This window comes from Grus americana, chromosome Z, assembly GCF_028858705.1.
Source record: "Grus americana isolate bGruAme1 chromosome Z, bGruAme1.mat, whole genome shotgun sequence".
NCBI lineage: Eukaryota > Metazoa > Chordata > Aves > Gruiformes > Gruidae > Grus > Grus americana.
The window spans coordinates 70,810,076-70,863,903 of record NC_072891.1 but is presented as its reverse complement, the minus strand read 5'-3'; the positions used below and the strand labels follow the sequence as shown (position 1 = coordinate 70,863,903).

At 39.1% G+C, this 53,828-nt stretch overlaps 1 long non-coding RNA gene across 1 annotated transcript; it reads right to left on the bottom strand.

Moving 5' to 3' along the window:
* Positions 1–9,730: 9,730 nt before the first annotated feature.
* LOC129199789 (uncharacterized) lies at positions 9,731–46,439 on the bottom strand. The gene is made up of 3 exons (XR_008574744.1): positions 46,346–46,439; positions 14,196–14,283; positions 9,731–10,137 (listed from the first exon to the last, which is right to left on the bottom strand). It is a non-coding gene; the product is annotated as an uncharacterized LOC129199789 (long non-coding RNA).
* Between the last annotated feature and the right edge of the window lie 7,389 nt (positions 46,440–53,828).

Below are 53,828 nucleotides of genomic sequence, written 5' to 3'. Positions count from 1 at the left end.
ATAAGGACAGGCTGAGAGAGTTGGGGTTGTTCAGCCTGGAGAAGAGAAGGCTCCAGGGAGATCTAATTGCAGCCTTCCAGTACCTGAAGGGGCCTACAGGAAAGGTGGTGAGGGACTGTTTATCAGGGAGTGTAGTGACAGGACAAGGGGTAATGGGTTTAAGCTGAAGGAGGGTCGATTTAGATTAGCTGTTAGAAAGAAATTCTTTACTGTGAGGGTGGTGAGGCACTGACACAGGTTGCCCAGAGAGGTTGTGGATGCCCCATCCCTGGCAGTGTTCAAGGCCAGGTTGGATGGGGCTTTGGGCAACATGGTCTAGTGGAGGGTGTCCCTGCCCATGGCAGGGGGGTTGGAACTAGATGGTCTTTGAGGTCCCTTCCAACCCAAACCATTCTGAGATTCTATGATTCTAAATTATAAACCAATTAACTTAGAGATTTAATATGGTTTAAATTAAGGGTAATCTTTTCAATATCCAAAAATGATTCTGAGAACAAACTCGTGCATGTTTCAGGGAAAAAAAAAAAGTTTTTTCTTTCTGAACTACACATATATAGAAAGTACATATGTTTAGCTCTCCAACCTAAATATCGCTTTAAGTGATATGAAAAGGTAAACACTGTATCATTATATATTAATAATTACAATTTTTCTATTTGTGGTATTTTTTCTTGTCACAAGTCCATACATTTAAGCAGAATATTCATTTACCATAGTATGATCTTTTGAGAAACATCAATAGTTTTAATATATACTTTATTACTGTAGATAGATATAAATATCAAATGTAGAGCTTTCAAAAATAGCCAGTATATTTTTAATTGGTAGTACTTATTTTTAAAAGTATTTGTTGTAGATTTTCTTTAAAGCAACTATATCTATTGGAGAAGGCTCAGCCATCCAGACATGCCATTCTCAGGTGCCACTCTGTGCTACCTGTCTGTTAAAAATGTCACATAATCTGCTAGTAAATACACATTCAGATTCATCATGCAACATACGCACTACCTGTTATTGCAGCTGAGAAATCTGCTGAGATCTGGGAGGCAGTTCACTGTATACCAGAAAAAGGATATTCCTGATAAGGCAGTGGCAGCTAGTGCTCAACTTGTGGAATTTGCTCTCTGTGCAGCTTTAAACACTGTATCCTCTTGTCTTCAGTGTATGTTAGAGATCCGCGTGCACAGCTGGGATGTTTGTCACAGATGCTGAAGACTTTTTACCACAGTTCAAAATGTGAGGCTATACTGATGAAAAACGGACTTTGGAAAATCATAGTTTAATAAAGGGAGAAAGAAAGACATGGGAGAAGTTACATGTTAACTTCTTCAGTATGGTGCATTATAGCCATAATACCATATTAAGCCTGAAATTTATCCTATTTTTCTCATTCTAGGTTGGCCTTTCTATTGAAGGTACAAATTCTATTTTCAGTACAGAAAATCTTTTAGTGAAAAATTTTTGGCAATTCTACTCCAATTTTCCTCCGTTGAATTGCTTGTGAAAAGCTGTGTCAGTTGTGTTGCAGTATTCCTCTTTTACCACAACTATGTGCAATCTGTTTGCTTTTCTGCTTCTATTTTTTGCTTCTTTTTGAGTATGAGAGCTCATTTTCTTTAAATAGTGTGAAAATATTCTCTATTTGAACTCTCAGGACCATAAGTTAAAACAGACCTTTGTTGCTCTCATTTAAAACTTGCTAGCTGTTCCTGCACAGGCTGTTCCCATGGGAGTTTGATACTGTAGCTGTCCAGAGAGGTACCAGCTTTCCAACTTTATGCTTATGGACTCTCTGTACTCTGATGTATTTCCTGGGAGTTTTACTCTATATAAAGCTTTCTCTATATACAGGGTAAATCTGAACACAGAATGGCAAGTAGAAAAGCCTGCTCATGCTGAATTGGTAATGACACAGATACTTCAAGAAATGTTCGGCTGGAAGCTCAAGAGAAGCTTCATTAGATGGGGTTTCCAAAGATGTCTAGTCTGAGGCACTGTTTTGGCATGTTCCAGACAGTCGGTTGACAGCTTATCCTCAGAATCAACAGAAGGAGCTGAAAAACTGTATTCTTGCAGACAAACTAAGTACCTTTTCAAATTTAATACCATGCTATTTGCAATTTAGCAGTTAACTAGGAAGAAAAACCTGTATCCATACGAAATTTTGCACTTCTTCAAGTGATCTCACTGTATATTAACAGCTAGTGAATTCCCATTACTTACACCAGTTTATAACCTAGGTCAAGCCATACATGCATTTAAGCCTTCAAAATGATTCAACTGTTCAATAACAGGTAAGAAATGGTGCTTTGTGAAATAAACATTTTTAAGTGCTTTCATTTCTGTTGACAATATACTTTTGGTCACTCAGTTTTGAAAAGCTTAAAATTGAAATCCTGTTATAGGACTGGGAGAATCCAGTTCAGTGACTGTTATGTGGCAGTAAACTGTAATCTAGAAATTCTCAATGCAGTGTTTAGCACTGTGAGTAGTCAGCTTTCTACAGTAGTCATTTGAAATTGGAAGCAGGTGATCAAACACCACCTCACCAAAAACTGCGCCATAATATTCAGGAAAACATCATGAGCATGGATGTTCAGGGTGAACACACACTATTAAAAAGACACTGGTTACAGGATTAGTAGAGAGGTTGCAATTTCAGTTCACAATTCCATTTATGACATTACAGAAAACCTTGAAATAAAATGATAGCTTTGTATTTTCCCAGAGGGTGTACTTTGTACTTCATACTGTAAGTGAGGGAGTGCAAATCCATTTATCTGACTAAAAATGAGTCATGTAGTAGAGTTTCATTTCACTTTTTCAAAAATAAGATAAATGCACAATGTCTTGGAGTCTCTCTGATTTGATCCCTCAGTATTTCAGGTGGCTGTGTCTCATGGACAGGGTTTCCTTCGCTTAAGTTAAAATAATGTGTAAGAACCAAGTCTCATTTACACCTTACACCACTCAAAAAAATACAAAAACACCTTTAAATGAAAATAAGTAATTTATGCACCACATTAAGGCCCTTCAAACTCCAATACAAAGTGTCATTTTTTTATGCCTTGAGGGAATTCTGGTGAAAGTCCATAGGTAGTAAATGTCTGAAAACCCTGTCCTCCTTAGAATTACTGATGGGAAGGTCTGACAAATTAAGTTCCCCGCAATTACCTAACAGTTTTGGCCATATGGCTGACAAAGTTGTGAAATCTTGGTCAAATTAACGGAAACATTCTTGTTTGTGTAGGAAGTACTTTAATTACACAAATGGTATATTATTTATTTAAATATAGAAAACAGTTTATGTATAAGAAGATAATTCTTCACAGTGCAAAACAAAGCTGGGAGAAGAGAGTCTAATGCTGTGGGCAGATAATTAGGATATAGTGACCCTTGAGTTTTAATCCCTCTTGTGACATCAAATACTTTTGTGCATTTAACTAATTTAAACTCTGTCCCTCCTGTAAAGTCATAATCATGTTGATAATCAACCTTAACTACATTAAAAGGATGTTCAGATTAGCTAGTGTGTTTGTGAAAAAGCTTTGAAGATGAAAAGCACTGTATCAAGGTAAAAGGTCTTACTATTTTTTGTTACAACAAAAGTTGCTGTAAAGAGGTAACAGTGCTGTGTACATTCAGCTGAGCTTTGAATTCCTCTTGCTAATGTTACTTCCAAGAAACATTCACATTGAAGAGAGGGGAAAATAAAGGCTCAGTCAAGTCAAGTTTACCTTCTGCATTCTTTTATACAGATCTCAGTGTCAAGAGTTCCCATTATGCTGTACTGCTTGTAGACTTTGTTGTTTCTGTCCTGCAAATTCACGACATTTATTTCAACAGGAGTATTGCACACCTGTTAAAAGAAGAGCATCCTCTGTGTCCTTCTGTGTCAGCCAAGACTTGATCCAAAGAGGAAGCTCCTGTTTACCATATGCTCTTACATGAAACTAGCTTTCTTTTGCACATTCCATGTCAATTTTATGTTTTCTCCTGTATATTGGAAACAACTTGTTGGACCTTGTCCCCAAAGTAGTAATTTAAGATTTCAACTGACTTCAGAGAAAAAAATGAATGCCTGTGTTTGGTGTTAGGACAAATAATTTTTAAGCATAAACTTCAAGGCTACAGTATGGAAACATCCAAACATCATGTTCACGAATAGTTGAAAGCCTGTTTCCAATGGTTTATTACAATCCGTTACCTAGAGTTTATTGTTTCTACAGCTCTCCTGTGGAATAGAAAGTTCTGAACTCTCAAAAGCATGCCACCAAAAGGCTAACCAAAGAAGTTAAAGCAACCTTTACCAATAGCTGAAGTGAAGATGGCTGTGCTGGTTTTACATTGACTCTGCTATGGGACTGTGACACTTTACGTAGGTCCATCCATTTGCAAAATGAATGGTCGGCTTTTGCCTAATTTGCACCAAGTGGAAGTATCTTCGAGGGACAATTTTAGCAACACAGAAGCAGCAGAAAATCCCTTCCCTAGCATGGTTTTTTCTCAAGGAGGAACCATCAAGAAGCTGACCTCATCAGCTTCAAAGCCTTGCTCCTTGAGCACTAAATACCCTTAATGAGGTGAAGATTGCACAGTCCACAGACAGAGCAACTCTGCCAATTGCAGGTGAAAGAAGAATTTTTCAATTTACAAGCAATTTACTGATGTAGTATTTTGGAAAGCTTCCATGCAAATAAATGTGCACTGTATGAGATCAGGTATATAAAATCTACTACAGTATAAGATAGTCAGGTCCAGAACTTTAACATTTGACATTACTGACACAAGTTATTTCAGAAAATAAAATCCATACTGCAATTAAGCAGTCATGCTTTTCTTCCCAATTGTTGTGTACGGCCTCAAATTCCCATTATCTTCAGTGATGCCTCAGAGAAAAGGGCACCCTAGATCATGGGGGAATGATTACAGAGGATGAGCATTATTTCAATGAATAGCTGCACTGATCTGCTAGAATTTAATGTATGTGCTTCTCCCTAATACTGCACATCAGGTTTTGTGCATGAAGTACATGAGTGCGTGAAGTGCATGAGTGCATCCGTATCACCTGTGCATAGAAGTGCTTATAAAATTAATCTAGGTAGCTATAGTATGAGCTGCCTCCCCATGTGGCTCTGGAGGAACTTGCTCATCTACTACTTGTTTCTACTTCCAGATTTTTTTTAATATACACATCAGCTTAGTTCTAAGTTCATCAAACAAATACTAAAAGAGGAACAATGAAAAAGACTAGCATGAATTTTGCATTGGTTTATGTTCAGGTGTAGTTATTTGAACCTCAGCTGGATTTTGTTTACCTGTAAGTCCACTTTGACTGTGTCTTGACTTCAGGTGTCTTCCTTGGCTCTGCTCAGGCATCACTTCCATGTGACTTTGATGACTAAAAGTTAGGTGATTGTAAACTGCACCCCAGGGGACTGTCCCGGGAGCCATGGTGACTCAGAGGTGTCTGACGCAGACAGCCTCCCTGCTTCCTCCTGGCCGTGGGCGGGCAGGTACTCACTGCTGGCCTAATGCATCCTTCAGTTATTACATGCCCATCCCACGCAGCCTTGCTGTGGAGGGTGAGTAGTGGGAGTGGGGCCAGATCTTCACCTTGTTCATGCCTCTGCCTGCTCCCATTAAGTGAGCTCTCAGTCTTTTTCCCTACGGTTAGACCCCTGGTCTGGCAGGTCCTGTGTGGAGTTGAATAGGTGCTTGGGCATTTAAGGCTTCATTCTGAGGTTTGCTGGTGCTTCTAGCCAACATCTGTCTATGTTGTGCCAAATAAAACCCACATCATTCTTTCATGTGAGTCCATTGCAGGTACAGTTTATGTCCTTCAGCAATGTGATTTCACTCTAGCAGCAGACTAGCTCCTTTTCCTAGTATGAGAGGGTTCTTTGCTCATGTGGCCTGTGTGGCAACACTGATTAAGCCTTGATGTATTTGTCATCTTCTAGCTCATCATCCAGCTTTGAATAGTAATTAAAAATTAGGTCCATGTATGTTACTTGAAAAAGATGAGTTTCATATGTATTCTCTATATTGCCATCTTAAAAAATAACAGAAAAGGCTTGAGCTAAGAAGTTGACAATTGAAAAAAGAGTTTAATTCAGTAACTATTGTAAAATATTTAGAGTGAAGCTAAAGAGGTATTCAAAAATTTCTACCTAATATTTCAGTTGGTCTCATTATAGGGTGACTAATACAATGTAGTAAAATAAAACCCCTAAATTAAAGGACATCTTACTTTCTGGCTTAGTAAAGGGACAATACTTTGAACAGAGTTCATTTCTGCTGGTATCCAATACGTGTATGGCATTCATCTTATTGTAGTGAGAAACATGCGATATTTTAAAAGTGTTTCTGCTAACAACACGCAAATGAGAGGGGAAAACTACTTACAGATGATAGGCTAAAGGCTTGATAAAGAAAGAGGTCAGGGTGTTGAAATACTGAAGACCTCAGCTGGTACTCAAGTGTCTGTGTAGGTGATCAGTTAATGGGGAGAGCTGCACATCTCATAATGAGATCAAAGTATCCCAAATGCCAAGAGAGACATCACCCAGAGCTTGCAGAGTAACTTCTGTGTTGTCCCTGCTAGAGATTCAGTCTTTTGGCAAAGCTGAGCAGGAGGGCAGTGCAATTGCAGTGAGTAGTTCTGCCATGGTCATGTCTGCAAAGAGAAGGGAAAGAATTTCCCAAAAAGCCTTTTCCAGGAGAATTCTCTGGGTCTCACGTGAACACAGAGGTGCATCCTGAGACATCACTGCCTGGGCATCTGAGTCTCACACAGACTCAGACACAAGGAAAACAGCTCCTTGATTGTGACAGGAATCTCCATCAGATGCTCATGTGACAGAATAAGTTTTCGGAAGCTGAATTTTTTTCTGTGAAGAAAAGACTATCTAATTTCCACTGTTTGCCTTTGAGCAAGATTTAAGAGACAACTATAAGGTAAAAATCACAGTTCTTGGGATCAGCATCCTTTGCTGTTGGTTTTTAGCTGCTGTAAGAAGTAGAATGTCATTAACAAGAGTATTATTTTGCAGCGTGTCTCTCTTCTGAAACTACACCTTGCTGTAGCTACCAGTGTACCTTTGCAAGGAAAAATCTTTAGTGTAAACAAGCAAAAGTGCTATTTATTGTGAGGGCAGTGCTTTGCAACTGCACAATGTGTATTGAAATGGTCTTTGCTTCAAAGGGCTTACTGTTTACACAGATCCAAACAGGCAGAGAGGACGTGAGACAGAAACAGAAGCAACTGAAGCTACTTAAGCAATGAAAGTACAGAAACAGAATCCTGAAAATACAGAACCAGGTCTCCTGACTCTCAGTCCCATACTTCTTCACCGAGCCAGACTGAGTTACAGCCACCAAGCTTCCTCAAGCAATGACAAGTTTTAGTGGTCCAAATCCTAGTTTTGAGCTCATTTACATTAAGAATTCATCCTGATGCTGCTGTGCACTCATTGTCCCTCCACCCTCCTAACAGCTCAACCATCTGCACCTCTCCCTGCTTTAAGAAAAGGACTTTGCCCAAGCTTCCCCAACTTTCCTCAGGACAATGCATAAGAACAGATTTAAATTTTAATGAATTCAGAGAATTCTCAAACAACTTGGAAAGCAAAAGGAATGCAGCAGAAGACCACAATTGTCTCTAGAGTTAATCAGCCTGAATTAAATGAATTGGAATAGTTTTAGGAGCCTAAACCCCCACATGGATAGAATGAACTGTTTAACAGGTTTGTGAGCCCTGTGGAATCACCACTGTGCTTCTAAAAATGTCTTTCCCCCTGTTTTCTGATTTAATAAGAGTAGATTTATTTAACAAGATTAATTTTCTAAGAAATTAATATAAATGTTTGGATGAAGAAAGGGGAAGGGTTATGCTGGGGTAACTGATTTATCTTGTTACTATAATGCATTATCAAAAACATTTGAGTTTAACAAGCTTTAGCAAACTGTCAAAAGCTGTTAGCAGTGTAAAACCCTGCAGCCATAAAAAAAGCTTCATGTGTTGATAGTCCTACCATGAAGCAACAGCAGAGGGTTAGAGGAAACAATGCACTGCATAGACATACTATAGGCCCCTGTAGGGATGTTCGCAGTGAGCCTGTGATTGGGATTTGTGCAAAATTAAGAGCTGTGCAGTCTGAGAGACCACATGGTTGCAAAGCATTTCTTGGCAGTCCTGAAACAGGATATACCACATTTTATGGATTTAGGTAGGAGCTGAAAGACAACAATATTGCTGGAGGATGCATTATGGAGCTGCGGTTTCAGCTGCTAAATGAAGCGACATCTAAACAAGTAATTCTCAATGCCCTACTTAGAAAGTACTTAAAGTCACTGCCTTTGGTGGGGCTCTAAGGAAACCATTTTCAACAAGTATGTAGGAAAACTGCTTGCACTACAGCAGATTGCATGATCTGATGACTCATTTGAATTGCAGAAAGGAAGGTTGACTGGGACAATAAAGAAAGATTGGCAGAATAACAAAATAAATATAAATTGACGTGTGAGCAGGCAGGACACAGTGCTATCCTGTGTGGGTGTACATACTGATGGTCTGAATGTGCTGCTTACTATTGTTGTGAAAAAGGTGCTAGTTTAAAAAATGGCAGGCAAGAAGTGGAGGATTTCAAAAGTTCTTGGCAAAGAGCTACTGACTCAGTGGGAACAGAATAACTTCAAACCCATCTGAAAGCCAGCAGTAAGTGCTCCTTTATTTTCAGTATTATTAACAGCTGTGTCATAGACTTTTGAGTGGAGTTAGGCTCATGATAATTGCTTTTTATATGAGACACAGAAAAAATGGCTACGGAAGGAAAAAACCCACAAGCAACAAACTAGAATACACAGCTAATATGTCTAGCTACTTTGGCCTGATTATCTAATCTATTTTTCAGCTGGTATTCTTGATAGGGGAAATTTCTATTTCATTATCTCTCTAAGTCAGCAAGGAACTGAAAAGAAAGCATGAGTTGCTCTGCATTGTATGTGCTCTGATGTCCTGGACAGGAGATGACAAGGCCTGTGGAAAGAGAGCTCATGCTGGTTACCTGTAAAAGGATCTTTGCACCCTGCACAGAGGGAGAAGAGAAAGCAGCTTGTGATCCTTATAGACAAATACAGCTATTTAATAGCTTTTGGCCTTTGCATTCCTCTACAAAGAGCAAGGAGGGAGATGAGGATAGAAAAATTTTAAGTAATGCTTAAGCTTCACATAGTTATTTTAGAGGATTTTCCTAGGGAGAATTGGACATATTCAACCATTCTGGCTCTGTGTGTATCTGCACCCTCTTTTCTCACCTCCTCCCATTAACCTTTGACATTACTGTCTAATGTCAATCCAGTCCAAGGAGGAAAGAAGTCTCAAAGATACTGGTTCCTTTAAGATATGTGAAAACATGTGGCTGGGCAGCAGAGGGAGAGATAGTTAATAATCCCCTCTTTCCCACCTCTTCATCCAAAGAAAAAGACTAAAAAACTTTTATTGTCAAACAGAAGATCCTTCTGAAATGTGCTAGAAACCAGGCTTCAGTATTTCTGCTACTCACATGGCTACTTTTATTTTTTAGTTACACTCTGGCCAAAGAAGCAACTGGATATGAAGACATATTTTTAAAATTCACCTCTAAGTGTGCAAATGAGTTAAAACACGTTAAGCTGAGGTCAGCAGCAGTACATGCATGCTCATCATTAAGAATAGGGATAACTGTTTTGAGATGGTGGACACGTTGGGTCAGGTTCAGCTGTAGAGAGATGCTTCCAGTCTGAATTCTCTTTACCCTTTCTCAACAGTAGTAATCTTTTTCATCTCTGCAGGATGTAATAACTGGACAACATGAAAGGAAATGGAAAGTCTGGAAATCTCATTTCTTATTGATTTAAACCACAAGCTAAGAGGCACTTGGAGAAAAAATGCATCCTTGGGCACAAGGAGTGCAGATTTTACACATTACTTTTTTTTTTTTTGGTAATAACAAGTTTTATTCCTTTTGTACTTTCCCCCTTCTCTTTCATTGTAAATTCTTCTCATTCTCCTTTGTTTGTAGGCTTCTGTTTTGCCCGTGTCATTCTGTCTTCCCAATTTGCCTGATGAACTCTTGCACCTTTATTTTGAGGTTTCTGGAAAAAAAGAGAAAAAAAAGAAAAGAAAGTAAAAGCTGAAGAGACTCAGAAAAACCCCAGGTCTTCTTGTAACTATTCAATGTTACTGTGGCTTACTCCACTTCCAGTACAGTGGCAAATACGTATGTGCAGCAAGCTTTGTCCAAGAAATTATGTACTGGAATAGGTTTTAGTTTGGATTGTTCACTGGAACAATTTCCTGTAACTTTGTCTGTGTTAAAATTGTGTTGATATTTGGTCATATAGAGTCTAAATAAACAACTTTCTGCCTGACAAGCTTTCAGCAAACTTACATGGCATCATTTGGCTGTCCCTTCCAGCCTGGGAAATGCTTCTTGTTATTACACAACACCTTTTCTGACTACGTTGAAGAAATGGAGTTCATATTCCATTTAAACATGCTCTCTGCCTCTCTAATCAGCTGTCAGCTGTATTGCAATATCATGATATTATGCTAAACAGAATGCATAGCTGCCATTTGGCTGATTAATTAGTATTTGCCGATAAAAGTTTGTAAAACATAAGAAGTTATTATATTCATAAATGTGCATAACAACATGTTACTTTGTGCATGAGCAGAAAAAATCTTCTTAAGGAAAACTTTTTAGTGAGAACTTTTAAAAAAACAACAACTATTCCTTAAAGGGAAATTTACTCATATATTGCATTTTGCTATTTCAGTGTCTTTTTTTTTTCTTTCACCTAAGACCTAGCAAAACACTTGTCAGACTTTAAAAAATAAAATAAAATCCAATAGTTAAGGTCTTTGCTTAACATTTAAAAATGAGGCTTTGTCTAGTCAAGATATTTGTTGTAGGGGTAGTTTAAAAAAGTGTCAACTGCCTCTCTTATTATTATATGACCAATAAACTAAATAATTTTTATTTTGCTATACTAGAGCAATTGTTCTAGAGAAGGGATCATGTTAAACATGAAAGATGACAAAATTCCAGGCAAATTTGAAGTCAATTGTTGGGTAAAATGGCTGGCTATAACATAGAAAAATATTAATCTCAGCAGTTAATTGGCTCACAACTTACCCATTGGCTAAATCTAAGATTTTTAAATTTAAGTGGGTGTCTAACACTCATATCTAGCTGGTGGATAGTTGTAGGGAAGTTAGACATGTTTGAGGTTTTGCAAAATAAAACATGCAACCATCTAGTATTAGCAGACCTTAAATGAATTTCACGGTTAACTTAAATAGTGCTTAGTAATGCCAACGTGACTGTATTCCTTATGCTAGAGTGATAGTTTATCAGACCCCAAACCCAAATCCTCCCAATAAATATAAATAATCTCATCTATTCAGAGAAATAAGGCACATAACTGTCATTCATTTATGAAGCATGATTAGACTATTAACATCTGCAGCTCAATTCACATATGCAAAGAATCAAATTAAGCCTTAAGGGAAATAGGTCGTGTGAAGAACTTAAAGCAGGCTTCTGTCCACATAAATACAGTTTAAATGCCATGGTGAAGACTTGTGGTGAAGAGGCTTCAGGCTATTTCTTTAGTACATAATTTGGTCTCATGCATGTATAATGGGGACAGAGAGACCGTTCTTAATAATAGACTAGATTTGTGTGGGCAAAGAGCAACAATATTACATTAAGTTTTTTGAACACAGTCCATCATGTACTTGTAGAAGGGAAAGCTGGTGTAAAGAACTATGCTCTTTTGCCTTTGAACTGAAGATATCTAACATTCAAGAAAAACTTATTAGAAGAGGAATAATTAGCAAAATCATTAACAATCTACTTCTCCAAATCTTAATAATTTCTGCAAGTTAGATGTACTTTGGTCCAAAGAATCTGCCGTGTTCAAAGTAGAAAACAAAACCAGAGTTGTCTTAAATTTTATTCCACAAAAAAAGAAAAATCCCAAAATATTTCACCTTTCCAAACTTTTGGCACTGAGCTCAACCCACCACATTTGCTAAGCATCCATTAGTAGTATTAATTTTGTAATGCTGTATTACTGAAAGTAATCAGCACTATTTGTAAGTTCCTTTGATTTGATATCACACGCAGCAGATGAGAAAGTTTTTACTTCAAATTAGAAGATGAATCATTTCTTTATTGACCCCTTGTGCAGCTTAAATTGTGCACATATGCCTTACATTTTCTTCAAGCCTAGTCACTGTAAAAATAATTCTTTTTATGAAATTTCTGAAATCATGAACATCTACAAGATTCAGATTAGATGCATTAGGTTTTTTTCTGAAATATTTGGCACTTATCAAGGATTTTGAAATAAGATTGGTAACAAGCACGGGAATCAAATTGTTTTTTGCTTGCTTGTCCAGGTGATTGTTTTATATGACTGAGTCAGCACAAGTTGATCTTTAAGCATGGAAGTACTTGTGTTAGCTGCAGCACTCCAAGTTATGGGCTGAATCAAACAGCCACCATTCAAGCAATATATATTCATGAAAAATTGGAGGAAAAAACCTATATAACCACCACTCAACCTCCAAAGAGTATAAAATGCTTGAACTTAAAGTAAATCCTGGTATCTTTGATGAATACCATTCACAGCTATTTGAGAATGAAGCATTCAATGCCCAATTGTCAAGCAGATGAAGGATTTGGCATCCACACTGAAGTGTGATAGTCAGCAAACAAAATGAATGAGGGGGAGGTACCATGGGTGGCCACCAATAGCCAAACTTTAACTATGTCTGCGCAGGAAATGGGGAGGTTCCTTCTTCTGTTCACTTTGCTGCTTTGACATGAAATCAATTTCTTTTTATATCGGGCTGATCCCCATGGCAGCAGAAGCTGGCCAAAGATAAAGGCATTTGAAAAATCCTCTCTCATTTTACAAAAATAGTGGTGTTCCTAATGAAATACAGTACTCGAGAGAGTGGCAGAAAGACCCTTTCACCTCTTTATGTTGGTGGTTTTAGTCCCACTGGGTTTGTGGAAAAATATGGTGATGCACATGTAAAATGGTTTGGCAGCTGGTCATTGTCAAACAGACAGGGACCCCACTACACAGTCACCTCTCCTTTGTCAGCTGCTCCTTGTTGCAATGGGGCAAATATTTTCTCATCCCAATATAAGCTCTCCCGAAACAGGATCATGGTATATTGCCATAGCAGTAGGCTGCTGACTCTCTTAGGTTTGGCTTAGGCCCATTGATAAGCTGCCATTCATGGGGGGTGTGTGTATGTAAATCTCTAAAATAAAACCTGTTAAATGAGTCAGTTCTGTTCTTGTGCTTTGAAATGTTTAAATTAACTTTTTAAATAGCTTGAAGACAAGGGAGTGATGGAACTTGGTAGCACTCACATATTACATGGTTCTTTATTGCTCTGAGCATTTGCTTTGATTACCAAAGCACATGCTGAAAAACACCAACTGCTCAGGTCTAATAGTATGTGCTTGTTTTCTCTCCTTTCAGACTGATTACAAAAAATTACTATTGATTGACTAATTTCACAGATTCTGTCTTTGGATTTCACTGGGAAACTCCTAATGAAATGGGTTTGGCTGATAGAGAGCAGGAAGTTTGACAAGTACTGCACATGTAGTTAGTACCTTTATACACTGGTGGGGAATCTGTAATGGACAGCATACTTTACAATTGAAAAAAATGTCTTTAAGGAACTAGTACAATGCTGGTTGTATTGTATGGCCTCATTTGCTGCCCTACCCTGACTTTTCGTCTAAGTAGTCTGACCCATACCTTTTTGATTTTTTACAGAAAATACTTAAATTCTTTTAACAGTCCTAAAGAAATGGTATGGTATGGTATGGTATGGTATGGTATGGTATGGTATGGTATGGTATGGTATGGTATGAACCTGCAGAAAAAACCAGCAGTATATTATGCAGGATCACCTGCTAAAATCCTGCTTACATACAGGAAAAACAAAATTGTTTTACGGGCATAAAGAGCATGTCACACTACTTTTAAATATGAATTATTACCCGTGGATAAACTACCCACCATGAGAAAGAAGTATTATTTAACACTTCACATCAGTTAATGTATGATCTTATGTATCTGAAAAACACTGCTTAAACCATTCACCTAATAATTACCAGTTGGTACTCTGATCACTTTTGTGTTCAAATTTGGAAGGGCTTTTCCAGGCAGCAAATATTTCATTGCATTATTTGAGCTTGTGATCTGTGAAGGAAAATTAAGAATATCATCATAATTGAACTGCAAAACTAATACAAGCAAAAAGTGCAAAATGTGCAAACTGTGCTACCTCTATTAATGCATAAAACTCAAGAAAGGAGGAATTCAAAGTCTTCAGACATGACACAACTATATGGTTGTTACTATTGAGATTTGTTAACAGGACTTACATGATTGAAGTGTTGAAATTATTGGTGGACACCTATTTACAAATTGGTAAAAGGGGCAAAGTAGTGGTATATTTTTGATTTTATCCGATTTATTGACAGCTTGGAGGTCAGGTTATCAAGTCTGGTAAATGACTGGATAAAGCACTGGTTGAAAACCTTTAAAAATCCCCCAGTCAATTCAGATTTAAGAGCCAGTGCATTAAAATGCGCATCTCTTGTTTAAGGCACCAAAAGAAAAAGGTTATTATCCAGGAGTAGTGTAGTTATGAAGGTGCATGCTCGAGAATTTGAGCTGCCACCATCACTAATATGTCTTTGGATTTTCTGTAGTTCCCAGAAGTTCCAATTCCTCTACCACCAAAGTAATGCAATAAAGCGACCAATGCTGTGTGGCAGCTCACTCTGGTAAAGCTGGCATAAATTTAGTCACTAAATTAGCAGTAAGTGCCTGCAAATGATGAATGACTTGCTAATGTCTTCTGTGCAAACTGGACACATATCCATTTATTAATTTACGTACTTAACACTATGGAATTGCCAACTTTCCCAAGAAGAAATTATCATCACAGGGAGACATTTATACAAAAATGTAAACAAAACACAGTTATGTTATGATACTGTATAACTGAAAAGCAAAAAAAAAAGAAGCTCAAAGTCCTTATTTTTGAAAAAAAAATTGGCTACTTCCATCAAATGCACCTTATTAAACCAACAAATGTTTGAAGCATGTTTGCAGTTCAAAGTCTAATCAAGAAAATATTTCAGGATAAGCTTAACTTTCTACTCTTCTGTATGTTAAGATGGATTTTCTACCTTTTTCTACTGATTTTATTTTTCATTTGATGATTCTTTTTAACCATATTTTTTAAAGAATCAAATTCCCAGGGGGAAAAAAGAAAGTTTTTGTGATAAGAGGTAGGAGAGAGAATCATACTCAAAAACCAGCTAGGCAACAGAGGGAGGCAATCACACAAGCTGTAGTGCCCCCTGAGGAACATGGCTCAGAGGTAATGGAAGCTACAGGGCAGCTAAGTTACAGCTTCTGCATGGACCAAACATGCATTTTCCAGTTTCTGGAGAAACTTCGGGGGGGGGCGGGCGGAGGGGTGAGGTGGAAGCAGTTAATTTTGGGAAAGACTTAGGTTCTTTATCTTACAGTTTCATTAGAAATACTAGTGAGGAAAAAAACCCAAGCATCTTTATACACTTACATCCAGGAAATAGATGGAGAGGGACTTTTTGTCAGGGAGTGTAGTGACAGGACAAGGGGTAATGGGTTTAAGCTGAAGGAGGGTCGATTTAGATTAGATGTTAGAAAGAAATTCTTTACTGTGAAGGTGGTGAGGCACTGGCACAGGTTGCCCAGAGAGGTTGTGGATGCCCCATCCCTGGAAGTGTTCAAGGCCAGGTTGGATGGGGCTTTGGGCAACGTGGTCTAGTGGAGGGTGTCCCTGCCCGCAGCAGGGGGGTTGGAACTAGATGGTCTTTGAGGTGTCTTCCAACCAAACCATTCTATGATTTGATGAAATTATGTATTAGATACAATATATGCCATATATTTTAGTAGGTACCAAATATGCAGCTAGTCTCCTAGAAATTGTAGTTAGCTTCTCACAGGGATTGTTACTAAATACAACTTGGAAAGATATTAATTTCCAGGACCTGGGAAGAACAAGAAAAATAATATGGGAATGCTGGAATATCATTTACAGGAAACTGGTTTCTCAAGTGTTGTCTTCGAGTAACACCATCTGGGAGGAATTTTCCATTCAGATGACTTTATTTTTTGTTGTTAGAGTACATCAATAAATGTGTACAAAAGGTCACCTAAAAGTAGGTGAAACCAGGCTTGAAGTCCCATGGGCCTCGCTGGGTTCAGGTAGGGTGAGGGGGAAGATAAACACCAGTGAATTCAGTAAGACTGTGTCCTGAGGGGGGGATGGGGATAGGGGTTCTGCACCCCGAGCCCTCCTTCTGGCAACCTTCAATAATTACCATCTCCTGTCATAACAAAGCCAAGCTGATGAGTCATGACTCTGTTGTAGACATTTTGCCCTGCTTAGCCACAAATCAGCAAATCCCAACCAATGGCAATTTATAGCAAATACACTGTTAGCCTGCATAAGAACAACAGGAACAAATGAGTGGCTTGGACATGTGCCCAGCTCTATATAGTGCATACATTAGGTCAGAGTCAATCTACTTAATCATCTCTTCATGCTTCCAACTGTGGCTGGTGAATTTGCATATGCAAATATTATGGCTGATTTGAAAACCTCTCAAAGCTTTGCTTTCAAGTGCTTTATAAATCAGACCACTGGGATAACACTGTAACAAAATTAATTCAAATATATTTTCCTGAAAAGTCACAAGACAAACACTCTTGTTCCTTTTCACCTCAAAAATAATTCTCAGCATTTGATGGGAGATGTCATGGGACAAAAATACATTGTGATGAAGAAACTAGTATGGACTACAAAATTCTGCAGCTGCCACTTAGGGAGGAGAATCAGATCTGTGTCTGATTCATTATCAATACTTACTCAGGAAGGAAGGAACTCAGTGCACTTTAAATGGTCCATGCTATGTCACATAGCACATAAGGCGGTACATACTTTGCAAATTGCAAATGATACAGATGAAGAACCAAAGTCAAGGAACAATCCTCGTATGAATTCGTAAGAGGAAACCCAATGGGTGTAGGGGGTCTTAGTCCAAAGCAGGAGAGAGGGAACCACTGAGACCTTAGTGTAACTGCTTATATTACATAACAAACATAACAAATAGGTTTAGTACTGTCTGTGGTGAAAGACTAATATACTAATGTACCATTGGCCCAGCCTAACTTGTAATAGTTATTTGTAAGACCACAGTGAAATTGCTGACCTGCATTGTCATGACAAGATTAGTGTCCTTCTCATTTGACATGATTTGTAGAACTTAGGGCAAAAAGTGCAATAATGGCATGGTTAGGATGCCTAGGGCAATGATAAAAGCAGCGGTCACCTCTGAGCCAATTTCAAGGAATGGACTCTCCTGGGGAAGAGCTGCAGGATGAAGACAAGGTAGTAGGAGGATGCTGTGACTGGTCACTTTTGGATTGGCTCAGCAAATGACTCAGCAATGATCAATCTGTCCAGAAAGTGGAGGAAATGAAGCCCAGAGGGCCATAGGTCATGGTGTCCTAAGCAGCTAAACGGACAACCCAAGGATGACAAGGGTGGTGTCAGCAGAAGAGGACTGGCATTGATGACACCGGGTCATGAGCATCAGCTGCTGTGGTGGCTGTCCTTTTTCCAGATCACCCTGACCACATGCAGCACCCTAAGGCCCCATGCCATCGATGTGGATGCTCAGGGACAAAAGCGGGTCATGCAGACCTTGTAGCACCTGGACAATCCAGGGATTTGGGAGCAGCCATCATAACCGTAGCAGTGTACTGATAACTCTTCCATGACTGCGTGCTGCTAAGCTTGTAGATATCCACTGCCAATCATCATGGTCATCTCATAGTTATCTTACAGTTGAATACTGCTAAACCATAGCTGTAACCACTGTTGTTGAGCTTGCATTATTATATTTATATATTACAGTTGTATAAACTATCACACTGCACATACTATTAAGCATCATTATATAGACCTGACAGTCACAGTCTCCTTCTTGCTGGGTAATATCTCTGCATGCTCCTGCCTCCTGGCCACCAGAGCTCCGCTTGCTACCCCTACAACACAGTTAATTTCCAGGACAAGATGTGCAAAAATTTCTGCCTGTGCCTCCTCTGCCCATCGCTAGAGGCACTTGTAAATTATATCCCCTTTACTGTGTCAGCATGCGCAGTGACATTTCAACATGCCGGAGTGGGCAGACAGTTTATAAACAAGGTCTGCCTTTCCAAAGTGCCCCAGGTGATCTAAAAAGGGAGATGTAAACCCATCAAACAAAAAAAAAAAAACCCAAACAAAAAAAACCCAAAACAAAACAAAAAACAAACCACAAACCAAAAAAACACCAACTATGAAGCAAAAAGACTAATAGACGAAGAGGTGCTATGAACACCTGGGATGGACCTACTGTTTTTTTCATGGCATGTTAAATTTACCAATTCTAAGTAACTAGAGAAATCTGTTTTGATGTAGGAGTTGTGAATACTGTCATGAATGTGCTGCTCAAATGCTTCTTCTCTGGACAGGTGTGTTATTTGCTCTAATATATGAGGAAAGCCTCTTGATGCATAAAGATAATTTAAAAATTTGCAATAATATGGAAAATTTTCTCTGTGACAGGTTGGAATTTTAAGACTCCCAGTGGCTTGACTTAATGACTCTTAACCCAACTATTTTCTGGGATAGTTATTTGGGGGTTAGTATATTGGCCTTGTAGCACAGCTCACTGAGGAGCAGACCGAGACTTTTTTAAGCCAATATACGGTTCTGATTCCAGCAACAAAATTGTCTTTGCTGTTTTCCACTTCCCTGAGAGATATTAAAACCCAAAGACATCTGGATGAAACCATTTCCATTCCAGTACTGACACAGATCAGAAGGGAAGGGATGAGTAAAGCTAACCACAGACTACTTTCTCTACTTTCATAGAGTAATGCCAACATTCAAATTGTTCCACAATCAAATCTCTGAGACTTGGCATGAAATTTTGGCTCCATCTTCAACATGATAATGGAGTAGTGAGGTGCTGGAGATATGAGTAACCCCTCATTCTCTGCCTTTCATAAAGAAGAGACAATTTGACATTCAGGGATGCTCTTTTCTCCTCTTAAATGATAAAAGAAGTGAGCAAAATTTCCTGACAGTTTTTGGTGTTTGAGAAAAGTCTATTTCATGGCAAACATGGAAAACCCTTGACTTTTAGCAAGTGTTCATTTGCACTTCTGGATACATAAGATGTCCTATTAACAGTTCAACAGTCTCTCCAGTTCCTCAGAGAATACTGAAGGACTCAGTTAAGCTTCATTTAAGATTCTCTGCATGCTTATGGCTTTTAGTCTTCTTGTAAACAATACAAAAATTAAGACAAAAATCATCACACACCAGATGCTGCAATTATAGAAATTCCCACCTGAAGAATTATCACCCAGAGATAAAGCAAGCCAAAAACTAATACAAAGGAATCTAGAAAATATAAAACAGAATGGCACTCTGCTCACAGAAGAAAAAAAAAGGTGAAAAGAAAAAAAAAGGTGAAAAGAAAAAAAAAAGGTGAAAAAAAAAGAGAGAAATATAATGAGCCATCTGGAGCTGGATATTACATTTATTCCCGCCAGATTAAAAAAGTGAATTAAACCGCAAACATTTCAGATATAATTACTGTTTCATCTTGCAAATATGTTTCCATGCTCAGAACTCATTTAGTCTTTATCATGAACCCGAACTCCCTCAAGAAAAGGTCCAGCTCCTCACCCCTATCCAAGCTGCGTCTGCTATAGTGAGTGAAAGGAGGCTTGGCATTACAGTCAGCAGCTGCCAAACAGAGGGTGGCTTCAACTTTCCGTGTCCATCTTTCCAAGGATGTCCCAGTTACCCAGCCAAGCACTGCCAGGGCACAGCAATACCATGGCCATATCTGCTTCCTACCAGTAAACCATCAACTTCAGGGGCACTTGGCACTGCCAGACTAGTGAAAATCACTAGGGCATACTGTAAAGAGAAGTAAGCCAAAGTATTTAAAAGCAGCAGGAAGGACCTTTTGATTTGTAAAAAGGTTATTTTCAGATTGAAATGGCTGAGCGTACATGAATTGGTGATATCAAGTTTCTCTCTTGAATATTGAAAATATTAGACAGTCTCTTCTTACTTTACAAAACATTTGTCACATAAACCCCAATACATGACTGCACATTTCCCAAGTGTCTTGTTCCATGTCCGTCTAAATTTCCATGATCTTTCTTTATGCAGCAGTTCACCACAATCGTATATCATAAACTAACAGCATCTGTAATTGTATTTATCAGCTGCATTAGATTTAGTAATTGGAATTGCCTTAAATTCTATATACTGCTTATCCTGGAGAGATATGTATTTCCAGTTCAGAGGAGGTGTTAGGGCTACTTTGGACTGAATGATACCAGTAGCACGATAACTACAGATAAGTAGAGCGGTTGACAGGAGCAGAGCCCAAAATATGTACCTTCACTTGTTTAGGAAGTTTTCTCCGTAGTCTTCCTAAGAGTAGCTGATGTCCATGTGTACACACGTCAGCATATATGTGTGTCTGTGCATACAGACCAAACCAATCATCTGTAAGTGGAGGGTTATGTTTGTATGCAGGGTTAAAAAATCATGTTGTGATCACATGGCACATCTACAGCTATTTTCTTCCTCTAAATGACCCCTTTCCTCAGTAACCCACTCTCTCAGCCACTGGCATAGCCTAGGGTATGAGCCAGGAGCTGAAGTGTATTTCTTTCCTTTTTTTGTTCTCCGGTACTGAACCTGCTTCACATTAGCCTAACAAAGAAAAGTGCTAGAAACACTACTGGGAGCTGTATACACTACAGGGGTGCCACTCATGCTGTGGTTTGCTGTCTACTGAAAGCTCCACAGCCACCAATGTCCTCTGGTTTCTTTATTCCATGACATATTCCCTCCCCAACTTGCTGCCTGCTGGTATTTACTGGCTCTCTTGGGAGAAAGTCCTCCAGGGAGAAGGAAGATGAGTATTAGATTTTTCTGTTCTGGAGAACAATTACAGCATTTCACCTTCACAAGTTCATGCACGTGCTCCGGTTGCTCCTGCCCCTGTTTGCTTACCTGCCTCTCTTATCACCAGGTGTCTATCCATAGTGTGTAACGCTCCTGCATGTCTGCTGGAAAACAGGTACAAAATGCAGTTTGGTGAATGTGCAAAGGGGCATGGCTTTGAGGAAGGAGGCTGGAGGTAGCCCTGACCTCTCAAATCTGTGTAAATTTGTTCATAATGATGTTTAAAATTAAAAAAAATGGTATTTGTTTTTCCATGTCTGGCAAAGGATGCTGAATTCTCCAAATGAAAGGGGAAGGCAGAGTGGAAGCCAGAGGCAAGCACCACCTCCTGAACCAGACGAGTTGCGGGCAGTGTAGGGCTTGGCTCAGCCCTCTGAGGCAGTCACTCCTCTGTTTCTGATGTCAGTGCTCTAGCTACATCATATTGTCCAAAGCCACAAGTGTCCATGATGTCAGCACAGCTGCTGTGTACAGCTAATGGGCTGAAAAATTCCTCTTTTCAAGGCTGTGTTTATAAACCATCTGGATGTGTGTCTGGCTGTAAACTTATTTTGAACAGAACTTTGCACATTTTACTAGGTGCCTCCGAGATTGTGATTTCAATAGCATGATGATTGCAGATGAGTGAAGCTGATGACAGGAATTGAGTCTAGGACAGAGATATGGATCTGTTTAAAGAGGGAATACTTGGCAGTACATGAAGGGGTGGAGAGGGAGAGGGCAAAAGATGGGAAGACTTAGGACTGTAGAAAACAGTTCCTCTTCTTCAGGAAGCCCTTGGACATTGTACTGTATGGGCTATTTATTTCTCTTGGTGGCTAATTGAAGACCCCACGCATGGCCACTGCACCATTCTTATCAGCCCTGAAGTGGAGCCCAAGCCCCCTGGGGATCCTCACCCTTGCTGTAAAACTGCTGCTTTGGAATAGTTGCTTTGGGAGCAGCACAGCTAATTGAGGCCAGTTTTGCATGGTGTGGGGTGCTATCTCCCCTTTGCCCCCTCCCCTCACGTCCCATCCTCTCCCTGGAGGGGACACCCGTGATTCTGATGGGACCTCCTCTCCCTCCCCGGGCAGAGGACAGTGCGTGGCCAGGAGGCCCCTAGTGCATTACTTGCACAACTGCAAGCAGTGGCCGCCGTCTGCAATCCCCTCTCTGCACGGTCACTGTCAGTCCCCCTCTGCTGCCTGTGTGAAACACATCTCTGAACCTTGCTGCATTAGCTCAGATTTAGTCAACAGGTTATTAAGAAATGGGCAAGGAGAGAATTAATAGACTTCTTATTAAGCAGAGTGGCTTCAGCTCTGTTTCCCAAGGGAAACCATGCTGTGTATACAGAATCAGTACCTGTATAGCTAAAACAAGCTGGGGAGGGAAAGAGGTCAGAGAGCTGCAGTGCCCCTGTGAGCCTCCCCAGTGCTGCACATACATGGCCTCCTGTGAACGTTGACCTTCTCTGACGCCACTACTGCTTTCACCATGTCTCGTGTTAAGCAGTTTTTCTTCCTGTAGCATTCAGGTTAATCTTTCCCTGGTTAAAACACCACTGAGCACCTTCTACTTGTCATCACTGAGTTCCTGTATTGGGTTACTTCACACATATGTCCTTGAGTAAAAAGATGCTATGTCTGATTAGGACCACTTGAGCTGATAGTAATCTGTAGATTTATTTTTTTAAAATATGTTATATTTTCCTATTTAACTACTAAGGTTACACAAAGACAAGGCTACATGAGAGAGACAAGGCAACCACAGACGATTCCAGGCCAGTTTCATTCTCAAAAATGAAGTCTTGCCCTGTCTCTCTCACATCTCTATATGACTGCCTGTTGGCTCAAGTTCAACAAGATTTTGAGCCATCCCTCTGTCTTGGCAGGCTTTTCCCACTTTCATTTCCTCACACTTAACACTTATAGACTCTCAGTCTGTAATATTGAATTGATAGTCTCAATGTCTGCTCTTATAAATCTTGGGCACTTGTGCTGTGCAATGTTTTCTCTTTCTCAAGGATATGGCCATTCCAAATGACACATTTCATTGCTTCCACTCTCCAAATCCCACACCTTCATCACAACATTATCATCCCTGACTTTGGCAAGTAGGGGCTTAGATCAACCCTTTTCATTCCTTTTTGCTGCTGCAAAAGATCACTTTCTTAGATAGCAGCAGAGACAACCTCACTCTTTGCACCATGACGCTGCTTCCCTCTTCTTATTTCTCACCAAATACAGGTGACTGCTTGTCCCCATCAAGGTTCTTCATGTTCCAATCTCTACCTTTTCTCTCTCATTTTGTATGTCAGGTGATTGATACTGCAGAGAACTTCACAGTTCCAGCATTTGCTCCATTTCATTTTCATCTTCAGACTTTCTCTCTCATTGCCCTTTACAGTCAGAGGAGACCAACAAACCACATTAGTGAGATGTACTACCACCTGTCTCACACTAATAGCATGACAGCTGCTTCTGCGTAGTTGCCTTGCTGTGCTTTATCAGCTCTCAAAAAGGCTGTCATTTCATTCCATGTTTGCACAGATTACAGTGCAGCTAAGCTCTCTTGGGCTCCCTGACAGTACAAATATAACTCAGAACAGAAGGAACTTGGATCTTCTGAAGTTATAGCCACTGGTGCTCACAACCCTGGTGCTCCTGTGTTTACTGTGGGAAGAACAAAATCAAGCATTTTCACTTCTGGATATGAATTATTATCCTATGAATTCAGGTGTGCGCCAAGATGACACATTACTCACATCATTAACCTTAAGTCCTAAGGCACTTTTCACAAACTTAAAGCTGAGCGTGTTTTTAAAAGGTTTCAGGAATGTGGCTGTAATCTTTAAAATTGCCACTGTACTTTAGTTTTCTTGAAACTTCTTCACATGGAACAAATTCACATTTCCTAGACTTAATTCCAACAATAGATGATTTCTTTTAAAACATCACTACAAAGGTTTTGTTTAACGGGGACTTTAGGACCAGTGCAAATTGAGCCAAGAGAATATGTGAAAAGGAAGCAAGTTAACTTTTGCCAACAACACAAAAAAAAAAGGATTTTTTTTTCTTCTGGCTGAGTTTTTACACAGATTTGTTTTAATAAAAGCCTTTACGTGCACATGCTGTGTCTTCATTGTGAAAAAAGGCATAGGGGTTGCATGTGATATAAGGCAGGAGGACGCTATGAATAAAAAGACTGGATCTGTCCTACATGAATTTGGGGAAGTCATTTTACTTCTCAGCCTCCACCACCAGAAAATGTTAATGCTTGTAAGGCACTGTGGTCTAGAGAGGATAAACTGCTGCAGGAGCACCAGTTAGTAGTACTATTAGTAAGTTTCTGACAAGTCAGAACTTCTAAGAAGGCAGAGAAAAATGGTGAATGTACCGTTACATCCACAACAAGGCTATGACTTCATTGCACAGTCATGTGGGAGGAAAGAGAGACTATCAGATAACTGGCAAAGGGGTAAAGAAAGTAAGTTCACAAAGCATGTGAACTTTTGCACGTGCTGCTGTTGAAACACTCAAGAACAAACTCCAACCAACCTTTCAGATGTTTCAAAAACATTATGTCAACGTTTCCATCTCCCCCACACAATGCCTAGCACTCCTATGTGGTCTCTGTCCTCCTCCATAATGCATCAGAAATATCTAATCACCATTGTTATAATCTTTTGTCAACTATGACATTAGATCAGTTCAATCAGATGCAGACAGTGAGGTCACCATAAGGCATTCAAATGATGACAGAAACAGTTTGCTATGCATAAAGGAGTTGGTTATTATATGACATGTTTAAATTTATAGGTTCGGTTCATCTTTAGCTAAATATCTAGTTATTTAACAGCTGTTATGAGTCAGCCAGAGAGAGGATTAGTTAAAAAAATGTGGTGGTAAGAAATGCTTTAATCTTGAGCTACAATAGAAGAGCAAGTCTGGTCAGGTCATGTCTATTAAAGGTGGTTCTCCAGTAGTACTTAGGAGTTTATCACTGTTCATACAAAACAGGAGATGGTTTGATATAGTTAATCCTGCCGTCTTCATATTAACCCTACCAATTTCAGAGATGGTCGGGAGAGATTTTTTTTCAGGGCATGGTACCATGCTTAAACATTTTCAGACAAGATAATTTTGCAAATGGGTACTAAAGTGGTTTGTCTTATGCAGAGCCCTGTATACTCATCATTCTGTTATGACGCAAGGTTCTTAGGGTTTTCCATGACGGGGATATCTTATGGACTTCTTGCTAGCGTGTGTTCATGTCACCTCTCTTATAAAGTTAATGGAGACATTGAGACATGAAGTCAGTGTTCCAGTTTTTGTCCACGTCCTTTACCTCTAGCTAAGAAGTATAAAGAGAATGCAAAGCTGTAAAGCTGTCAGAAAGGCTATTGGAAGATATCCCAGTTTCATCGGTTTCCAGTCTAATGTCACCACACCGTGCTTAATTCAGCTTGGCAACTGACTGGGTTTAGACTGCCAGGAGAACAGGGATGGAGGAAAGGCATATCTAGGCACTGCTAACCCATTACTCCTGAGCTTCAGGTGGTCACCAATGCCACCGGGACATGTTAGAGCAGCCAGATAAGAGCTGTTCCAGTACAACACAGAAACACAGGTATGAAAATGCTGACTTTAACTTCTCTCCAGACTAGAGAAATAACCCTGGCCTAACATAGTTGTGATGGGTAGGTGCTAAATGTCTCCGAGTTGTGGGGCAGGGTGTGAAAATCAACACAGCACCCAAACAGCTACAAGGCTGGGAATCTGTCAGCCTTCAATCCCTGCAGCCCAGAGCAGTACTACCTCTGAAAAACTTTTCTGAAAACTGGAAATTCTGCAGAGACCCCGTCACACAAAATTGAAATCCCACTGCTGGGAAAAGGTTAACTCCCTGAAGTGGCCATGGAAAAGTAGGCTCTTAAGCATTTCAAGCACTTACTCTAGTAGACCCTGTTTATTTGTTTTAATTCAGATTACATAATATCCCATAAAAATTAAGCCAATGTTTCTTCACAAATATTTATAAAAATAAAAACTGTTTAGCCAATGTTCAGGGACTCATTGAGGGGCATACTACCAACTGGAAGATAAATAAATACAACTGAATTGCTAGTCACATTTCTAAGGATGTGTTAAACTCAAGCTGTGGCTACCTAAGCAATTTCTGAAAACCCAGAGTGTACAAGGAGTCAATCACAAATCGGACAAAGGAGCTATGAAGACAAAGTACTAAAGCAAAGAGAAAGTTTCTGGGAAAGTACAGAAACTGTATAGTCTCTGTGCTACTTGTTAACTTTCCCATTTGCTAACTGGAAAACAGGATGGTAGGAACCAGCAGACAGCAAACTGGTTTGCATTTGGACATGCAAACAAAATTCTGTAATAAAAACAAAATTTTAGTTCAAATGTGAGCCCCACAGATTTTTTTCTCTTCTCTTTAATACCCTAGTGGTGTCATAAAAGATATGTCACATAAGATCTGTCAGAATTATTTATTTTCTGTAATGATAATAATGCTAGAAACCTGCAAAAAATTGCAACAGTCAAACAGAAAAGCAGTGAATTTAAACCAGGAAACTTATACTGTTTAAGCAAGAAATCCAGCTCTGTTCTGAGGTAAACTGGATAGCCTGAGGGAAACCCCTTAAAAACTGTTCTAAAAATAGGATTATGGGTTTTTTTAACAAGAATGTGTGTTTCCAGCTTATCATTTTCCTTATTATTGAGAATTATGTGCTGCACTCAGCCTAATTTTCAGCCTTGAATACTTTAGAAGGAGTTGTGATACTGGTTCTTACCGGGCAGTCATCCCCCCCGTGGAAATCTGTATACTACCTGGAAATTCAGGACAGCGCTGGAAGCTGATTTAAAAATCTAACATTTTTCAAAGCCAAATTCCATATTTATAACTGGAAATATCTTTAATGTATTCAGCTTTTTTTTACCTATCAAGTTATCATCTAACCTTTTGATGATGGAGCTTCTCAGAGATAGATGGTAGACATCTCCATTGACACCAGCACCCAATATGAAATCACACTTCATTCCTGACATAGTTGCAGAAATTATCTACATCAGGAAGGAACAAGGAAAAATCTATGCTGAGTTTTCACTAATTTTTAAGGCATAAATTTTGCACCTAGAAACAAGGAGGGAAGGAGAGGAAAACAAATTAAAAATTAGTTGTGCAAAATTGCAGAAATATGTCATTCTATCCTTTGATGAACAGGGACAGAAATAAGGATGCACTTAAGTGCTTTGCCATACTTTACCTAAATACCAGCTTGTTCCTGAGAGATGCTCTCAACTGCACAATTTCAAGCACGCACAATTTCAAGCACACCCAATTTCAATATATTCCAAATTCAAACCCTTTCCTGGTTTTAGTCCCTTACTTTTTAAGACTGTAAAGAAAAAGATGTTATCAACATCTTAACTGAAAATATAGTTAAAAAAAGTAATAAAAAGAAGGTACCTCCTCAGTTCTCATGGAAATTTCCATGATTTCTTAGAGAAGAGCACAACACAGCAATTAAGTGCCTGAAACATTGATTTGGATCTCATGATTTAATTAGCAAATTGCACCTTTGTAGAACTTTTCACAGAATGATAGAGAAAAAGAAAGTAGGTCTTTAATTAGTCATTTTAAATTATCTCCGTATCGGAATTGTTATTTAATGAACACCTCTGATTAAGTTTGTTTCATTAAATTATGAGATCTGAATCATACTATGAGACCTGTATAGACTTATGAATGTTAAGGGGGAAGGAAGTTAGTCCAATATGTATCAGCCTTGACATCTAAATTATCCATCTTTTTGCTAATGTGCTTGTAAGTTGTTGATTTTTTATTTTAATAATAACCATACCATTGTATGGCTGCACTCCTGTTGTCTTCATCTTTAACCTGGCTTTATGAAATAAGTTAGTACATAAGACCCTAATTTGTAATCCTTATAGGTATACTAACAACCCTTAAGACCAAATGATTTTCACAAAAAAGGGTTTGAAGTATTTACTTTGTTTTTGTCCACATGGTGCTTTTTCAGTAATTGTATCTGTTTTGATTAAAGCTGCCAGTTATAGAAAAACAGAAAAATAAATTAAAATAGTCACAGGGTAAGAGTCTTCACTGTGCTGACAATGCTAATGAGATAAAAATGGGTTTTACCTTCCATCAGCAGAGTAGCTGTCTAAGCACTGTTATCTCAGTGTAATTCTGATCACAGTCATATTGCTTCGTCTTTTCCATTAAGTGCTTACACACTTTAAAAGTTCTTTAAAGATCAACATTTATGTCCCAGGAATTAAATGAGAAATGTTTCTGCGCAGAAAATTCAGGATCTATTGCAGAGCACCGTAAGGCTAAAGATTAGAGTCATAAAGCTGAGGCATTCACAATAAGTGTGTGTTGCAAGCAGTAAAAAAAAAGGCCCTTGATTCATTATCATCCTGATAGTTTTTCCTTTATTCATGCTGAGAAATAGTTTATGAGACTGCTTTCAATTCAGGTACTTCCATAGTAATGCAATGTACAAAATAAGTACGTGTAAAGGAAGGAATTATCACTGGTGAAGTTATTCAGAGAAATAAATAGGTTTTGCTTTTTCTTTCTTGGAAAAAATTAAAATGTAGCTTCCATATTATTCTCTTACTGCAGTAGACGTTACTTAGAATTACTGCAATTTACAACATTCTGTCATTAGAATTACTGGACTAACTAGGATTTATTCCTAGAATTTACAGCATTATCACTAGAATATGCTCCAATGAGAGGAAGAAACCTCTTCATTTACAAAATAAAATACATACGGTATTCCAAGTTTGTTTCAAGAAGTGCAAAGTACAAGCTTGAAAAAACAACTATGAACATTAGAAAAAAATTCCTGAATGTCACATCTTTAAAAATAATTTTCCTACCCTAACAAAAATATATCCCTAAACACGAGCAAATCTGATGATTCTCCATTCATAACAATGCACGGAATGGGTTTGCTCATAAGATGAGTTTACTGTCAGTGTCGTCACTGTCAGCTACTGCCAGAGCAATATCCCAAATTTTCTGTCAAGTTTGGTCCTGTATGAGTAATTAGAATTATGTTCTTCTAAGTGCTTTTGAGTCACTCTCATGCAATATTTAATAGGGACAGCTTTAAGTGTAGACAAAGAAGTTACAGTGACAAAGAAGCAATTTGTTAAACCCAAGTTACCAGAGAAAACTGCTTCCTGTTGAAATTATTAGCTTACTACAACTAGTATTTTATAGAGCCATTTTAATGGGCAGAAAAGTGAAACGTATCTCCTATTCCCCCTTGAAAATAGGCTGGTTCTGGTCTAAATTATATTCACAAAAGGTTTCCTGATGTATTGTGTATTACATAGGCCGTTTGGATTTGCTAGTCACCATTCAGAGCGGTTGCATGTTTTCACCTCTTCCTAAATATTATGGTTTAAAAGAAAAAAAAAGGAGTTTATGTCTAGTTCTAGACAGAATTAATTATAAAATCAATATGAAATGATCCAAGTTTAATATCTATTCCATTAAAGATTAATCCATAAAAAGATTACAATTTTATAACAGAAAAACTGAAACTAAAAATTTCTTCAGGATTATATTGCCCCATGCAAATAGTTTACTAGAGTTCACTGTATCGCCCAATGCACAAACTCTGTAGTTTGCAGCAGCACCCTGCTACACCAAACACTCAGCATTGGTTTTACCCCTCAATTAAGCAGCAAGGTAAGAGGCATCAGCTGCGGTGCTGCAGCACCTTGGCACCTCTGTAGCCACCAAAACCCCCCTGCTTCCAGGCACAGCCCTGGTACACTGGAGAAGGTACCACGCCAGCCTCTGCAGACCAGGCTCACACAATCCACTGCAAACCAAAGCGGCAGAAAAAAAAACCAGTTTCTTTATCCTGGTTTACATACAAGAAACCAAAGATGCAGGAAAATAATGAAAATTACATGAGGAGTCTTTGGCAGAGAGAGGATCTAAACTGGGATGACCTAAACCTGGCTAGCATTGGGATACAACTGTCCATATCTCCCTTTTATTACTGAACAAAACCAACTTTATTATTTACCTTTGCATGACTGTGAACAACTGTCATCTGTACTGGACTGTAGGGCAGCCTCAGGTCCAAACACAAGCTGCCACAGTCCAGCATGCAGTCAAAGTTTTCCTTTTGCAAATCAGAAATTTAAAACTTCTGTGTAAGGCTTCCCAAACTATTCAGCACAGCGTTATAATGGAAATTTCCCTCAGTTTTCACTGCGGAGTTATTATTGTAGCTCCACAACATGGAGCTAAATGACCCAAAAGCATGTTAATGCTGCCGTAGGACACATTAAAGTCATACACCAGCATTTTCCCTGAGTGGGTGTATTCAGCTCACTTAATAAAGATCATGAGTGACTGCACCCCTCTTTTGGCTACAACACAACTCAAGGATAGAGAATTTTAATAGCATATTAGTCATCTGCCCAGAGGTGAAGTATTTCATAATGAACTGAAAAGCCAGCAAATTGTGTATATGTGTATATTTTAATATTACTCTGTTCCTACTAATGAAATTTATGCAAAATACCACAAAAAATGATGAGTATACATCCGTAATGTGACTGAAAGATGTTGCAGGTTGCGTTAGGGTGAGGTGTTAAATTATTTATTACATGTCAAGTTTGGTTTTTTTCTTTTAATTACTTTCCTGGTATTTTGAAATTATTCCTGCTGGTTAGTATAAAGCTATGAGCATAAAGGTCAAGAAAAACATCACACGTTTTTGTTTCTGCTGTACCATGTGCCTTGCCCAACGAAGGTGGCAGAGGAGTATCCCAAAACATCTGTAGGCAGCAAACTTTGATTTTTTTTTCATCTTTTAAAAAGCATCATGGAAGCTAGGTGTGCATACAGGTGAGGGGGAAGCGGGGAAGGACATGGTGATTCAGAGGACTGGCAGTGGAATAAAGAATACATGGAAAATGAGTTTTGCTTGCAGGCGTCAGGATGAGTGATGACATGGCTGAACTGCTTGCTCACCTTTTGAGCCCTGCCTGATATACCCGTGGCCCTGCGGTTTGCCCCATGTGCCTCTCGGGTGTTGGGCTTGGCTGCGGGTGATGCAGGGGCACCATGCCCACTGCTGACCCTGCCCTTGGCCGTCTGTCCGCCGTGCCCATGGACCACCAAGGTGACATTGCTGGTGAGCACCAGAAAGCTGTTTTTCCCACTATCTTGGACTTAGTGTAGCTGTCTACAGTTCTGTCAACCTGATGCTGAGGAGAAATGGGAACATGCCTTTTACACCCAGTTGTGACTTGAAATCAGCTCAGGGTCCAGCAAGCCAAGAGGTGCCAGCAGATCAACAGTCCTGGTTCCTTCACCAGAGAGAAATTCCTTCCATCTTACATATGCATATGTGGTACCACTGCTCCTCAAAAACGTCCAGAATAGTCTCAAGACCCCCACATGCCTGGTGAGCCCTAATTCTTCCTGTGGAAACAGCTGCTCATTTGGAGTTTTGCTTGGGGGCCCAGAGACGAGAGACGGCTCCCTTCAGTTGGAATGCATCCCCCGCCGGAGGATTACTCATAGGACCGGGTGCCAGCCAGGAGCTGGATGGCAGGGTGCTGCCTCACAGGTCTAGCGCTCCTCCTGCAAGTACAGATCTGCAAAAGCTGGCATGTTCCCTGCTGCTGCAAAAGAGCAATCCCCGAGTTGGTTTGGCAAGCATGCTGGAGACCAAAAATGTCTACCACTTTACCTGGCCTTAAGCTGAAGGCATCTGATACACGGCCAGGGACAGGCTCACAGGATGTCTCTTGTGGCCATCAGTTCCTTGTGACCAGGGAGAGGGAAAAAGGGGAAAAAAAAAAAAGTTTTCTATTTTTTTCTAAAAGTTTTTTAAAATTTGTTGTGAGTGCCATGGGCACTAGACACTAAATTGATGTTCTTTAGATTTCATTTGTTTGGATTTCTATTGACTAGTTTTTAATAGGATTTTTATGAGTAGGTGTATTGTTGCCCGAGAACTTAGTGACTATTGAGCATTGTTAAAGGAGTAGCTGCTGCCCAAGCATTCACGCACCATTCATGATGGCACACACGCACATTTATTCTTGGGCGAACTTCCTCCTTCTTCAGGCTTGACCCTGGGTTTCCCACAGCAGAGTGTCAGGCGTCAGATTTTATAAAAAAATTAATTTAATTGAAAGGTGCAGCACCAGGATCAGCCTGGGCTGGGTGCCTCCAAAGAGAGGGACCCAGAACAAAGAAACCCCAGGACAATCATAACCTTGAGACCCACACACCCACCCCTCACACGCCCTTCATGCGTCCTTTAGTCCAATGGTGATTTTTGATCCGGGGTCTGCTAACATCTAATTGGATTCTTCTTCTGTGTCCAGGCAGGCAGGCTCTTATCTTGTTGACTTGCAGTTTACGCAGCTTTCGCCAAAGGCTGGAGCCTCCTTATCTTCTGGTTTGGACTCCTTGTGCCCTTGCCCTTGCTGGTGGAACATAGAGAACTGAAGAGTCCCAGACGTGGGAAAACACTGACAAGACATCAGTGTGATATCAAAATACTTTCCCATACTAAAAAGACTGAACACAGCACTGTACTGGCTGTTAGGAAAACTAGGAAAATTAATGAGAAAGATACCTCTATCATGGCCTAAAGGCTTCAGCAAATCTAGCTACTCATGCTAAGTAAAGCTAAGCAAACAGCACACATCACACCCTACTATAATCCTAAGTAATTTATTCTAATTAAAACTTACTTATTTATGTTAAACAACTAACATCCCTCAACAAGCATTTTAAAACCTACGGTGATTGTCAAGTTTTCTTCCAGCCATCTTCATGGCAAACTTTGTTCTTGTTGGCAGCATGCAAATCAGAAGAGAGTAAGACTTAGCCGGGAATAGCCTCTTCTCTGTATTAGCGCACAATGCTTTGTGATGAGCAGCTGCAAATTGTTTTAAGGAAAGAACAGTAAAAGCTACAGATCCAAATGAATGTCCAAGTATGTACTGCACAAGCTCTGCACAAACTAAGACCAAGGATGTGCTTAAATGCATTATTGGACTGAGATAGGATGGTACAAATTATCTCCCTGCTACCAAATTTGAGATTCTTAATTCAGTTCAAGTTGTATGTTTGATGTCTTAGGCACAATACTATTGTAATTTATTGAAATAGGTTGTATACAAACAACAAGTACCTCCTCTCTCAATCACCTCCACAGTATACCTATCTAGTTTTTAATTGTCCAGAATGCACATTTTGGCAAAACAAGGCTTGGTAAACCCAGAAAACTTTTTTGAAATTTTTCAAAACCAGCTCTCCCCATCTTTGTACGCTTTTGAGTCATGCTTAACGCTAATGATCATGTAAGGTTGAATGAAAACTTTTTGCTTTTTTCAGGTTTTGAGGTTTACATAAAACTTTTTTGCAAAGATAGTAGTCTTTGTCCTGGAAATGCCTCATGTATGAAATTTCAGAGTACTTGAAGTTTTGCTGTCCCTAGTGAAAGCAAAGCAAATTCAGTCATGAAGGAGAAGAGAGAATGCATGCCTGGGCAGAGGTATGCTATAAATTGCTCTTTCCAGAAACCAGTGGAAAAATCTCTAACAGTATAAGAAGAAATTATTTCCTTTTCATGTTAGCATGATATTAATGGAATTCTAACCTACCTGCTGCTGGTTTAGAACAAGTATATACAGTACATTTTACCTAACTGGAGGGAAGTTTGCTATTCTGATTTTTAATTATTGTTATGTAGAAACAGCCTCAAAGACAAATCTGTGCAGCATCAAAGAACTGTGCTACAAAGGGCCTGATCCTGTTATGTATTGACTAACATCAGAGATAAATCTTACTGACTTCAAACAGGATTGATATTACCCTGTGCTTCTCTAACTACTGTTTACTAATAAAGCATTGTTTATAAATTATGCACTCCTACTTACATAAACCACTTTCACTTCATGTTATTGATACTTTCACAGATCTCTTAGTTGAAGCCAACAGAGAGATTGATTGGCAAGATACTAGTAGGAAGCTCAGAGGTAAAGTACAAGCCTCTAAATGTTTTTCTTCAGAAATTAAAGAGTTATTTTCCTTACATTCCCTAAACCAAAATGTGGTTCCTGGGGCTTACACTTTGCATGTCAAAACTCAGCTTTCTATAATATTCCTCCTGATTTATGGTTTTAGGACTGATTCAAATAAAGCTTTTTTTTAATCAAGCAAACATACAAGTATGTGGTTCACAATTTTTTCAATCTTATATTTCTTAATATGTATTATGTTGGTTTTGTTCTGTCCCAAAAGAGGTGACGATCACAAGGCAGTCAAAATGCCCTCTTTCCTTTTTTTAAAAAAATATTTCAATGCCTAAGAAAAAATTTAATCATTGAAAAAGAACTAATCCATTAGCATAGAAGTCTTCAAAAGCCATATGAGATAACAATAGGGCATAATAAAAAATAATTTATTAAAGAAAGCATATTTCTATTTCAAGCTTCCATAGAATTTAATTGAAAAATGAAATAAGGTGGTGAGGTCATAGTGGGCTATGCAAACACCATTATGTGTATAGGGCACATTGTAGTCACACACACAGAGTTATGAGAGAGTGCGAACAAGCTCCCAAGAAAGGTCAAAGATTTTCAGAAACTTTTGCATCGTACCCCAACAACAAGTAATAAACAGGAGGGAAGAAAAAGACCTAAGGAAGTTGTATAACCCATATCTAAGACAGTCTCAGTCATTACATACCATGACTTCTTTTATAAAGGATCTCATAGCAACTTAAGTTACTTCTGAAATTTCAGTTAATGTTGCTTAAAATCTAGGTTAAATTTAATGTCAATTTATTTAAGCATTAGTAAACTCTCATGTGTCATTGTTACTCACTCAAGCAACCTGCTTTTAGTGTAAAGGGGTGGTAAACTTATGTACTGCAATTGTAGTTCTGATTTTTTTTTAAATAAAATTACTAGCTTACTTACCGTGTACCTACATGTTAGGTGAGTGGGAATATGCCTTAAAATGTTATAAATTAGAGTGGGAATGTGAAGTTCAATCACAGTATAGCCTTATGGACAATTATTGGAGATTTGTCAAACCAAATAACAGCCAGCAGACTGCCTTTACTCCTACACAGGAACATTCTCTTTCATTACAACAAAGGATATAAAATAATAAATACTGTACTTCCTTTGATATCAGAAAACAGGGAAATAAAGTAGACCTAGTGTGCAAGTGAAAAAAACCATGCTAACTATGTCAGTAAAGAAGAGGATGCAATTATTTTTGCAAAGCCTTTGAGTTCTCCTATAAGTGTATTCACATGTCTGCATTGCTGCGTGTAAATCTGAATAATCTCACAGACAACGAAAGCAATAAAAAAAACCCCAAACAAAAACCACACCCCAACAAAAATACTGTCTACATGAAGTTCTTCCAGGATTCAGTGTCCAGAATTCAGAATAAGAAGGGGGAAGAAGAGAATCATCTGCTTCAAATATATCATCAAATTTATAAGGACACTGGCATACCTAGAAGAAGCAAAAGAGGATCACCTGTGGCCCTTCAGAGAAAATACAGCCAACAAATTCATACCATAACTTATTATTGGGCAAATAACACAGATTCTATCCTAAAGCTCTTTGGGACACGAAATGTGGACCAGAATTAGGAAAGATTCTGGGAGCAGAACTAGACTTCCAGAGACAGGCAGGAATAATTTAATCTTGGAGACCACTCCTCCAAACCTGATGGACTGCGGTGGCTCTGAGGCAAGCCGAGCTGTAACTTTACACACCCAGCTTGCAGGCAACGTGTACAAGCTGGGAATGGTCATTGCTGTACCAGACACCAGCGAGGAGGGTCCAGTAGAGCCACAGCTGGCCCCTGAAGAGCAGCCTACACCACTCCACTCATGCTGCAGTGTCCTTTGCCACTCCAAACGCTGTCCATCTGTTTGAAGCATTATATGCTGCCTTTTAATTTGCAAAGTGTCTCTGAGCACTGCGTAAGACCAGAGGAGCAATGGGAAGGAAAAGAAGTTAAATGAATCTTTCAAAGCTTTGGACACTATTACAAGGGAAGACTCAAAAATGACAGAAAGTGGTTTTGCAGCCCACAAAGTCCGTAAGTCTGTCTCACTTCAAGAAAAAGACACTTGTTTTTCAGTCATCAACATTTTATTGAGCTTTATAGGCCAGCCTTCACTTTTGCTTTTTCATGTATGCTTATACATAAATATATATGTTTGCATGTGCATATTTCTGTGTTTGGTACATACACAAAAGCACAGATACATATAGACTCCCCTTCTTTCCTGTCCCTGTTCACACAAATGTTGATATAATAGCTTATAAAGAAGCCTCTTACCATAAATCTATTTTCAGTGCTTTTATTTAAATTGCTATCTAGAAATAAGGTTGACAGCCAGTACCATATACGGGTCCTGAGAACCCTCTGCAGGGACTTCTGGCTTAAACTCAATTCAGTTTGCTCTAAAAATGGCCGAATACAGAGGAACAGAAACTGCAGTGACAAATGCACTGAAAGGAAGATAATTTGTATGAAATTTTTATCAGTGTGAAACAGGCTCAGAGCATTACTTTAGCATTGAATTAGCATGCTAGTTTCTTAGTTTTCAAATGTACATTTAGCATGCCCGGGGAATGTGTGAGACTTCTCATGTTGGGGAAATCTTCAATCCTGGTTTTGCTGCATTGAGGGGTTGTGGGGCTGTGTTCATCAGGTAAAATCCTATGTAATGTTAGGTAGGTAATTCTAGAGTACAACCTGTGGCTGCACGAATGGTTCCGTCCCAGCTTTACAGTGTCTCCCTGCCATATCTGAATTTTGCATAATGTCAATATAAAATTTATACATCGATATACATATGCATGCATGCACACACATGCTTATATAAAGGAGAGGGAATATTCTCATCCTTGTGATTCCCTGCTCAAGAGGAAATTCGACCTAGGAGCAATGGTCAGCACAGCTGCTCTACTTTCTTCCAAAACATTAGTATCTGTTTTGATGACTTTGATGAGTCTTAGATGATCACATATTTTTACTGCACTTCTGTCCATCATAACCAACAAGCAAGTGAAAATCCTGTGAATTATTGTGACACTGCACACGTGCAAGATCTAGTTTTTAGCACTGGGTACCTCTGTCAGTTCACAGCCTCCCAATTTCCTTCTCAGTGTAGACAGGATGTGCAATGATGCCTGGCTTCCAAATGAGCTTTTAAGACTGATGCCTGTTCTTTTAATTGCAACAGAAGTTTTAACTATGACATTAAAAAGAACACAAAAAGTGCAGCTATCTTCCCACCACTCTGAGCAATTAATATAATCAAATAGACTGTTTCAAGTCATACAGGAACAACAACAACAACAAATTATTTTATTGCTTTTCAACTGATTTCTTGCCTGACGTTATTTAGGGAAAAGCTCTAATCTTCTACAACATATTTCATAAAAAACCAAATGAACATTCTATTATAATTCCAAAATTAAGCCATGAATATAACAACCGTGCACCTTTTGTCTACTCTGGCATATTTTATAAGAACTGTAAATGCAAATATTGCAGCTGTATACAGCATTTGCACATGCTAATATTTACAGTTCAAATTTGTTATATTTATCTTATTATCGTTTCTCTGAATTATGAGTACAGCATCAGATTGGTAAGAGTGGAAAAGGAAGAAGAGTATAGGCAACAATAATCAGCAGTTAATTTACATCAAACCTAAACAACTAAAGTGTGATATTATTGCAATATTTGACTTTTGTCTACTTCATAGTCTTTTTTGCTTGAATTATCCCTACTCTTTTGGAAGTATGAGTTCCGCAGGTTGAAATTCTCTGTCCAAACATGTCGCGCTCAGGCAACAGAATAAAAGTCTTTTCTCCAGATGCCAAGTGCATGGGTAGCCTTGGAGTTAATGAGGATCATTGTAACAGTAGTGAGAATACCATCAGTCTCTCTCCCTGCTCAGTTTGTTCCACTTCACAGGGCAACGGGAGTCTCAGAAGGCTGATCTAATCTATTCATATTAGAGAAAAGTTTTCATACAGTAATTATATCTTTTTGGAGTGGTAAGGAATGGTGTATTTTAAATGTTTCGGTACAAACTTTGTAAGAGCATAGTCAAAGTAATTCCAGGCTGCTGAAAGGATGCCCTCCAGGAATAAGTACAGTGAAGTGAGGGTATAGGAAAACAATTTTTTGCAACATTTTTCTTCTCTGTCCAATAGTGTACAGTAAATAACACTTCCCAGCTGCATTTCTGTAACTCATGTAATCCCCAAAACGTTTGGTTGGTTTTTTGTTGGTTTGGTTGGGGTTTTTGGGGGGAAGTGTGTTCTTTGAAGTGCAAATTGCACTTAGGAAGAGGACAGGAAACACTAGGCAGTCCAGCAGTGTAATTGTAGGAAATCATACAGGCATTACGGTGGATGACAATCTGAAAATTAGCCAGCAAGTCAAAGCTTTTGACAACTAACCAATCAACCCACAAGCAAAACAAATCAAAATAAACAAAAATCCCCTGCATATTGCTGTCAATGGTGGAACTAATGAAATATGAAATTGCATTTATTCTCTTTCAAACCAACAGCTGCAGCTACTCCCTCCCAAATTTCATCTTTCCCCCAAAATGCTTGCAATATACTCCTATGTTTTTCCAATTCCTCTCTTTATGCCCCATTTTCTGCCTCACGTGTCTAGGCAAGAGGAAGCCAGATGTGAATTCTAATGAGAGTGGACAGGATATACATGCAAACCCCCCAACCAGTCAGGTATCTCTACAAGGGTAGCTGAACTCTCTGTTATCTGCCCAGCCATTGATTTTCACAAAACTTGTAAGAACTATGGATCCTCCTACATTCTTTTGTCAAATTTGGTTGAAATATACCAATGTATTAAGCAATTGTTCAGGAAAACTAACAAATGTAGAATGAGATAGGGCACAGCATAAGCTCCTTAGAAAGAGGAGGAAAAGGAAAAGGAATTTATCCTGGGATGTTATTCAGAGAAATGGTATACAGCAGAATTCGGAGCTAATTATTGTAGCATTCATTACAGTTCAAATGCTGTATCCTTTCTTTGATCTGATTTTTTAAGAGAGATTAACTGCAAAGCACTCAGAAAACAAGAATGGAAGACTGGGGAAACACGATCTATAGAGTAAAATGTGAGATCAGTGGATATGTTAAACTTGGGTATAAAAAGACAGAGATGGAAGGTTATGCAGAAGATTTTAATAAAGTGATCAATTGCTCTCTAAGCCTAGGAACGAAAAGATTGACTTAATTAGCAACAAAACAATCTGGATGAAACATTAGGAGAAAAAATGTGCTGATGGAAACAGTCAAACGGGCTTTCCAAGGCAGTGCACAATCCCCTACCATAGAGGTTTTTAACAGCAATTTACACTAGCATAGTCTCTTGTAGGGACTTTCAGCTTTACGTTTCTGTCATTGCATCTTAACCTTTTTCTTTGGGGAGATTCTGGGAACACACTGAGAACCACTACAGTTACAGCATGACAGCTTGGGCTCCTCTTGTGTGATTTGCTAGATTTCTAAATACAAATCTGTGCTCTAGTGATAAATCTGAGAAAAATCCAGTCAAGAAATTGTGAAAGTTGCCATAGGCTTCAATTAATTTAGACTTAGAATCTGAATGCATGAAGACAATATACCTGCGTATTTTAGCATCTAACAGGAAGAAATGCTCTTTGTTTTACCAAACCAGTGAAACAAAATCAATTCAAACAAAGTAAAAAGGAAATATTTCTAAAACTTTATCATTCTGAGGATTCCAGTCTAAGGCTTAAAGCAATGAAAATTAAGCTGAGGATCCTAAGTCATGTAATCATTTCCCAATAAAGATTAATAACAAGCTTTGTTTTGTGGTTACTTCTGTCCTCACCCTCTCCCAAAATACTTTTTTTAAAAAAGAGTTAATGGCTGTAGAGACAACTCTTCATTTATGGAGAAGTGATTTTACCTAGTCTTTCCATATAGGGCAAACTGGTCTCAAACACTTTTGTTTTGTTTTTCAACAGGCACACGGTAAAGTTTCAGTCCTACAAATCTGTGCATCTGTGGACAATCCTTAGTCACCTAAGGGCTTGCTGATTTCAAGTGGGACTTTTGCGTGAGTAAAAACCTGTAACCAAACATTTTCAAACATCAGGACCTAGAACTACATTCTGAATGTAAGAATTTAAAGGTGGATTTTTCTTCTTGCTTGTTACACTGCAAAGGGGATTTTACTACAAAGCACTTTATAAGATTTAAAAAAATACAGAACTTGGACTACAGGTGACATTATTTTTAAAAATTGGATTGCAATAAAAGTAATGTATTATTAGTTTATAAATATGTATTTCATTCATGCTAATTAATCTATTCATATTGATACATAAACATGTATGAAATTTGGTTTTTTAGGTTTTGTAAAAAAGAAAATGCCAGAATTACACCCCATCTTACATATACACTTCATATCTAAATAATACAACATTTTCTTGTTCTTGCTATATTAGGTCTGACAATAAGTGATTTATGACTACAGTCCTGCAAACCAAGCTACTAAATGAACAATTATTCCAAAGTTTGACAGGAGGAACTGAAATTGCCAGATATTTGAGAGAAAGACATATGCACTTGCTGAAACAGCAAAGGAATAGAAACGAGATCTCATATTTGTACTCAGCATAAATTTTATTTAACATGGCAATTGAAAGGTGGATCAAAGGATTGACCAGAATGCATAATATCCCAATTGTCTAGTGAAGTCTGCCCACATTATTCTCTTAATACTTTGTTTAGTTTTCAGGGAAGAAGTATCTCTAAATCCAATGCTTTGAAAATGATAACTAATGGTACATCAGTCACATTGCTTGGCAGCTTTCAAGTTGTTCTGATTAGTAATGTAATGTAGCTATCTTGGTATGAAGATTTCAGGTCTTGGGGACTCAAAGCTCTTACCACATGCATTTCTGTAAGCGTGTGAGTAGTCCAATGAGAGCAAATACAATAACTCCCATGCAAAATGTGTGGCTGGATCTGAGGCCAAGCATTACATGTATAAGAGAGGAAAGAGAGGAAATTCCACAATAATGACTGGAGTACAGTCAGAAGAAGGGTAGAGGTGCCAAGGCAGCAGCCGCTTCCTGAACCACAGCCCTGAGCTGCACCATTATCACGTTTGGTCCCAAGTCAATGGACACATAGGGTTAAGGACTAAAGAAAAACACCTCCAAGAAGACAGGGCCGAATTTGCACCATCACAGGAAGCCCAGGCTATGTTTGCACCCCCAAAAATTAAAGCAATGTTTGCATGTTCAAAAGATTTCAAAATCAGCAAATGTCTCTCTATGCTAAAAATTCCAGTGCCAGAAGCCATATGATTGACTCAAAGCAAAAAGCATGTCAAGTGAATCATACATGCAGGCAAGCCCAGACAGGACACTGTTAAGTATCAATTGGCCATCATAATGGTTATCTCTCTTTAGGAACTTCAGTGTCAACAAAACCCCTGGCAAACACAGACCGATCTCACATGCCAGGCCCAGACCTGTACTCTTTCCCGTGGTAAAATTCCCGCAGGTAGCAGTGGAAATTTTACCTTAATATCTGCGCAGTGTGAAGGTCAGAGCTGAGTCTTCTGTAGAGACCAAATAGCTACACACATCTTCATACTGCTCTGCATTGTGTCCTAGCTAGAGAGCCTCCAATGGAGTATCTGGGGAACAGGGGGCAAAGGAAGAGGAAAAATGTGGTCTCCCTCTTCTGACACAGTTTATGCATCAGCTTACCGACCCTCCTTCCTAACCACCCCTCCACACCCAAGTCACTCAACAGAAGTTTTGTCCAATGGTCAACATTTCTTTTCTGCCATTCTTATATGCCAAGTGGGTAATTTACAAAAATGCATCAGGAAAAATGCACTGCTCAGCTCTTAGAGTTGGAGGCAATGGTTCTACTGCCAACATGGTGTAGATCTCTGATCTACAATAAGCCAAAACTGACAAACAGCTGGGGCCAGTGCTCCTACAGCTAAGCATCGGCAAGTCAGGCTTATGGGAATATATCAGATGGTCACCCCTCTCCAATCATTAACTAAAACTCTGTCGAGTTCTCCAGTGAGGCAGAGAACTGGAATTTCCACTAAATTCAGCCATAGGTTCCCTTAAAGTGGAAGTCAGATCATGATGAGGTGGTTTCAGGAGAAAAACTTAACAGGTAACCATGGTTTGGAAAACATCTAAAGTTAGCTGAAGCTGAGGAGGAGGAATTCTACCTGTCTGCATGTTTTTCTGTAGTCCCCACCACTGGATTCCTAATATCATAGTCAAAGCAGAAAGCTAGGTAGCCTCTGCCTGCAGGGTTGTCATACTACTTCAACCAGAACTGAGATTTTTCTCTTCTAGCTCTGTTTTAACTGACTGCTTGGAGGCAGTTGTCCTCACTGAAAACAGGTGTACATGGTGGACAATGCTTTACACATTTGCTATAAACCATGTAGCACGGGTTATAAGGCTGACCCATAAAAACTTCAGAGATTGTCAGGTGGGATATAAAAGCAAAATCTTGTTTACAAGTAAACATTAAAAGCCTTGCAGCTTTTCTTCCAAAGAGGAGGCACCTCTCTGTTATTTCATTGGCCCAACTATCCTGCATTTATTGTCAACTGAAAACATTGTTTTCTACTCCTCCTAAAAGTTACCACACAATTGGTTTGGCGCCAAAGCCCTCCCATTTTCCACCCCACAGACAGTGGCAGCAGATAGATGTAGCAAAGGCAAAGTGCTGCCTTGCTTCTATGAAATTATGTGGATAAAGGGATTGTTTTCCATTAAGCTCTTTGGAACGTTCATTGCAGAAGCTGCTGTCTGAAATCAACAGAAGGAACTCGGACTGTTAATGAAAGCAGTCCAATATAATCAGTGCATAGCCTCTATTTTAATATTTATTAACATTTACATTCAGTCATAAAATAAAAATAAAATGCATGTTAGCATTTTCAATTAATAAATAATCAATAAGTAAAATAAAAGATCTTCCATGACATGAAAGTAGAGTTTTAGGATGAAATAGCCTTTGCACCACAAGCATGAACAAAACCAATCCCAGTCATGGTGGGTTGTCAAACTCTCGGAAGAACTCTTGCTATGATCAAGTAATGATGATGTTTCATCCTGGGCTTCAGTGATTAGCCAATATGCTGGCTTTTGTGGAGCTGCTTCAGTTAGGAAGTCAAGCTGATACTATGAATAATTTTCAGTTTTCTGGGTATTTATTTAACAAAAATATAAATACGTATTTTTTTTTTCTGGAATCTAACAGAAATGAATAGCAGCAGTAAATTTCAGTCAACGGTGTGCTCAGAGGGCTCTGCATTTGAGAGGACTGTACTCACAATTGCTTCTTTTGGCTGGTTTGGTTGACAAACAATTCCCTCCTCCCTGTGTTTTCACAACTAGTACCAGTTAAATCCCTGAAACTACACAACTCAGCCCCAATGAACTTTACAGCCACTGCTACTCAAGGCTGCATTTAATTGCTCCTTCCACTCAGCCTCGCAGAAAGGATGCCAAACACAGCTATTGGCCCAAACCAAGTCTCCAGTTGTCTCTAGTTCACCTTCTGATGGCTGGCAGGCATCAACACTCTCCAGAGTAACAATTCCATCCCTACAACTAGCTTTTCTTCCACTGAACCTGGCAAAACATCACTAAATCTAACACTAGAAGTGTAGACATGCAAAACAGGTTCAGGCAGCTACATTTTATAGACTGGGATGAAAAGAAAAACAATCAGGAGGTATGATATAATTACAGGGTAATAAAACTAAAAACATTGTTAATACATTAATTTAATATTTGGCTTTCTCATCTGAGTGTACAAATCCACAGATGTCCAATTGTTTCCATTTTCAGTTGGAAAAAATTAATTTTTTTGACTGATGCCCATCAGTAGATACCTAATTTTTTCATCAATGACACAGAAGAAAAGGTATCACAAACATTAACTGAGGGAAGCTCATCTCCCCACAGAGTAAACAAAAAGTATAAAATAAAAAAACCTCATCATAATTTTTCTGGGTGTGAAAAAAAACTCTACTGGAGGAAAAATGTTTATATAAAAGTAGAGAGGGCAAAATGTTACTGCTACCATAAAAAATGTCCCCAACATTCAACATTCTGACTCCTTTCTGAACACCTGTGCTGAAATTCTGAAACCCTTGGAAAACAGGAGGCCCATAAAAGTGCAATTATCACAATTGTCCTGGCTAAAACCTTCTCAGGTTTAAAGCAAGGTCTCCACAGACAACAGAGGGAAGATCATTCTAGCCTTAATTCCCAGAAGGGCAAGAAACTCAGCTAATGATAGCATGGCTAGTGAGCAGAGACTTGCTTTCATCCCTCCTGAAGAGACGATGCTTGCAGGGAGGGACAGAATGACACAGATCTGTAACTTATGGCAGGAAGGGTTGGGTGGGAGGGAACAGAGTTGAAGGGACAGAAGTGGCTGGGATGCACGATTTGTTCCAGGGAAGGACTGAAGATGAGGACAAGAGGGAGACTGCAGGAAGCAAGGATGGTTATGTAATTTGGAAGGACATCAGATGGTCATTCACCAAATTCAGGGCTGGACCAAACCTTAGTGCCAATAGAAAACTCACAGAGGTTTGCCAGTTGCTGGTTTGAATAAAGTGAGCAAACATAATCCTCTGAGAATACCAGCCATTTTTATATCCAGAATGAGCTTGTGAAACTTGTTTTGATCTGCTTAATTTAACCTGCCTCTCAAAAGAAGAAGCCCTGAGACTCCTTAGGAAATGGACACACTATTGTTCTTAATTTACTTTTTTTGTACTTGAAAAAGCTTAGGACAAAGAAAGAAACATCAATAGCTTTTAGACGGCTCATCCTGGGTGTCAAAGAGAGAGCTTATGTGTCTTTTTCTTGTTACAACAAATGCAAAGCTGCCACAAAGCACTCCACCCCTTATTTAAAGTGAGAGTTTCTGAATATGAAAATCACCAGACCAAAAGCTGTTTATACCGCCTACAGAATACTGAGATGTTCCAAGTATGCTCCGTACCACTTATCAACAATAATATGCCTGCAATTCACTCAGGATTTTGCTGAAGTCTGAAAAGTCTATTGCAGTTTTTTTGGAAAAAAACCCCAACCAACAAACCTTCTGCAAAATGATATTAAAACAGTTGCATACATACACACTACTGTAGGGAATTCTGCACATGCTTACTACAAATAATTTTGAATTACTGATAGGTAGGGCATAAGCCACTGAATGCTGGCAAGTAAGATAAAAACTTGGTTAAAACAGCTAGCCACGAGAGCAACTTTGTTTAGGGATTACCCTATGAGGTTTAGGGAGGTAATCCCATTTTGTCCCTGTGGGATGGAATGAATGCACCCTAATGCAGATCTCACTGTGTCCTCCAGAGTCTTCATGTTGCTATTCTGCATAATTGCTGGTGTTGTACAAGTTGAGAACAAAGCACTATATTTTTCAGGCTATCAAATGTCCCTTTGCAGATTATCACTTTGAAAACTCATTATTTAAGAATGGATCTGATCAGAGGACATATTATAAATCCCTTCAATGCAGGCAGAGATCTTCTCACAAGCCATTTTACCCCAGATTTCCTTCAAAGAGGTCTCAGTGCTTGCTTACTTTTCTAACAACAGTATGTCAGCTTTGGGCAATATTTGAAAATAATATGAAAAACTGGGAAAAAATGAAACAGTTGAAAAATTACAATTTCTTGGATAATGACTATAAAATTCTATCTTTTCAGCTATGCACCTCCAAGTGTTACTATGAACAGGATAATAGTGCCCTTTGCTAAAATGAATTATCTGAAAAAAAGATTGTCACAGTTACTTATAAGGATCACAATGCTTTTGTACCATCCCACCTTAAAAGAAAAAGTAAACCAATTTTAAAAAATTCTACAGAGAACTCAAGTCAACAACACTTTTTTTTGGTAGAAAGTTCTCTCTGTATATATATAAAATATATATACACATAGATATATAAATTTATGTATATAAAAAATAAAACCCAGCCTTACCTACAGTGAAAATCTTGCAGTCATATAAGAATGAAGTGAGATGAAGCCCTTACTCATAATGAGAATCAGATCATGAGAGGAAAGAAGGTGAAGCCTGGAAGCTAGTTCCTACTCGAAAAACCACGACCGTGAGGAAGGCTGTAAGTTTCTCTATGAATCAGCCAAACATCTGATCTCTGGGGATAATTAACTGCCTGAAAATAAATGCATCTGGAATCTTTTTGTGGAATAGGAGGCAGGAAAAAAAAATAGAAGCAACATAAATAACAAAGCTCAGGAGGTTTTGGTAGATAACTGCTGTAAATGACTTCACAATTCCTTGGTAAAAATCAGTGACTATTGAACACAAAGCGAAGAAAGTAAAAAAATTAGCAGCAGCCGGTACTGTTTTGATCTATACAAGTAAAGGAAAAAGAAATCGCAGAATTACTGAAATAGTATTATCACATTTTTTGAAACAAAAGTGCTGCAAATTAAAATGTTTATATGCTTTTTTAGCACAGGCATAATGACCAGCTGGAGTGCAGCTTCCTGCAAGACACAGATAACATGGATGTTTCTTCACAAACGGACAAACAACAGGAAATACAAATCAAAGCTGAGACACCATTGCACAAATGCAACAAAAATATAAGCCAAATCAAAGTCCCCTAGGCAAATTTGGTGGTCTTGCTCTCCATGTGCTCTGTAAATACAGTTTAAATTATGATGACTGTGACACTTACATGCAAAAGCAATAGGAAATATGGTCTGAATGAGACATTTACTCGCCACACTGTGATATGTATTTAAGCATTATAACTTTATCTTCTATAGAGTATTTAAAATTGCTTTAATTAACTCAATATATGAGAAATTAGAGATGCTTAGATAATTAACATCTTTCTGATATACATTGCAGGCAGAATTTAAAAATACTCATAGAAGGAAATAGCCCTTTTACTGCAAGTTATTTAATCACTTCAAGCTAAATGTAAGGGCCAGAGCTGCACCATCTCAATGATGCACTTTCCTCTAAAACCAAAAGCTTGCAGAACTGGGCTGTTTAATTTGCCCCCTCCAGTCTATAAGGTGGATATTCAAATGCTACTCTCAAATTGGGAGGATATTTGCATCCTTTAGAAAAATCAGATTCCTGGCTGTGAAGTGGCTATTCTTTGACTTTGGAACCTCTGATGCTGTCTTAAGATACCAAAACCAAATGATAGCTGCAAGTGCCATATTACTATTTTTCCTTTAATCGGCAAGTCCCTTTAAAAAATGTTAAAGAAATAAAAAAATGATTACAAGGTACTGAATTATAAACACTACTTTACATGATTCTATAAAAAGAAAACTAAAATCAGTTCTGACCTGTTGAGAATGTGAATGCTATATTCTGGGGTTTGGTCCTGCTGCTAATGGATTTTAAGGGAAAGGCAGTGCCAAACATCTAGCAGCCACATGTCCTTATCATAGAAACATAGTACAGCAGACAGCAATCTCACAGAAACAGAGCATAATCTAAATTGTCACAGTTTCTGAAAAACATTGCAACAGAATCTAAGAAGAAAGAAGGCAAAAAGTACTATGGAAAGGGTAAAAATATACACAAAGAAAATCAGACTCTTTCAAAAGGAGATCATTAAACTTTGTCCAGGTGGTGACATAACATAATTTGTTTTTGTCTGCTCCATCTTTGCATCTCCCACTGGTTGCAGCCCCAAAGAATGCATGGATGAATGTAAAGACCTAGTTGTGTGCACAGCATTACACAAAGACTTCCCTTGGGGTGTGAATGAACTTTAAGCCATTTTCAGTTCCCAGCCATAGGACATCAGTAGATGAAGCTCTGTAGGAGGATGTTTTGGTATGGCATCCCTCAGGACTGGAAGTCTCTGCAGTGGGAAAAATAATTTCAACAGGAACACGATGAAAGCTAGTGCCAAGGTTTTAATGCACTAAGAAAGTGTTGAAATTTAACCTGTGAAAGGAAACTTGAGGGAAACATGCTGAGCTTACAACCAGGCTAAAAAGAATTTCTTCAGCACTTTTTTCTTGTGTAGCATAGCTGGAGACTGGACCATCTTCAAGAGCAGCTGGTGTTGGGCAGCAGTGAGGGTGGTAAGGGCATTGTGGGATTTGCATGTGTGGAGACAAGGGCAGTCAGGGCTCCTTTCCTGGCCTCCTTATGGGCAGTGCCACCTCCTGAATTTGGTCCTGCCCTTGAGGCATAATCCAGTCCACTTTTCATGAAAAAGTGATTTTCTTTCAGTTCATATTTAGATCTTTCTTAGATCAAGTAGATGCTTGTTCTCTCCTACCATAGTACTTCAATCTACATCTAAGGTCCATTTATATCTCTGACATTTTGATTACTAGCCTATTAGCTAGATTATAGGCCCAGTAGAGTTGCCTGTTAAGATATGAAACAAAACCTTCCAATCAACATCTCTGACTGCCGGACTTCAGTCTGAACATGCATGGACCCCGACTCAACTGGATGCAAATGAACTTAGAATATAACATACTCACCTTTGCACACAGGGTCCCAAGATAGAGCCGTCAGTTGGAGGGGCAGTCCTTAAGGGATGAGAGTGTGGAATAAGGCTTTCCTGCTACAAATGATTAAAATTAAGACAGCCTGTCAGAGCAGGGCTGCCAAACATAGCCCTTTCCATTCAAATGTACAGAGCAGAAATGCTGGCTATTGGGGAACATTCTGTGTTTCAGTCCCTCAGCAGCCTACGACTTGAGAAAACCCTCCCTTGGCCCCTGCTGCATACTCTGAGCAGCCCCCCCGTTCCTCAGGTACCCCTCATGCATCACCGCCAACTCGGTGCTCTGCTGCCTGTCACAGGTCCCACACTGGTGAGGAGGTTTGCTCTAACCACCCCCTATTTCAATTGCAGCTAGACTGTGTTTTTATTCCTCATCGAAATGATCGTATGTAGGTGGATTTTGAAAGGCCATATGGGTTCCTCTCTGCTTTGCACAAACTCTACTGCTCAGAGGTGCTCCTGGATGGTGAAGCCAAAGTGATAGGGCCCTCTACAGGTGCTCCTGGCAGAAGAGATGGGTTTTATTTGTGCTTTATCAATGACTCCTTGCACGTCTTCTTCCCGCTCCCTTTGTGGCTGTTTATATCTTCTATGGGCTGGGATTCCTTTCTACAATGTCTGCATAGACCCTGGGAGAACCAACGGGGGCCTCCACATATTTCTACAAAAGACAGTAATATACATTTTTCTGCTGGATTTTTTAGAGCTAACTTACCGCTGTTGTACTTACTGTCTCCTAATTTACATACCATCATATCTATTTCCTTATACAGATGCAAATATCACTGGCAGTAGGAAGTCTGTGTGTGGGTTGTCATTTCATTTAATTTATGAATTTTCTTTCTTCAGTCCCTTCGGTCTTCAGTAGATTGATGATTTCCTTTTCTCCCCTTAAAAAGTTTTCATTGATGAGGAAATAAAAATGCTGTCATTCAATTGGCAGGGAAAACCAGACACCTGTTCCATTGGGCCTTCTCTTTCAATTTCCCTTAAAATTGCATAGTCTTTGCTGCCTCATAACACCTCAGCTTTTTTTTTGCCATAAGAGCCAGACATTACTAAACGATAGCAGGGAACCAAGTCTGAATATGCTTTATATTAATTTTTATTCCCCTCATCTGATTAGCAGATGTTCTGGGAAGAAAGCAAGGAGGCAATTTTGCACGTGCTGGAATTTTCAGAAGTGTATTTACTGTATGTAATGACTTTTGGAGATTTCTGACTTACTGAAGAGAGAATTATTTCTTTGTATCTCGAGGCACTGTAAATATTGCCTCTCTAGTCATTTGCTGTTTGAAAAGAAGTAGATGTTACTTATCTATCTATATATATACACATAGACAAACACAGATAGCATAGATTCCACTCCAAAAGACTCATAGTTTAACTCAAAGAACACCATGGCACATCATTCTGGAGGTGCTGCCACGTACCTTAAGCCACATCTCATGTAAAGAGACAAGCCAGTGCACAGAGGTGACATTAGGTGTTTCATGGGGTCATAGTGTCAGGGATTCCTTACGTCACCAAGACTCCCCAGCCTATTCTTTCTGAGTCCTAAGTACCAAAATCAGTCATATGTAGCTCCCCAGCTATGAAGGAGCAGTACAAATCATGATTTGGACTTGGTGAATACATACGGGCTCTCTCCTCAAGAGTATTCCAAGTCCACTCTCAGGGCCACATCAGCTACCGATGCAGACAGCGCCACCCCAAATCCCACCAAGAATGGCTTTCCTTGAGTCTGTCTGGTATGTGACAGGTGATCTTCTGCTGTGTGGAGGCCATCAGGTTCACTTAGATAGGCTGTCCACAAGTTGCCTTCAGAACTGCTATGTGGGGAGGAAGACCTGAAAGATGTACTTGTCCCCAGGCCTCTCTCAATCACCTGAGAGTATCACAATGGCAAAACCTCATCTTTGGCAGCTTAATATTTCTTGTAGCAAGTATTCTGGATACTCCTTGTTCTCAGCCAGGATAGTCAGACAACCCTATTTGTAAAAAGCCTAGCAAGCCAGAAATAGGCCCCTGACATCCCTTAAATATCTCTATCAACATCCATTAGCAAACTACATTCAGTAGATGGTGGGGCTTTCTATAAGATTACTTCTATTATTCTAGGCTTTCTCTTTAATACTTTTGGGCTGTCACATAACTTCATCATTGTAAAATGAGACTGTTCTGCTCTTCCTACCACATCCCAGTACAACTCCACTGATAACTAAATGCTAGGTAGAGACAGAAATGTTCTTGACGTGACTCATTTTTCAATGGCATGGAGTTAAGAAGCCCATTGACTTTCCACCACTGATACACAACTGATGGGGCGGTTATTGACCTGTAACATATCTACTGCTCCCGTGCAATTGCCTGTGTCCTCTGACAGCCTCAGAAGAGAGAAAATACATAAAAAGGAGAAACAACCCTCTCTCAACTGTGATTACTAGGAATAGTTGAACGAGTTTGTCCAAGATGAGAAACAGCATGATTACCAGTCTGAAATGTGCTTCTGGCCTTCTCCTTCTGTCCCAGACCATGTTTTCATTGCTGACATGTCAAAGACCCAGTAAATGCAAGGTTTTCTGGTGACTCATATCCATGAAAATCCCTGGCATGCACCATCTGATGAGTAAATCTTCAAATGAGCTTGGTCATGGTGTCGCCAAGAAGAGCTGAGAGTCCTGCAGAGGGGTGTGTAAGAGACGAGAAGGCCATGGGTAGCAGCACGTGGGCATGGGAAAGTAGGTCAGATTTTACTCGATTCCTTCCATAGGACATAGGAAAAGCAATGGCTTTTCTTGATTTTGTTAGCTAGATCAGCTGTGTGAGGAAAAGCAGCCAATAGGAAGCCAGAATCCTGTTGGAGGGTAGGTAGGAAAACCAGCACCCTTACAAAAGAGGGGGAGGCCCATAGAAATGGTCCAGGTATGATAAGCAGCAGACTGTAATGTGTTATGGGATGATATCATAATATCTCCAGGAGAGAGGTGTCATGATATGGATGCAATAGCTAGATGGCTATTGACTGCAGGGAGGGAATATGTAGTTCCAGGTGATAAAAGGATAGCTTCGAAAAATATACACCTTACACATATTTGTGCGGCAGGTTGATCGGGATGGGACCAAGCTGGCTATTTTTCAAGATACTGCTTTTTTCATCAGAAAATGACGGTTCTTTGAAAACAACTATTTGCCAGGAAAAGACCAAGTTTGAGGACTGTTTATTCACACAATTTTCATCCAGCTTTACAAAACATTTGGTTTAAAAGTTTGTAACTAAAAATATTTTATTTAACTTGGAGAAAAACCTATATTGTAAGTAAAAGTAAACTAAATTTCTTTAAATTTAAAGATCTTTTATGTGTAAGTGGTCAAAACCTGTATGAAGAGTTTCAGTGCTATCAAAACATCTCAAATGATACAAACCATTATTGGCTTTCAATGTTCATTAGTAAAGTAAATCTATATGTTTTATTTTGGGGATAAATTAACTGCTATTTAGCTCATTCGCCAGCTGCACACCTGATACTTTGATTAGAAAATGTTACGGGACAGAGGTCTGTCTGTTAAAGGACAAAGGCACAAATACAATTTTTTTATCATTGTAAGTGACACTGTCAGGTTGAAGATCTTCTGAAAGAGAAGCCAGGCCCAAGCTGTTTAATTTCATCAGTACATATCCATCTCACCTCACAACCAATATGCCTTTAGACACCTGCCCAGTAAAAAAGAAATAAAAATCTAAATGGGATTAAGTGGAGCTTCAAATGGCCCAATGCAGGCAATTAGGGCTTGGTAAATAATATATAAAAATATGGAGCAGAATCTTTTTAAAGGGGATGGAGGGAGGAGGAGGAGAAATTAGGGTTTGGTAAATAAATAAAAATAGGGACCAATTTTCAAGGGGATGGAGGGGGGAAGAGGAGGAAAAGCCTAACTTTAAGAAGCATTATCTGAGTCATCATGCAATTAAAGTCTATGGGCTGTACTTGGATCTGTTCCACTTGCTTTGCACCAGTTCCAGTGGTATTATACAGCTCAAAACCTACCTCAGCTGCCCATCAAATGATGCCTTTGGTGTAAGGAAATCCCCAGGAGTCAGTCTTTAAGCATTCCCCCCTGGGCTTTTGTTTGAAGGGCAGGGCCAGCAAAAGGGAATGTGGTTTGGGACATCCACAGGGTCCAACTAGTCTTTTGTTTCTGGGGTGGTCCCTTGGGGCCATAGGAAGTGGGCGTTAAATTTACTAGCCCATGGCTACTTTAATTTACACGGGCCACTGTTATCAGGTAGCACCAAAATATAGCACGTAAATATAATTAACCAGAGACCAACCATATTAAGAGAGCAAGCTGCACTTTGTGCCTGCAGGTAGGATAAGTTCACTGTTCATGAATGCAAAACTAATAGACTGATTCTTTTAAAACAAGTCTCTTCCTTAGATTGCAAGGAGATATACAAAAGGAGCTGAGTTTCGACTGAATCCACTTAACTCATGCCAAGTTACGCAAGCGCAACACTCAGGGGGAAGGGATGTGAAAGACCAGAGGAGACAGAACATGAAAATGATGAGGTTGATTCAACAGAATCTTTCTTAAAAATAAAGTGATGCTATGCAAAGGCTGGGATGGGTCTTGTTTCTGTAAAAAGTTCACAACAGCATGAGTGAGCGATCAAAGGACAGAAAACAAGGAAGGCAGCTTTGCCCAGCCACCTTGAGGACTTTCTTGCAAACCCACATTAGCAGCCTATGAAAAGTCTTGAAAGATGTGTCAGAAGCTGCACAATAGCATATGGTATTGTGAAGGTGCCACAAAAACCTGAAGTCCATAGGACATCTTAGAAAGATTGCCAGTAAGTCAGAATGCTCCCTTAAATCCAAATTTTGCCTAGAGAAAGACCTTCCATTGCCCTTCCCCACCCCACCAACAGGTACAGCACAAAA